At 34.3% G+C, this 51,186-nt stretch overlaps 5 protein-coding genes across 6 annotated transcripts; 1 reads left to right on the top strand and 4 right to left on the bottom strand.

The window, feature by feature from the left end:
* Positions 1-389: 389 nt before the first annotated feature.
* On the bottom strand, positions 390-4,767 carry LOC106143388 (uncharacterized). Of its 2 annotated transcripts, none has more exons than XM_060948685.1 (4): positions 4,468-4,767; positions 2,112-2,284; positions 1,493-1,735; positions 390-740 (listed from the first exon to the last, which is right to left on the bottom strand). In XM_060948685.1, exons 2-4 carry the CDS (start codon positions 2,167-2,169, stop codon positions 520-522), a joined length of 522 nt encoding a protein of 173 aa, XP_060804668.1. In that variant the 5' UTR covers positions 2,170-2,284; positions 4,468-4,767; the 3' UTR covers positions 390-519. The 2 variants fall into 2 exon arrangements, with proteins under 2 accessions (XP_060804668.1, XP_060804667.1); XM_060948684.1 differs by lacking the exon at positions 4,468-4,767 and adding an exon at positions 3,151-4,414.
* Positions 4,768-5,293: 526 nt separating this feature from the next.
* On the bottom strand, positions 5,294-9,304 carry LOC106143387 (sericin 1). Its single transcript, XM_013345447.2, has 3 exons — positions 9,115-9,304; positions 7,001-7,699; positions 5,294-6,651 (listed from the first exon to the last, which is right to left on the bottom strand). The coding sequence occupies exons 1-3, from the start codon at positions 9,182-9,184 to the stop codon at positions 6,452-6,454; spliced, it is 969 nt and encodes a 322-aa protein (XP_013200901.2). The 5' UTR covers positions 9,185-9,304; the 3' UTR covers positions 5,294-6,451.
* Positions 9,305-18,243: 8,939 nt separating this feature from the next.
* On the top strand, positions 18,244-24,561 carry LOC106143454 (mucin-5AC-like). The gene is made up of 3 exons (XM_013345548.2): positions 18,244-18,404; positions 19,531-22,614; positions 22,930-24,561. Exons 1-3 carry the CDS (start codon positions 18,335-18,337, stop codon positions 23,127-23,129), a joined length of 3,354 nt encoding a protein of 1,117 aa, XP_013201002.2. The 5' UTR covers positions 18,244-18,334; the 3' UTR covers positions 23,130-24,561.
* Positions 24,562-25,242: 681 nt separating this feature from the next.
* LOC106143372 (uncharacterized) lies at positions 25,243-27,456 on the bottom strand. Its single transcript, XM_013345434.2, has 4 exons — positions 27,371-27,456; positions 26,703-27,064; positions 26,319-26,409; positions 25,243-25,453 (listed from the first exon to the last, which is right to left on the bottom strand). Exons 1-4 carry the CDS (start codon positions 27,420-27,422, stop codon positions 25,263-25,265), a joined length of 696 nt encoding a protein of 231 aa, XP_013200888.2. The 5' UTR covers positions 27,423-27,456; the 3' UTR covers positions 25,243-25,262.
* A 3,327-nt stretch (positions 27,457-30,783) lies between these two features.
* LOC106143449 (uncharacterized) lies at positions 30,784-42,452 on the bottom strand. Its single transcript, XM_013345541.2, has 4 exons — positions 42,294-42,452; positions 35,542-35,627; positions 33,543-33,660; positions 30,784-32,551 (listed from the first exon to the last, which is right to left on the bottom strand). Exons 1-4 carry the CDS (start codon positions 42,352-42,354, stop codon positions 32,349-32,351), a joined length of 468 nt encoding a protein of 155 aa, XP_013200995.2. The 5' UTR covers positions 42,355-42,452; the 3' UTR covers positions 30,784-32,348.
* Between the last annotated feature and the right edge of the window lie 8,734 nt (positions 42,453-51,186).

Below are 51,186 nucleotides of genomic sequence, written 5' to 3'. Positions count from 1 at the left end.
GTTGCTAACCTTAAATAATCCCAAGTTTATCAGCCAACCTCTCGATTGACTTTTGCAATACTATTTTTTTTTCTACTTGACCAGCGTGGAAAGTCTAAACTAATGAAGCTTGGATTATTATTATTGAACTAAGTAAAAGATCTCATTTTCTTTCGAAAAACAAACGTACGAGGAAATGCGATCTTTTACCTTTTATTCACTGGAAAATGGACTGGACACGGAGTGGTCGAAAATGTTATTAAATTTTATCTATTAAATAACTTGATAAATCATATCCTTATATGTCAGTTTTAACCCAAAAGGATATAGTTAAAAACAATGTATAAAATGTTGTTGCTATTAACTTTGCATGGTTAACGGATGGGGAAATTTTGATATAAGCACCAAAGTACCAGTAGTAGAAAATCGCTTTATTACCTATAGATGAGACATTTGCAATTAATACACAATACACCGTTATCACTTATTTGTTCATCAATTCAGTTTTTAATTATGTTACGCCCTACATTCTTAAGTACTTTACGACAAAGTACATTTCGTAAGTAGTGGCGTTATTATTACGAAGAATGTAATTGTGGCACCAGATAGTAAATGAGAGAGGCAACTTTTATTGCATCTATCTCCTTCACACTCGCTGCAGCTGGCTAGCTTCATGGCACCAGGGTGGTTGTCATATGCGTTTTTTATTTCAGCGCATGTGCTACGTACTGAAGCGCAACCCCTTATGTACCATTCGTTGCCTGAAAAAGTTAACAAGTTATAAAGTATCAGACATACATGACATACTCGTATTATCACGTCTAGGGGGGTATACAGAGCCAACAGTCTTGAAAAGACTGAAAGGCCACGTTCAGCTATATGACTTAATAATGGAATTGAGATTTCAATAGTGTCAGGTTGCTAGCCGATTTGTTAGAGGCGATGCGCCTCGAATAACATTTACAATCAATCTTTAAAATGCACGAATGCTCTTTCTATCTTTTGTTTAGCGTATTTCTAGTATGCTATTTGTCATAGCATTCCCAGTTCGAAGTAAAAACTGTCACTATAAAATTAAATGACCTTAGTTTAAGCAGTCCACTAAGATCAGCTATAGTGACTGTTTATTCACCTCCCTTACTAACCTTCCTTGGGAATTCTGTACTAAGAGATTCTATTTCGTAATTCTATTAGAGTTTACAATAAAACTTCAATAAAACTAAACGTTTACAAATATAAAAGCACCTAAGTTAAGTAAGAATTGCTTTAAATTACTTTTTACATTAAATTTTCAGATTCAATCAAACACACATACAAAATTAAAGTAGAAGTTTTCACTCTCATACTTTTCCACATAGATGTCACATTTACTCTGTTTAGAAGTGTACGAGCACTTCTTGATGGGAGTCTGTCTCACTGGTGCAGATGTAACATTCGACTTAAATACCTACTCGGAGCCCCCTCTTTTAGAGTAAATCAAATACACCTACAAAATGAAAGTAAAAGTACTCACTCTCATACTTTTCCACATAGGTGACACATTTACTCTGTTTGGTAAAGTCGTTGGTGTGCGGGCACTTCTTGGTGGGAGTGTCTGCTGTCACTCTGGTGCATCCGATGCAGGTGTAACACTCGACTTGGGAGTCGGAGCCCCCCCTTAGCCCGGCGTACATGTTCGGCACTTGCACGTCGACTACAGCCTTCGCGTTTGATCCAAATGACACGTCATCGTGTTTTGCTGAAGGGCTCGGACTTTCTGTAGAAGTTAAGATGTTTAAAAAAGTAAAAACGTCACAGATTAAGCAAAGTATGTTAAGCAAAGTGGAGTGCAAACTAATTTGTGATATTATAAAACTTCAATTATAAGAATTCAAGTTTCGCCTCCAAGGTTTTTTTTTTATTGATAACAAGACCAAAACTATAACTTTTAAGTTATACCATAATCTAGTTATGAAACCGTAATCTGTTGAGCGCACTTTTGCCTAAATTCCCCGATTTGTCGAACGAACGAGCTTGAATGAATATAATCAAATGTTGATCAAGCAAAAGAAGTATGTAGTGTAGATATCGTGCCATCTGTTCCTGCCCACTCCTGCGGGAAACAGACGTAATCTTATGTATACCGAACATACCTGTTGCCACCAATAAGACTGTAGATAATATTAACGAGACATAGAGAAACGCTCTCATTTTGTCCCTTGTGTAACCCAACAATAGGGCTTCAGACGTGGTCTTATTGTTTTTATACCAGGCACAGTTTATCGAAAAATTCCATACGCTTTAGTGAGCCTGAAGATTGGTATAACTGAAACAATGGAATATAGTTTTCTTGTTATTATTTTGTTTGAAGTAATTTCACTTTGTAAGTCTAGTTTGTTTACGTGACCAAATCTATGTAAATAAAACTTCTTTTATTAAGTGACTGACTGACTGACAAACAAAGCACAGCCCAAACCGCTGGGTCTTTGAAATTTTGCATGTAATTTATTTCTAAAGTGGCCGAAGGGATATTGGTTAATTATGTGATCTAGAAGTGCACTATAAGAGAGGATTTCCTGAAATTCCTATAGGAAAGGCAATAAACAATGGACAGAACTGGGTGAATTCTTTATTATTTTTCTATATACAAAAACAAATAATCACCAGGTCACATTTAGCTATTTGTAAGTTCAGTAATAAACAGTAGGTTCGTGCCATTATTGTGTCAGATTAGCGATAAATTTAGCATTTGCAGATGTATATTAAAAGAAAAGCTCCAATAAATAACCCTGAAGAACTCTTAAATTAACAGATTTGTTTACGCCGTAGTTATTACTTCACTATTGCGTTTCTATAATCTGTTAAGGTCATTACTTTATTCTGATAATTTACTTCGAAACACATATAAAACTGTTGAAAATCATGAAAGAAGAAGCAGAAATCGTCGCAAGTGGAAATGTAGTGTATGTAAGTAGTAGTATGTAGTCTCTGCCTACCCCTCCGGGAAAAAGGCGTGATTTTGTATGTATGTACAAATATATGTATATTATTATGTCTTACGGGTTAGGTGGAGCCAGGACTCTAGAAAAGACTGAAAGGCCACATTCAGCTGAATAAAATTAGCTATGAGTATCTCTGCTATACTTTATTTTCATACACAGTAAACAACTTTTCAGCCAGCCTAAACCGTACTTGTTATTGATTGATTGATAAGCCAGTAGATGGATTAGATAGTGAAACAAATAGTTTCTTAATTTATATATTTTGGTGTTTTTGATTTTAGCAGAATGTATAGAATTTTTTTCCAAAATCAGTTAGGTCTCCTGCAAAGGTTTCAGGGGTCAGATGAGAGTCACTTTGGTAAAAATTGAATAAAATCTAATTCAAAACCATGGTCAAAGTGACGGGTTCGCGACCTTCTTCAGACAGGTAACCACACAAATCCATGATGATGAAGAAGAATAAGGGTTTTATACAAAATTATTATTGTTTGACAAATGCCGTGTGGTTTCCGACACTTTAGACTAGAATCACTAGGTACATATCTTTTCCATGGATGTCGTAAAAGGGGACTAAGGGATAGACTTATAAACTTGGGATTCCTCGTATAGGCGATGGCAACCTGTCACTATTTGAATCTCAATTCAACCATAAAGCGATACAGCTGAATCTTTCAGTCTTTTTAAGACTGTTGGCTCTGTCTACCCCGTATGGGACATAGACGTGACTTTATGTATGTATGTAATAGCGGTAATCCTATATTTCTTTATAGTATAGTGCGCGGCAATGCTACCGTAATTATAGGAACTTTCCTTTGGCTAGGATGTGAGATCCAGACATAGCTATTTTTTAGAAATTAGTAAAGGGAAAGAAGCGTGATATGACTTATAATATATATATATATATATGTAGTCATGTCATTTCAAAAAACGTTATTCAAAACAATACCTTATAATATTAGCGTGACCTTATAATATAAAAAGCATTTATTTCTCACGTTTAAATTAATAACATTCGATAAAATAATACGATTTGAATATCATGACTAGTATAGAACTAGTAGGTAGGTAAGTATATAAAGGTTGACTGATAGATAATTGTGGTAACCTTGCCTCTCAGTCGATACTACATAGGGTTAGTCATGTTTTTACTCGAAGCAACTCCCGTCAGAACTCCGCAAACTCTGCTGTGATACCTCACACGAATTAAAATTTTAGTTTAATAACTTAAAATACATATATACGTATAGTCACGTCTATATCCCTTGCGGTGTAGACATAGCCAGCAGTCTTAAAAAGACAGAAAGGCCACGTGTAGCTGTTTGTTCGAATTGGGACAGGTTGCTTGCCCATTGCCTAAAAAAAGAATCGCAAGTTTATAAGCCTATCCCTTAGTCGCCTTTTACGACATCCATGAGAAAGAAATGGAGTGGTCCTATTCTATTTTGTTTTTGTGCCGGGAAGGACACGGCATTATACATATATATATGTATATAAAGTTTGATCCTACCTGCTTTTACTGGTAGGTATTCTCATTTTTTTTCCTCACCCTAAGTCATAACTTAATATACCTACTTAGGTACCTAATCTGTGATCAAACTAATCTTTCAACAGACGTGTTAGCTGATAAAAGTTCACTAAGCCAGGCTTTATCGCGAATATTTTTACGATTTAATGACAAAAGATAGCCAAAATGTAGGTAATGATTGTTTAATCATTTATTTACAGTATTTTTGGACATCGGAAGGATTTTTTAATCTTTTTGGGCGTTACTTTATCTTGTACAGTCACAAGCATTAATATGGTCGAACTATTCAAATTGGTTCTTTTACGCTGTTCTGGTTTTGAAAAAAAAAAACCGAACCTAAACATATACTACTCGTATATTGGCTCTGTCTAAGCGGTATGTGATAAAGTCTTGTGTATTATTATGTTTCTCGTTGGATACTTTCTAAATAATTCCCATTGCAATCTCAGCCGTTGGTTTTAAAACTCGGGATTCGCCTTGAGGCTGCTCTTATTTTACATGTAAGAGATAATTTTCATGTGACATGATTTGCTAAAACCAACGATCTGAATTTTTTGATACAGAACTTGTTTTTAATTTTCTTCTTTAGTCGCTTTCTACAATATTTAGAGGAAGTAGTACTTAGTAAGTCACATAACCGCAAAACCTGAATGATGCTTTTTTATTTTTTGGCATTATTTTAATTTTAGATAGTTTTCTTACGATAACAAATTAATTTTCATTTATGGAACTTAATATGGATCAATAGACCGAGATGGATGATATGATTTATTGATATTTCTTTCAGGAAAATAATTAAAGTCATCAGTAAAAAAAAAAACTTTATTTTGTTCTACTACCCCAACAATAAAATTAAATCATTTACATGTCATAGTAGTGGTAATATTTACCACTTATTAATTATACTGATTATCACGTAGGTACATTTGGCATCTTATGTGAGGAAGCCCTTCGACTAAGATCCAAACACAGCCATATATATGTAATTCTATAAATATATACATAGTATTATTATATACATTCATATACTGAAGTACTATAACAGAATATGCTATTCGTTACCAGTATTTAAAATTTCCGTAATAATAATTAGAAAGCAAAAGATGTTAGGAACTGATTATTCAAATATAAACTACTATAAAACGTTATATTGCAAGATCATAATTTATATTTATTAAATCTATGATTTACTACATTCCTTCTAATCACAGATATTTGTTTCTATCCAAAGGTTAAAATTTATACTTTTCCACCAATTACTGTACTCTTACTATCACATAATTTTATCACCTATAACGGATATAGGTAATGCCTAAATATAACATACAATATTAAACAAAAGTTTAATTAAAATATAATCATTTGTAATCAAACCGTGCTTAGATTAGATATCTTTAATATTGATCATTGAGTAACAATAAAAATACAGTTTTCCGCCAATTTTATCGATTAATCAGGCAACGTTATTTTTATTGCATTTTATTACTGAAAGCAATCAATAAGCACTGTATTTATATCATAAATATTTCAGCATATACATATTTGATTTTACTTACATGTTATTAAGGTAAACCTTAGAAGGTATGAAGTAAATAAATATGTTCTAAAAATATGAAGCAGGCTCTGTATTCGTCACTCGTAGTTATGATTGATACGGATTTGTTAACTGTTCAAACTTTGTTACATCGTCTGCGTAGATTCCTTAGTAATCTCATGATATACTCGTACAAGTTTATAGCTTGGTCATTGGAAGGAAGGAAGGATTCAATTAAAAAGTTCACACAAAAACAATCAATATAACAGGCCCAAAATACTTTGATACATCGCTTCGCTTCCATAATGACTTTTGTTAGTTTAGTTATTCGTTGACACAAAAACAAATTAACTTCAAATAACAACACTTATAAATAATTTACAATCTAACTAAGGTAATCTCTGAGACCATATTATTGAAGCTAATTGTGATTTAACTTAAATGTACTATTAAACTGACAAACATAATAAGGAAGCCTACTGCAGCTCTTGCTGAAGAATTGCAAAGTTCTCCTTCACACACCCTGCAGTTTTCGATCTGGGCATTAGGATTACCTATAGCTTCATTGCAACGGGTCTCAGCATTATCGTCGGCGTATGCGCAGCCACGGATCACGTCAGACTCACCATTGACTGTGAAATAATAATGTTAGTTAATTTTACTGCAATTATTAGCTTTTCATGCTTGTGTGTCTGGTGTTCATGAAAGTCAGTCAAGAATTTTTTTAACGAATTTGGGATTGGGATTTTTATTTTCTGCTGTGTTTTAGCATCCTGTTTTAGTCCCTTAGTTGTTTAGCATACTATTTGAATCTCAATTCCACCATTTAGGCATCTAGCTAAATTTCTTGTGGCTTTCAGGCTTTCAGTCTTTTCAAGACTGTAGTAAGGAATAAAGACGTGATGTATGTATGTATAAGTATTATCACCTTTCCAATGATAAACATTAAGAATACTTTCAAGAAAAATCAAGACATCTTACCTTCAAAATACGTTACAAAACAGCGCGGTTCAATTTCATCACCCGCATTTCTTTTTGATCTTCTATAGTTTATTACTTCGTAAAATGGATTCACATTAGATGGTCCTGGATTAACAGAATTTTCAATAGTAGAGGCGTCACTCGTAGATACTTCAGTGGTAGATGTTTCAGTAGTAGATGTTTCAGTAGTAGATTCTTCAGTGGTAGAACCATCAATGGTGGAAGCATCAGTAGTAGAACTATCAGTGGTATAACCATCAGTGGTAGAACCATCAGTGGTAGAACCATCAGTGGTAGAACCATCAGTGGTAGAACCATCAGTGGTAGAACCATCAGTGGTGGAACCATCAGTGGTAGAACCATCAGTGGTAGAACCATCAGTGGTAGAACCATCAGTGGTAGAACCATCAGTGGTGGAACCATCAGTGGTAGAACCATCAGTGGTAGAACCATCAGTGGTAGAACTATCAGTAGTAGAACCATTAGTGGTAGAAGAATCCGTAGTAGATGCTTCAGTAGTAACTTCCTCAGTGACAGGCCCTTCAGTTGATGGAGAATCTGTTATGGGTTCATCTGTAGTTGTGGGTTCCTCAGTCGGGGGGACTGTAGGCGGGGTACGTGGTGGACAAGTTCGAGCATGATCTTCTGTTAAGTCTCCGCTTTGACATCCACGACAAACGTAACATCTTACCGCGTCGGCTGCAAAGAATGATAATTGAATTTGAAATTTATTTGTTCGAATTGATCTCAATTGTAATTAAAATGTCGTCAAGATAAATGTTGCTGGATTGTTCAATATTCTTCGGTGGGGCCATGTAGGTAGCGGTAGGGTTTCTGACTTGGAAACACATGGTCTCGCATCATGGTGAAAAAATAATAATATGTATCAAATATAGTTAGTATCGTTTATTTAGTACCTCATTACAAAAATTTTAAAATAATTTTGAGTCCAGCACTACCTTTGTAATTTATCTGTACATATTTCTTTATGCCCTAATCATAACTTTTAAGTAATTTTTCATAGCAAATCTGTCGTGTATAGTTGTGTCACTGACTCCCGTTTTGTTACACACTGATATGAGTTTTAGTTAAAATAAGACTTCATTGCCGATCTATTAGCCACTAGTAATCTTGCTTCCACTGCGTAAAATTCACGTACTAATTACTACTAATTTATCAAAAAACTTCCATTTTAAGTTTTTACTAAAATCTATGATATGAATAAAAGATATTTTTACCTATGGCTATGCAACTCTAAAAAGAGATGTAATAACAAAATATTCATATCTAAATATAAATAATGTACAAAAGGGAACACTGACTAACTGATTGACTGACATATAAACGCACAATTGATGCCGCTGGGTCTAGTCTAGAGATTTGAAATTGGTCATGGAGGTTTTTTATGTAGTCCAGGGGAGCACTAAGTGGGTATTTCCCGAAATTCCTTAGTTAACGGGAGTTAACGGACTTGTTTATTTTAAGCGGGCGGAGTGATGCGTGTCCCCTAGCAGTTTTATAAATCACTTCAGAAAAATAATTAACTTTTCAAGTATGGAAAGTACTTTGACCTGCGGTAAATTTATCTTTATGACTTATATATTTCTCTTATATACAAACAAAACAAAGAGAAATGTATGGTGTGGTTCCCACGGCATATATTTCTCTTCTTTAACTTTTTCTATTATTGTTATAATACACTGTTCATGGTATGTATTCATTGTTTTTTTAACTGAATGAGTAGTGGGAGAAGTTTATTTTCTTTTAAACTGTTAATTCATAAGATAGGATTGAAAAAAAATACTGCTGGTCATTCAAACATATAAAAACAATATTCAGTTTTTTTATATTGTAGAAGTCTACTTTATTTTTTTAATAAGTTGTGAAAAATAGTTATACGATACTTAAATAAAAAAAAATGAAAAAAAAATCAATCGCAATTTGTTATTTTGAACTTACAAACATATATTCGTTTGGTAAAAAATGGTTTGAATAAATTAGTATTGAGACGTGGGATAGTTTCAATATTAACCTTAAAGCGTATAAAACATGCACAAAAAATTATTTTTTGCGCATTTTTTTGACAATTTAATATAATCATCTAAATAACTTACAATTATGTTTACTGATGACTGCTAAGACAGTAACTGTCCAGAAAACGTACTTAATTTTAACACTGAACATTTTTTTTCTAGTGGGCACTAATTGGATTTCAACCACGCGTGATATCACGAGCACCAATGCAGCTAAAGAGTTTGATAGTAATTTTATATTACACCATTATCTCAACAAAATTGTGATAAAGGGATAGATAGATGCAAGCCTCCACGTCACCTAATCGTAGGCTATATAACGTATGTATCGGATATTTATAATATTAGTTACTTTATAGGATGTTGAATTAAGTTGTAATCTAAAGAACATATATGTTAATAATTTGATAATGATTTTAATTAAATTTTGTTTTTAATATGTAATGCTTACTGAGAAATCGATTTAACACAGTTTATCTTTCCGTATAAAAGCAAAGACGATAGGTTGATAAGAGCCTAGTTGCGCTAATAATCTTTGGGAAACTACCCATAAGCTGAGAGCTTACATCATCTAGTAAAATTAAATCATTTGAGCTAACTGACAGGTAAAGTACCAATGTGGCAAAATTAAACACTATTATCAGCGTAATAAAACACTATTTTGGCTATTTCCTTATCTCAGAAAGAAAGACCTTATTTCCGCAAAGATTCTTTTCATTTCATCCCTCAGTTATATGTACTTAGTAATTCTTTATTTTGAAATCACACCGCTCATTTTTATATTAGTTCATTGAATACATGTATCTTGTAAAAACTTTAAATCCGAATAAAATAACTGTAACATATGGACGAACATCAAGGGCTCTTTTTTGTCATTCGACCACATAATCTTAAGAATGAAAACTGTCGTAATTTTTAAGGTACTATGGCAACAAGAATTTCCCATTTGGTAGAACGTTGTATTTCGGTTTCCTATAGTTTCATTTCTAGAGTCATGTTTGGTTAGTGCACATTTATTTTAAAAACCGTCTTTTTTTGCACTGTTACTACTACCTGTAGCTGTTAAGCTGTTATGTATGCTTTGTTCAAAAAGTCGTGAGTTGGCACGCAGACAGAACAGAGTTTGTCTGTTGGTAAGTATGTAGATATTTAACGGCAATGCCGGTAATCGAAGACTTCCTATTGCTTTAAATAGGTACCAGTACCATGAAGTATATTATAACTGAAATAAAAAAAATATTAACATAAAAAATCTGAAAATGCAATGTCATTCATTAAAAGTTTTAGTAAACAAAATATACCGTTGGTAAAGAAAATAATGTTCTCTTTTTATTTATCGGCAATATTATATTTCATTGGCAATTTTGTAATGAAAATTCGCTTAAGGTTTCGCTGTCCATCATGGCCAACTGTTTTTTTTTTGCCAAATGATACAAAATGAACCAGCGGACCAGGGGCTTCACTTCGAAAGTACCAAGTGTATTAATTTATTTTTTTTTTTTTTAGTAAGAGAATCATTTTATTTGTTTATAAATATTACATACAATTGTTTATAATTAAACAGAAAAGTACTAATAATAAATATACCTAATTAAATAATTTAAACTAATATTAATTATTTTATAATAATAATAATAAAAAAAAAAAAAAAAAAAAAAAAAAAAAAAAAAACTATTCTAAATTACAAGCTAAATACATTATTAATTTATGTTATATTAACATTATATATATGTGTATATATTTGTACTCACTTTGGGTCCCACGTCCAGGAAAACTCGGTTTTCCTATATTTTTACCCGAAGTCGTTTCGCCAGTTATTGTTTTTCTTATTTTCGGTGGAGTTTTGTTTTGTAAACTCTTTATTGCTCAAAAAAATATGATGCAATATAGTTCCTGGAATTACTTAATTAATCAATTCATTTCAGCCGTGTGAATTAATTCATTAATTCTAGTAAAACAAAATTAAAATAGAAATATCCGAACTCAAAAAGGCAGCGCAAATAAAAGCATTGAGGATGCACTATAATAATTACTTATAAATATAATATACATACAAAAATATTTTATACACTAAGTGTAAGATGCATCAGAATACAGTCTTTTGATTTCTGTTTAAAAGAACCAAGGCTTGTATTGCTTTTTTTACAATTTTTTATGTTTTTCTGACCTTTACCGGTCAACCAGGTACTATATTCAGTAATAGAACTGCCTACTGTTATGTTTTTGGCAGATAATGACCGTAGATTAATAAATATTAAACAAAGTTATTTTTTAACTGTAATTTGTTAAAAATTATATTAAATGTTTGTATTTAACAGAATTGAGATTTAAAAAGCGAAAAGCTGCTAGCTCATTGCTTAAAAAAATTTTTTTAGCCTTTTATAACATCCATGGGAAAGAGATGAAGTGGTCCTATTCTTTTTTTGGTGCCGGAAACCACACGGATTTTTTTATGTACCTATATAAGTCTTAGGTGTATATTCCACGTAACGATTAACATTATCTTTCACTATCTATCTGTGCACAGATTGTAAGAATTATTGATAGTTTTATCATAAAATGACAGCAAGTATTTGTTGAAGATATAATTTGATTTTTCGCCGAATAATTGTACATAGAAACGTGTATGCTTATTGATGTATACATTAATCCAAGTCCATATCCCCGGCGAGGAAGACAGAGCAACAGGCTGATAGGCCACGTTAAGCTGTTTAGTTAAGATTCAAATACTGAAGGTTGCTAGTCCATCGCCTAAAAGAAGAAGCCTAAATTTACAAGGCTATCCTTTAGTCGCCTTTAACGATATCCATGGAAAAGAGATGGAGTGGCCCTATCCTTTTTTCTATTGGTGTCGAAAAATTATGTGTGACTTTTGTCTGCCTATACGGAATGGTAAATAATAAAAAAAACTTGAAAGTAAATTGATAAAATAAAAGATTTTCTCCATATTCCCATTTAACAGACCTTGACCTGATTAGTATGTGTAGACCTCATGAATAAATCCTTTGAATTAAAATAAAAACAACATACAAACATATAACCACCTCTTTATTCCTTACGATATAGACAGAGCCAACAGTCTTGGAAAGACTGAATGGTTCAGCTTATGCCAAATGATAAAGTCGAGATTCAAATAGTGACAGGTTGCTAGCCAATCGCCTAAAAGAAGAATTTCAAATGTATTAGCCTAGTCTTTTTACGACATCTATGGAAAAGAGATGGAGTGAGAAAACGAATAAAATGATATAGTTCCTTACTGGCAAAGTAACAAATGTAGAAAATATATTTATTTATTTAAACTTTATTGGCATTGGCATGGCCAAAAATGCAATGTCTCAGCTGGAAAGAATCTGGAAGGATCGCAACATATCTCGGAAGACGAAGATCTCGCTAGTGACCACTTTAGTATTTAGCATCTTTAGCTATGGCTCCGAAACATGGACTATAAAACAAGCAGATCGTAACCGCATTGATGCTTTCGAGATGTGGTGCTGGAGAAAGATGCTCCAGATTCCATGGACTGCATTTCGCACAAACAGGTCTATTCTTCGTGAACTCAACATCCAAACTAGGCTTTCCACCATCTGTTTACGAAGAATCCTGGAATTTTTTGGCCACATAGCCCGCAAAGATGGCGACAATTTGGAACAGCTGATGATCACCGGCAAGGTAGAGGGGAAACGATCAAGGGGACGTAGCCCACTTAGATGGACTGACCAAATACGTTCGACTCTGGATAAGGACCTACATGAGGCGCTCCACACCGCTAAGGACCGGGCAAGGTGGAGAGACGTAGTGCGCTCTAAACTGACTTGTCTCCGGGGAGTTCACGACCCTCAGTAATGAGGTTTACGACGCAAGAAGAAGAAACTTTATTGTACAATCAACGTTGATACGAGTACAACGGGTGGACTTGAGTGTGGGAGAGACAACGTGAGAGTAAAGGCTAGAACGATGAAGAGGAGTAGTTTGAGTTAAGTTATTCGAAGAACGCAGGCCTCGTATCGTGGGCAGAACCTGAATATTTAAAGTCGAATTTGAGGTAGTCAAGAGGCAATTGACTGTTGAGAACGTTATATAGAAGACATTTAAATATTACTCAAAGAGGCATAACCAAAAAAGTGTTATAGCAATTTCCATATACCTAATATTCAAAAATCTATCCAAAGTTGTATTGGTTTGAGTGTAATTCAACAATCACGTGTAGAAAATTTAGGCTGTTTTGTCATATATAGATTAGCTTATATTCGTCTGCAACATATATGTATAATTAGACGTTATCGATTGAGGATTATCAATGGATATCTAATATATTATGTGGTACTTATTTCCGCTAGCAGTTTCGGGAATTCGATAATATCTAACTACTTGATAAAGTAGTTCTAGATAAGCTGTTCTAATCCTTTGCATTTGTATAAATCAGTAGCCTCTATTAGCAGAACTAAAGTTGCTCAACTCAATTTATTCTAAGCACAAGAATTCGCCCGCGGCTTCGTGCGCGTAAATAAAAAACACTCGGTAATTTCCCTCAATGAATAAGTTAGAGTATATAAATACTTTATAAGAATATACTATAAAAAAGAAAGAGCAGGGACTTTAGGCCCGACAAAAATTATACATATATTTTTTTAATTTTCTTTTCTCGGTTTTCTTTTTGAAAAAACCGATGTACTGTTTTACACTGGTCTAAGCCAAGTGTATGGTATATCAGGGAGGTCATTATCTATATTTACTCTTACTTCATTAATGTTATCAGGGTCTTGGTATTTGTTAGGGTGTTTGTGGGCTTGCATATTCGCTCGAAAGGTTCTGTGAATGTCGTGTGAGATTGGAATGTAGGTTTGGGAATGTGATTGATGTACGAGGGATAGTTTGAGAGTCTGTCTGCAAGAACTTTCTAACAATACGGCATGTGTTTAAGATAGCTGCTTTTTGGAGGAGGTTATAGGTGATAGGTTCAAAGTTTAACAATTTCTATATCTTGCGCAATAGACAGATCCAACCGACTAAGCCTTCGAATTGTGTGAGTATTGATGGAGTTACAGGACTCAAGGCCATGTTTATTTGGATAGCATTATGACGGAATTGAGATGAGGGAGAGCTGCCAGGAGCTAAACTCATCGCCTAAAAGTACACTCCCATTTTTATGAGTCTACCTTATTTACATACATACACACTGACATACATATGTATAATAACGTCTTTCTCGTCGGAGAAAATTTCGTTATAGGTGATAGGTTCAAAGTTCTGAGTGATTGATGTAGTTGTTTCGGTATAATTCCAGTTGAAGAGAGAACTATAGGTACCATGGTTACTTTTTGAAGGTGCCAGATTCTACTAATTTCTTCCTTTAATTCAATATATTTGGTTAGTTTTTCTGCTATAGTATTTTGTAGGTTATTATTAAGTTTATCTGTTTGTTCAAGCGTCACGGATCAAAACTGTTCACTCTACAGTTAAAACGAGTACATTACTAAACTAAACTAGAAAATAACACATCACTCGCTTTGGTTACTCGTTCAATACGAGTATATGGACACACAAAAGTTCAACCCCAGATAATGTTTTTAGCTCCAAATCCTCCAATTGCATTATACATGTTCTAGAGAACTTTAGAATAAGGCCACTCTATTTCCCATGGATCTCGTAAAAGGCGACTAAGGGAAAATGCAGTTTCATCTAGTGCAGCTTTTTCATCTGTTATTCAACATGGGTTAGACCTCCCAGCAAAGGTTGCGGAGGTCATACTTCCCGTATGACCTTCTCTAGAGAGTTGAGAAAGTATTAACGCCAGAAAAATTGCACTTTGAACAATGAAGTATAAAAAAATAAATAATAACCACGGACTCGTATACGATTGTCAAAATTCTCAGAAATAGGTTTTCTAATAGGTACAGAACACGATAAGCTAATGACAGGTTTAATTAAAGAGAGCTGATAAGATTAAATGTTCGATAAAGTTAATGTTCCGTACATGGACATGACAACTGAGTGAGAACGATGGGTAGTTATCAGTAGGTTAGTGTTACTAATAGGTATCAATCCTTGTGGCAATCCGCAACCTTTGTAATTCAGACGAATAATAATTATCAAAGAGATCGCAAATAATAATCATGTTTGGTCGGATAGTAATACCATTAAGGACTATATAAAAAAAATCAAATGTTCATCATCTTCAATGTTCTTTTTGCAAACAAACATGGGATTCTTAATATAGCCTTTTCTTCATCCCTTTGCTTCCATTCTATCAAAAGAAATCCAGCTAAAAGTGGAAAAAGGGTTTACGTTGCCAACATGCATGCGATCCGATCATACATTGGTGGTTCCAAAAAGTGGTACAATGTCTCCTAACAATAAGGGTGTAACCGAAAACACACAAAAATAAGGGGGGAAAACATACCAAATGGAAAAAAAATACACACATTTAACAATTTCTATATCTTGCGCAATAGACAGATCCAACCGACTAAGCCTTCGAATTGTGTGAGTATTGATGGAGTTACAGGACTCAAGGCCATGTTTATTTGGATAGCATTATGACGGAATTGAGATGAGGGAGAGCTGCCAGGAGCTAAACTCATCGCCTAAAAGTACACTCCCATTTTTATGAGTCTACCTTATTTACATACATACACACTGACATACATATGTATAATAACGTCTTTCTCGTCGGAGAAAATTTCCATATATTTGTAGATACTCGTATATCATTTTTTCTTCTATAAAATCTTTTTCTAATGTACTAAAGGTCCGGTATGTAGCAAAATACAACTCTTTTGCTACGTATTGATTATTTACAGACGATAATTGTTATCAGCTTTATAACGTGCTATAAATTTCGGAGGGAATTTACCTTTTATTTATCATACGTATTTTCTCAATTAGTCATAGATTAACACAGATAATATTATGTGCATCTTAAATTCTTGCAATATACTATTGAGTAAAAAGAGAAGAACAATTTAAAAAAACTAATAAACTACCGGTTCGATTTCATATGATCCCACAAAAACATTTCATGTTAAATGTTGCCAATACGAGACCATATAGCTCGCACTGTCAAAAAGTAATCAGATCTCGTGTAGAGCCAAATTTCTAACCCCACATGCCCAGCCCTAAATCGATAAGCCCTAATTTTACACTCAAGTTACGGGGAAATACTACAGCCATAGCTCGTACTGCGTAGTTCGTAGCGCGTAGCAGAGTTTTGCCACTATAATCTCGTAGGCGTGCAAACCGTGGACGTAACTGGCGAGTTGGCCGCTCGGAAAGAGTTCAAAAGATTGAATAGATATTTAAGCTCAAGCCCATATGACGAATAGCAAAAAGTCCGTGCGGACGAACTACGCAGTACGAACTATGGCTGTAGTATTTCCCCGTAACAACTTGTCTCAAACAGAAAATTAAGTTTCCCTATTTCAGATTCTACTTTTTTAGCCCCCTCAACTCAACATGATTCCGTAATAAACAGAATCAACGTGCTGTTATTTCTGAGATACAGGGGTGAGGGAGGGAAAGTTGGGAGGGGAGGGGGGTTTTCGGATTTTTTTCGTACACACTGCAGCACTTTTTATACGACGCTATCAAAAGATTTACCTCTCCGAGGCCGCATTCAGACCTCTAGCGCCAAAACTTGCGGAAGTCTCAAACAAACTTTCACCCCCTAGTTTAAGGGGTTGGAGGGTAAAAGTTCCAAGTTTTATAATTTTTTTGTTGTTTGGGTACTAATACTAGCTTAAATACCAAATTTCAGTTTTCTAGGACTTCAGGAAGTACCTTAAGAATTTTGATGATCATCAGTGAGTGAGTGAGTAAGTGAGTGACGAAATCGGGGTATTTTATATGTCAATAATATCTAAAGTATAAGAGCTATGCAATTGAAACTTTAGAGGTTTATTAAGTCTATCACTGAAATCATATTTTGAAAATTTTGTTTATCTGGTATAACCCAAACTCAAGTTATGAAGGTTCAAAAATACGACGAACCACTTCGAGAAAAGGTAGGTAGTGCCCTTGCGCTTCGCTTGGCTCGTATTGGCGGGAGCACTACCGTGCCCCCAGATTTCAGATCAAGAGAGCTATTATTAAACTACTGCCATTTATGAAAGTAAAGCCAAAAGCAGAATTATGCTAAAGTAGAAAATTAGTAAAAAAAAAAGCCTTATGTAAAAGAAAAATAAAAAAAAAACAAGCTAAACTTATCGAGTGATTATTTCAATAAAACATATTTTATCAATAGTTTTTACTAGTAATAATCTTTATTAAAATAGAATATTCTTCCGGCTTGGAATGTCGATAGAAAAAACTTTTGATAAAATCCATCATATCTTTAAATATATTTTACTACTGCCGCTATTATGAATGAATGTTATATGTTGGATTAAATTACAACATTTTATCAGTGGCATTGCTGTGAATTATCTATCTACTTAAAGTCAGTATAAATTCACGACTTTTTCATCAAAGAATTCAAAATACCTACAAGGGTTTACTATAAAGAACAAAACCTTATATTAGGAAAATCTTCATTTTTAAGGTTCTGTGGCCAAATTGCAAAACAGAAGCCTTTGAAGTTCACCCGTATGTCGCAGCCATTTTATTAAGAGATTAGGCTAAAATTAAAGGTGCTTTAATGTACAACTACAAAATGGTGCCGTGTGATTTTGGTAGTACTCCATACATGTAAGTAACTGGAGGATGAAAAGAAATTTCGCGGTATTAAGTCATTATAATGTGGGTAGCATAATGTCTTTCTTTATAAGATAAGGAATAGTATTTTGATTACGCCAATAATATTGTAAACATTTGGGTGTGCATGAAAACTTGCTCTTGACAGACTGGTATTTTACTTCAGGTACTTGGTATTTTATTTATATGTCAGCTAAATGATTTTATTTTACTAGATCAGCTAAGGGGTACTTTCCCGAGGATTATTTGTGAAAAGTTTACAAGTCTTATCTATCGGTATTTTTATACGTTAAGATAAACTGTGTCAAATTTATTTTTTAAGCATTATTAAAAACAAAATATAATCTAATTGTTAAAATAAATATGTAATTTGGCGACATTTGATTTCAATGTGCTATAAAGTAACCAATATTTTGAATATCTGATAGATTTGTTATATAGCCTACGATTAAGTGACGTAGTAATTTGCATCTACTTATTTGCTATCCCTTTATCACATTCTTGTAAAGATAATGGTGTAATATAAAATTACTATCAAACTCTTTAGCTGCATTGGTGCTCGTGATATCACGCGTGGTCGAAACCCGATTACCTAGTGACCATTACAATAAAAATGTTCAGTGTTAAAATGAAGTACGGTTTGTTGATAGTTACTGTCTTAGCAGTCATCAGTAAACATAATTGTAAGTTTATTAAATTATAATATAAAAAATTAAAATAAAACGTTGCATAACAAATAATTTTTTATTACGTTATCTTGCTCTTCACTTTCTTTGCTTACATTTTTTTTTTAACGCGGTACGTAATGTTACCGAATAAGTAAATGGTTAATATTGAAATCATTGCATCTCATAATAACTTTATCGATTGAAACTATTTATCGTTAGTTAATTAATACATGTGGGGTTTGCCACCAAGTACCAAGGGTGGGTGTGAATCTGCCGTTCACTCTCTCTAGATCTTTTATGCCTTTTTCTATATACAAATATCTTTGGTAATGTTATAGTGAATATTCGAAATTAATGTTTATGTTTACCTTTTACTCCCTGGCGTGGGGTGTCAGTCTTTGCCATTCGCCGCATAGTTGAGATGTTAAATTTTTAAAGTAATATCTTATGGGCCCTTAGGAGGTGAATATGAGAAATGATTTATGAAATGGATATAATTTTTTATTTATTTCATGCGCTTCAATGGCTAACAGTAAGTGTTTCTAGCGTAGCTTATAAAATAACATTTTAGAGCCACAGGTCTTTACAGAAGAAAATAGAAAGTAATTAACAGTAAGAAAATGAATTTTCGGGATCGCCCATTACACATTCCTATAAATAATGAACATGAAATACCTGAATAGTTTAATATAACAATAATAAAATAGTTAAAGAAGATAAACGCATATAAGTAATCAATGGTTAAAGAGTTTTCAATACAATAAACGTTAATTACATTGTTAACGTGGTAGTCCATTGAGACACCATTTTTACGACTATTAGAAGACGCCCATGGCTATACATAAAGACTTGACATAACAAATTTAAAATCGCTAGACGCAGCGGTTTAGGTTGTGCGTGTTGTGTTAATCTTAAAAACTACTGAGCCAATAAAGATTAAACTTTAAGGAAGGTAGATTTTAATTAAATTAATTTTACTCATCATAAATATTAATAAGCACGTTCCAAAACATGCTTAGATCTTTACCAGATCCAAATTTTTGATACTTGAGATCTAAAAGAATCTCTATCGACAGCTACTTATTTATTTTGACGACATTTTAATTTGATCTTAAACAAATTCCATTATCATTCCTTTCAGCCGACGCGGTAAGATGTTACGTTTGTCGTGGATGTCAAAGTGAAGATTTAACAGATGATCATGCTCAAATATGTCCACCTCGTACCCCGCCTACAGTCCCCCCGACTGAAGAGCCCACAACTACAGATAAACCCATAACAGATTCTCCATCAACTGAAGGGCCTGTCACTGAGGAAGTAACTACTGAAGCATCTACTACGCATTCTTCTACCACTGATGGTTCTACCACTGATGGTTCTACCACTGATGCTTCTACCACTGATGGTTCTACCACTGATGGTTCTACCACTGATGGTTCTACCACTGATGGTTCTACCACTGATGGTTCTACCACTGATGGTTCTACCACTGATGCTTCTACCACTGATGGTTCTACCACTGATGGTTCTACCACTGATGCTTCTACCACTGATGGTTCCACCACTGAAGGTTCTACCACTGATGGTTCTACCACTGATGGTTCTACCACTGATGGTTCTACCACTGATGCTTCTACCACTGATGGTTCTACCACTGATGCTTCTACAACTGATGGCTCTACCAATGATGGTTCTACAACTGATGGTTCTACTACTAATGGCTCTACTACTGATGGTTCAACCACTGATGGTTCTACCACTGATGGTTCTACCACTGATGCTTCTACCACTGATGGTTCCACCACTGAAGGTTCTACCACTGATGGTTCTACCACTGATGGTTCTACCACTGATGGTTCTACCACTGATGCTTCTACCACTGATGGTTCTACCACTGATGCTTCTACAACTGATGGCTCTACCAATGATGGTTCTACAACTGATGGTTCTACTACTAATGGCTCTACTACTGATGGTTCAACCACTGATGGTTCTACCACTGATGGTTCTACCACTGATGGTTCTACCACTGATGGTTCTACCACTGATGGTTCTACCACTGATGGTTCTACCACTGATGGTTCTACCACTGATGGTTCTACCACTGATGGTTCTACCACTGATGGTTCTACCACTGATGGTTCTACCACTGATGGTTCTACCACTGATGGTTCTACCACTGATGGTTCTACCACTGATTCTTCTACCACTGATGGTTCTACCACTGATGGTTCTACCACTGATGGTTCTACCACTGATGGTTCTACCACTGATGGTTCTACCACTGATGGTTCTACCACTGATGGTTCTACCACTGATGGTTCTACCACTGATGGTTCTACCACTGATGGTTCTACCACTGATGGTTCTACCACTGATGGTTCTACCACTGATGGTTCTACCACTGATGGTTCTACCACTGATGGTTCTACCACTGATGGTTCTACCACTGATGGTTCTACCACTGATGGTTCTACCACTGATGGTTCTACCACTGATGGTTCTACCACTGATGGTTCTACCACTGATTCTTCTACCACTGATGGTTCTACCACTGATGGTTCTACCACTGATGGTTCTACCACTGATGGTTCTACCACTGATGGTTCTACCACTGATGGTTCTACCACTGATGGTTCTACCACTGATGGTTCTACCACTGATGGTTCTACCACTGATGGTTCTACCACTGATGGTTCTACCACTGAAGGTTCTACCACTGAAGGTTCTACCACTGATGCTTCTACCACTGATGGTTCTACCACTGATGCTTCTACAACTGATGGCTCTACCAATGATGGTTCTACAACTGATGGTTCTACTACTAATGGCTCTACTACTGATGGTTCAACCACTGATGGTTCTACCACTGATAGTTCTACCACTGATGGTTCTACCACTGATGGTTCTACCACTGATGGTTCTACCACTGATGGTTCTACCACTGATGCTTCTACCACTGATGGTTCTACCACTGATGGTTCTACCACTGATGGTTCTACCACTGATGGTTCTACCACTGATGCTTCTACCACTGATGGTTCTACCACTGATGGTTCTACCACTGATGGTTCTACCACTGATGGTTCTACCACTGATGGTTCTACCACTGATGGTTCTACCACTGATGGTTCTACCACTGATGGTTCTACCACTGATGGTTCTACCACTGATGCTTCTACCACTGATGGTTCTACCACTGATGTTCCTACCACTGATGCTTCTACAACGGATGTTCCTACCACTGATGCTTCTACCACGGATGCTTCTACCACTGATGCTTCTACCACGGATGGTTCTACCACTGATGCTCCTACCACTGATGCTCCTACCACTGATGCTCCTACCACTGATGCTCCTACCACTGATGCTCCTACCACTGATGCTTCTACAACGGCTGTTCCTACCACTGATGCTTCTACCACAGATGCTTCTACACCGGATGTTTCTACCACTGATGCTTCTACAACGGCTGTTCCTACCACTGATGCTTCTACCACAGATGCTTCTACACCGGATGTTTCTACCACTGATGCTTCTAGCACGGATGCTTCTATTACGGATGCTTCTACCACTGATGCTTTTACAACGGATGCTCCTACCACTGATGCTTCTACAACGGATGTTCCTACCACTGATGCTTTTGCCACGGATGCTTCTACCACTGATGCTTCTACAACGGATGCTTCTACAACGGATGCTCCTACCACTGATGTTCCTACCACTGATGCTTCTACAACGGATGTTCCTACCACTGATGCTTCTACCACGGATGCTTCTACCACTGATGCTTCTACCACGGATGGTTCTACCACTGATGCTTCTACAATGGATGTTCCTACTACTGATGCTTCTACCACGGATGCTTCTACCACTGATGCTTCTACAACGAATGTTCCTACCACTGATTCTTCTACTACTGATGCTTCAACCACAGATGGCTCTACCACTGATGGTTTTACCACTGATGCTTCTATCACTGATAGCACTTCCACTGATGCTCCTACCACCGATGGCTCATCCACTGATGCGTCTACCACTGATGGCTCTACTACAGAAGCTTCTTCTACGGAAGCATCGACGCCTGAAGCCTCTACTATTGAAGATATTGTTGATACAGCACCACCAAACGTGAATCCATTTAATAAAATAATGAACTATAGAAGATCGAAAAGAAATACGGATGACGAAATTGAACCACGGTGTTTCGTGACTTATTTCGAAGGTAAGATCTTGATTTTTCTTTAAAGGTTTTTTATAGTCTCAATACATATTTTATTCCCTACAGTGTAGACAGGCTTGAACAGACTAATAAGCCACATTTAGCTGGATGGCCTAATGATGGAAAAAGTGATAAGTTGCTATGCTATCGAATATAACCCAACCCAAGTTTATTAAAAAAATATATTGATTGTCTTTTACAATCTGCATGGGAATAGAAGCTGCTAGCTCACATTGTATTTTTTTTTCTTCTTTGCAATTACACCAGCATGGAAAGCTTATAATTGCAGTAAAACTAACTTAAATTATTATTTCACAGTCGATGGTGAGTCTGACGTGATCCGTGGCTGCGCATACGCCGACGATAATGCTGAGACCCGTTGCAATGAAGCTATAGGTAATCCTAATGCCCAGATCGAAAACTGCAGGGTGTGTGAAGGAGAACTTTGCAATTCTTCAGCAAGAGCTGCAGTAGGCTTCCTTATTATGTTTGTCAGTTTAATAGTACATTTAAGTTAGATTAAGGACGATTACTTTTAATAATTGGTCTCAGAGATTACCTTAGATTATAAATTATCCTGATAAGTGTTGTCATTTGAACGTTAAAATGTTTAATTATACCTAACAAAAAATATGAAAGCGAAAATATGTCACAAAGTAGGTAATGATAGTTACCATTATATAATAACATCCCAACAAATACAGACGGCCTCTGTGCGCAACAGTAGTGCGCTTGTCTATGACACCGGAGGTCCCGGGTTCGAATACCAGCCAGGGCATGATGAGAAACGAACTTTCTCTGGGTAGGTCTTGAATGTTTGTAATAAGTATTTATTGTAAAATATAGTATCTTTGAGTTAAAATCTCGTGACACAAGTATCGCACTTACTTCGAGGCTGACTCAATCTGTGTAATTTGTCCCGTATCTATTTATTTATTTATATTTATTATAAATGCGAAAGTACGCTTATTTGTTTGTTTGTTTCAAAACTGTTAGGTACTTGCACTATGATGCAAAAAGCATAATCTATTTTGCCTTTTTGTGTAGCACACATATATTTCGTTTTACTACAAGTTTTTACTACTTATTACTGCTTTAATTTTTAAGTATTTATTGTTTATTTGTAAATACATCATTGTACATAACAAATTTATATAAGAACATAGTTTAGTATTAGTATAACTGAATAATAAGTAAAAAATAGTTAATTGTCTAAATATAAACATAGCGGTTATTTTTTGCTTGCAGAATCAAAAAAGTATTTAAAATTAAATTAAACGCTGACTTGTTTTAAAAAACGTTTTGATTGATAAATCGTAAAATTTACGGCAAACTGTACTTTTACTGCTACTCAGTGATCAATTTTGTTTCTATCTTAATCTAAAAACGGTTTGATTACAATTGATTATATTTTAATTAAACTTTTGTTTAATAGGTATTGCATGTTATATTTATTACCTTTATCCTTCAGAGGTGATAGTGAAGTACAATAACTGATGGAAAAGTTTAAAGCCTTTGAATATTAGTTCATCTCTGTGATTGGAAGGTAGGTATACCTCCTTAATATTTTTAGAAACCTACCTACCTAATATTTTTAGAATTAAATTGAGATCTCATAATATTTGAATGCATGATTCCTAATGTATTTTTTTATGATTTTCTTAATTGTTAATATTATAAGAAAAGATTTAATAATGTTTTGGAGCTTGCTATAGCGAGATCTTTTATAGTACCAAATTGTTACTTGGGAATTAAAGTAAATTTTAATACGGCCTTATACGAATAGCGTATTCTGCTATAGGTCCTGGATGACTGGAGTTTGTGATAATTATAAATGAAATAACTGGTAAATAATACCACTACTATAACATTATTATGTCAATTATGTAATTTTATTGTTAGGGAAAATGTAACAAAGAATAAAAAATAAAGAATATTTTTTACTAATGACTTAAATTTCTGAAATAATTCCTTGAAAGCAAATCATTCATCTCTTTCTTAAGCATCATATGTCATTATTCACATTGAGTTCTATAAATATAAATGGCTTAATTTTATAGTGATAAGAAAAACTATCTGAGATGATGATTATATGTGCCAAATAACGTTATGCAGTATCTACCTAAGTACATTTTGCTATTTTTTACCCAATCATAATCGACTCCTCCTTGTGAATATAGTAGAAGGCGATTAAAGATGAAAATTGTAAACTTGTGTATCAAAAATTACTAAGGAAAGGGTTACAAACTTGTGATTCTTCTTGTAGGCGGTAGGCTAGCATCCTGTCACTATTTGAATCTCAATTTTATAACCAGCCATACAGAGAACATTTAATAGTATAGGATTTTATTGAAATTTGGCACACATGTAGATAAAAACAATATAAGTAATCTCAATTCTATCATTAAGCCAAACACGTGGCCTATCAATATTTCAAGAATGATGGCTCTGTCTTTCCGCAAGCGATATAGACGTGATAATATGTATGCATGAATATATGTAACTTAGGCATCCGCTTTTTTTTCCTCTAAAAATGGTATTGTCATGTCATTACGCCCTTTAATAAAATGTACGACTATAATGATTTAAACAGTCAATAAATAATCTAAAATGAAAAGCAATACAAAGAAAAAAAATGTCAAAATTTTAGTTTAATAAATTTTCAACGCAACAAAAAGGGATGAAATAATTACAAGAGCAGAGAAATTAATAGAATTAGCATCGTTGCATTCGTCTGTTTCACACACGGCACAGTTGCTTGAGAACGCTGAGCTGATGCAAGTTTGCGAAGTCTGGTTATGCTTCAAAGCACAACCACGGTTGATGACTGAAGCACTATTTACTGAAAAGAAAATACAAATTATTAGATAAAAAATATTGGTTTATGAAAACTTTCAGTATTGTAACACTTTGAAACAGTTTAGACCTTATCCCAAGTCTCTTTCAGATAACAGACAAAATATTAGGAATGCTTAATGCTACGTTTGAATCAAAAACTCATAAATTTTAAAATTAAAAAGATATAGAAGAAGGCGAATGTATATGCCAATAACATCCATTTTTTCAGGATGTGTGAGACTCTTCATAAGGAATCAAAATACAGAAAGATAAAAAAAGCAAGCTGGCATGATAATTATCTTATAGAAACACTTGCTCTAAAAAACATAACCCGTTCTTTACAGTCGGGTAATTAAATTGCAAATAAAAAGTTCATAAGGACAAAACAAGAGCATAGATACGATTATAACGCACACCTCCTGATATAGTGAACGATGTTACAGATATACAACTTGTTCATTTGCAAACACTTAGACTGCACCCTCAAAGTATTATCACCATGACCTTGTTATAAACTACTTCATTCGATATCTCATATTTACAAAAGCGTTTAAGTGTAGTGATGACATGGATGGATAGTAATTAGCTCACCAATATTTTTTTACATCTCTCTGGAGAGGAGCATTGGGTCAGCCTGTGACTAAGATCCTGAAGTGGGTGAGTCAAGATTTCACATGAAGCCGGAGTGGCTTCATGTGAAATCTTGACGTCTGACCTCTGCGTGTTTAAATTAAGGCACCTACGTCCTACGTATCTCATTTATCTACTATTTAATATAATAAAACACTGATTACAAAAAGCTACTTTGATTTTATCTTCTGAAAAAGTGCGAAGTGACGTATGATGACTGTATTTTTAAATATAATTACCATGTAGAGTGTCTGTAACACAGACATATGTGCCGGTAGCATTAACATCGCTTAACTGAACGATACGCAAAACATTACAGTCACAGATCCCCTGAAATATAAAAATATTCAGTAAGTTTATTGAGTCTTGAGTCTTATTTATGATTTTTTTTTCGATTTGATTCATAATAAATAAATAAAACAAGACAATATTTGACTAAATAACTCATTGATTCAAATTTTTACAAAAACAATTAATGAAAAACAACAAAATGTTTATTAGTGCAAATATGTTACGATCGTAATACCATTCAGTCGCAAAAGTTTTCTGGCAAAAATTTGCGATCGGTTGATTATCTGACCTCTTTGGGAGCATTAAAAGCAATAAAAAAAAATAAGACTTACATTATTATTATTACACATGCAGTTGTTCGATTCTTCCATACTTCTTCTGACTCTTACTGTTTTTGGACTCAAATTTGTATCATTGTTTGATGTTGTAGAATTACTTGCTGTGTCGTTTGTTGATGGTGATGGTGTCGTAGTTGTTGTTGTGGTGGTAGTCGTTGTTGTTGACGGTGTGGTGCTTGATGTTGTTGAAGATGATGCTGAAGAAGATGTTGTCGTAGAAGAACTAGATGAAGGTGTTGTAGAAGTTGTGGTAGAACTTGTAGTTGTTGTTACTGTCGTGTTTTCTCCACACGTGACTATTTGGTCACTGTTAACTTTGGTGCAATTGGTACATCGGTAACATTTTAGAGAATTTACTGCAAAAAAGAAATAAGAGTGTTTAGTTTTCGAGTTGATACAAAAATAATACTTTTTTGTGTACAGCCTGTTATCGGCGTTTTTGATATTGCTAATTTTGCCATAATTAATTATTAGTATCAAATTTATTTTTATTTTTATTTAAAAACTTGTCACTATTTGATTTCAACTTCTTGAGATTGGTGGCTCTGTCTTACCCGTAAGGGATAAAGACGTGATTGTATGAACCCAGTAGGAGTAACCAAACTTATCGGCAGAAGGATGAAGAAGATACTTAATTTACCAAAAAAAAATTAAAGCCTTACCTCCAACGAAAATACTCAATATTACTATAGTACATATTGAAAACTTTTCCATTTTAAAAGCAATTATATTGCAATCAAGATCTGATGACTTCTAAAGTGACATGATGTATACATGTAAGGCCTATATATAGAAAATCTTGCGCATGCAACACATATACATGATGTTTACAGAATAAGTCTGACACACAAACTTGAGATTTCTTCTTTGATCTAGCAACTTGTCCCTATCGTTGTATCTCTCTTCTATCAGCATCATCCAGCTAATCGTCACCTTTGAGTCTAGTGAATACTAATTTCTGTTTACCGCGTGTGGGCTACGGACTATAGATTTTTTATTTAGATTAGACTCTACGGATTTTGATGTTCGAATAAAAGTCCCCTGAAAATCCAGTTTTAAATGCCCATCCGACATCCGTTGTGTCAAATTATTAAAGACTAGCTTCCCCCCGCGACTCCGTCCGCGCGGATGTGGGTCTTCGCGTGGATGGTTTATTTCTCCATTTTGAGTAACTCTGACAATGACATCTTATAAATATCTATTGAACCCAATTACGGCTAGGCCTATAATAATTAAGGAAATCCCTCTATTGAGCTACTGCAGTTGGGTTCGCGTTCTGTAGTAAGTAGGCCGGTCAATTTAGACCAAAAAATAACAATAAAGCTACATTAATTCCCATCAAGCTGAAAATGAGTATAATTGTTTAAAACACAATCAAAAGCATTATTTCAAAATTCCCCATGATTCCGGTGTTAAAAAATTACCCAAGGTCAAAGTTTTTTAACTTTGAAAAATGGGGTATTCACGATTTTCTTTAAAACGGTAAGTTTTATCGGAAAATTACCTCAGACATAGATTGTAGATCATAAAGTTATCTATAAAAAGGAATCAATATTTTTTTCAATAAAGCTACCGTTTCTGAGATATAACGATGCAAAAAGTTGCAAGCGTCATAATATGCATAAGCACGTCTCGTATATAATCTGTGTAGTAGTAATATAAGTAAAAAATATTGCTCTGTGGGTAATTTTAACTTGAATTCAAAATATAAAATATACATAAGTATAATGAAACCTAGTCCCTTCATTTATACTGTAGTGAAACCTTGAGACAACATCTCTCTCCCTCTGTTTAATTGTGTACGTGGCTAGGGTCGTATACCTGCTTTATCTCAGAATGTTCAACACATGAAATACCGTTAGTCATTAATAATAGTAGTCCTTGTGGGGATACCGTTGACGGCTATGGACACCACGGCCTCTAATGCCCTAGGAGTGCCGGTCGTTTAGGGCGCCATGCCGCCCTAAATAATATAATCATCCGTGCTCTTGCCACCATCCATGTTCCAGCCGTTCTAGAACCAAACGGTCTGGCTCGGGATGATGCCAAGAGACCGGATGGTATGACTGGTACCCTGGAGATTGGGGCGGCCTTTGGTGTGGGATGCTACTTGTGTCGACACACTTGCGCCGTCTCATCTTCAGTTCTGCTTCAAATGAGGCAAAAAACCTCAAAAGGCGCAAATATGTAGGTATCGGTAATACCTATACTTTTGAACCTTTTGGGGTAGAAACTCTGGGACCGACAATTGTCGAAAAAGCTGATTGAGGTATCTCTTGACCGGAGGGCTGGAAATTATCTGGCTCAGAGAATCAGCATTGCCATTCAAATTGGCAATGCTGCCAGCCTTCTGGGCAAACTCCTGCATGTTGATACTATGTAGGGACTGTACAATTTATAAATTAAATTTTAGTTTGTAGTCATCTTTTTTCTTTCCTTTTATAAGTAATTTTAGTTTTAATTTGATTAAATTGGAATCTCTAGTATAGATTAAGATGATTTTCTTCACTTAAGGTTATTCTATTTTTTTTAAATAAAAAATGCGAAAGTTAGTTTTCAGTGCCACTGCGTAGTGAAAACATTATTCCAAAATCGTTTTTTGGAATTTTGAAATAATGCTTTTGATTGTGTTTTAAACAATTCTACTCATTTTCAGCTTGATGGGAATTAATGTAGCTTCGAATGTCTAGATTTACCGGACTAATGTATTTTTTCATAGTAATTTGTAGCGGCCCGCGTGTGCCGTAAACGGTTCAAGCTAAATCCGACTTTCGGCGCTACAGTTACGGCGCTGAATCCACTGCCGGTAACGTAACGTGTGTTCGCGGTTCTACAGAACAACGTCTAAGGATAAACTGAAAAATTAAGATTTTTTTTTTCGTATTTTTCCAGGATAAAATGTATCCTATTTTATGCCCAGGATAATAAGGTATAATTATACCAAGTTTCATCAAAATCGAACCGTTAGTTTTCACGTGATGCCTGAACATACAGACAGACAGACAAAAATTTTTTTAATCACGTATTTGTGTTTGGTATCGATCCAGTAACATCCCCTGCTATTTATTTTTTCAATATTTTCAATGTACAGAATTGACCCTTCTACAGATTTATTATATGTATAGATACAGCGATAACATTGGTGTTTGGTTGTGTAATTACATTGCTTAACTGACGATTTAACCCTAATGTTGTAAATTGAGCCCCAAGTTGATAAACACAGATTCAGATTAAACATTTTAAGTGCTTTTTTTATTAATGAAGATAATTCTAAAATAGTCACAGATTTACTATTCATCGCCTATTTTGAAAATAATTCCGTATTTTATAGTTAAGTGTGAATGAGTGATTGAAATTGTCTTAAATTGTACTTCCTACCTAAGCAATCCAAAGATTAAATTTGAACGAATCCTAGGGGTTTAGTTGACAGCTCGTCATTTTACGTATTTCGGCATACAGGCACTCAGCAAAATATATGATGTAGTTTCCAAAAAGAATATCGGTTTTTGGGTTTTGTTTGTTTGTTTGAATTTTCTTTATTGCATAGAAATTTACACAGTAATAAGAAAATAGTACATAGTTACAAAAGAAACAAATTACTTGCAATGGCGGACTTTGTTATTAAAATTTTACTAAATACCAATGAAAATTTTCATCCATCTGTGTAACTGTAATATTATGCAGTCGATACATCAGCTATCAAAGGGTGGTCAGACACTCAACTGATAAAATGACTTTTAATTGCTATGCTCTTGAAAGAAATTGATAGCAGATGAAATAAAACCGAACAGATAATAATAATACCGGTGACGACACTACCTGCTGTTTATAGTACATAAACCTTGAGTTTATTAATTTAGAAGATAGTTTTAAAGTTTAAAAATAATATATACGAGCACATTAAAAAAAAAACAATATAATAATTAAAGTTGTAATTACCTACTCGTGCTCTGCAATACCTCAATCCAAAAGCCATCCAGAGTCGGAGATTTTATTTCTGTGTGTACGTCTGTATGTTTTCCAAGAGGTAAAGTCCATAGTTTGTATTAAAGGTTTACCAAAATAATAAATAAAATATGGAAAAAATATTTTATTGATAAATAAACATCATGAAACATACAACAACAAATAATTAGTACGTAAAAAATAATCAAAAAATTGCGCAGTAAATATACACTGTTTCTATTTTTTGTTGTGTGTTGACTCTGAATTTGTACAGCAAATAAATAATAACATATATGATGAGATTATTGTTATCACAAATAGTGTTTTCAGTTATATGTTAACATCTAAGTTTATCTTACATAACGTACATATATCAAGAAGCACAACAACAGTAACAACGCTGATATTGGACGGCCTCTACGGTCTTAAAATAGGTACTATAATATCGGACGATGAATTACCTAGGTTATAGACATCTAGTAAAACAGTATACCTAGTTATTCCAACGATGGATGTTTACATATAGACGAGGTTGACATGTGAAAAGCATAAAAATCTTGATAATATCCATACCAATATATAATAATCTTTCGTTCTATTTTTGTTCAGTCTAACCATTAATACTCTAATCCGTTCCTTTGATATAGCAGCTTGCTAATATCACTGTTTCTAGATATAGTCTTATAAAATAGCTTTTCATCAAGTATGTATTAATTTAATTTTACAAATATTTTAAGCACAAATGATTCATACGAACGACGAATTTATAAATTTCTACATCAAACTTTTATACATTGTTTTTCTTAACTTCTATAAAACGTCCAAACAGCTTGATAGTCATAAAAAAGAGACAATACATTCGGTTTCTATTTGTATAACAAGTTAAATATTCATAAATATATAAATAAATGGAATTAAAAAATAATACTAAAACAAATGTTAGATTTTTGCCTGCTCAAGTGTAAAACTGTTTTATTTTTTACAAAACAAATAACTAACGATGGTTTTATAGAAATATCAAAAATTCGATAAGTACTATTCTATTGTCAAAATTGAGCCTGAACAAAAGTTGTGTTTCTATCGTAGTTTTATAAATGTGGAGTAACAGTATTTAACCAATTTTTTCCAGAATCATTTCTGAGATAATTAGTTTTTAAAAATCATAGAAAACATAGACTTAGTAATTCAATGTCACATAAATGTGTAAACCTCTTATATATATGGGAAGTTCGAAACAAATGACAGTTAAGGTCCTGTAGTGAGCGGAAAATATTTTATACATCTGCAAAAGCATTGTCTGTACTTTGGTATGATATTTCTAAAGCAAAAACCAGTACCAGATAACCTGTCACAGATAGTCAAGAAGCCAGGCGATTTCATAGGGGTATTAGTTTTTTGAAATTTTACATCACCCAGCACATTTTTTTCTTTAAACTATTGGTAAAGATAGTTCTATATTTTACGCAGTGGTAACCATAAACCACAAATGTTGATTAGGCAATCTGTGCTTAGGAACAGTTAAGACCTTAAAGACAGTAAAAAGGTTTACCAGAGCTTAAAACCTACTTACCGCCTAAAGGTGTAAAAATCAGTCTGGCATACACGTTATCTGGTGCTCAGTAAATATGCACAACAATGACTGACCTCTTAAGTCACTCAAGCTACCAATATCTGTTGTTACGGTGCTTCTAGCTGTTACTGTTTCAAGTAGAAGTAAGAAGCGAAAAGTGCTACTAATGCTAGAGGGAGAGAGGCTGAGATGGATGCAGCTCCATTACAGTTGTCTTTGTCGCACACGCTGCAGTGCTTCACAGCTTCGGATTTGGCGATCATTTGGCAGGTGGTGTTGAGGGCGAAAGGGTTGTCGTCCATGCACACTCGGATGACAGTGTTTGTGTCTGTAAGTATAAAGTTTATAAGTATAAAAAATAATAGGAATCTTTCCAACTGTATAGTAAATTTTGGTTTTCATACATCAAATAAATATTTCATTTAGTAATTTTATTCAAAGCCTTAGTCCTGCTGTATTGTGACACTCAACATTCAGTGTGTCCATACAAATCACATTTTGTACACTATAATGGTAAGTTGTGATGAATAAAATCGTCATTTGTTTCCATGAGAATCGGATGGTCTATAGCTTGACCGTAACTGCTATACGCCTCAACGCGAATTCATTGGACGCGGCACAGCGCTTGTAGAATAGTGGTTGATGCTTTAGTTTAGCCATTTTATAATACATACGAGTACATTGTCTTAACCGCCTATACAACTCCACTGCTGGACTAAGATCTCCCCAGAAATGGGGGGATTTTACTTATAGTCACCACGCTGGCCAGGCGGGTTGGTGATTCTGGAATATATTGACATATCAGCGTAGGAGGCGCTGCTGTCCACCTCCCGCTTAATCCTCAATTCGCCTCTTACGATTCCCACGGGAAGAAATGGGGTGGTGGTATTCTACTCTACCGGCACCACACAGCCAATATTTTCAAATCCATCCATAGAACGGGGAAAAAATGTATATTTTATTTTGTTTCATAAATATAGTTGTCTTTTAAAAGTCATTTGAACATGCGAATCCTACTACTATTATAAAGGCGAAAGTTTGTATGGATGTATGGATGTTTGTTACTCTTTCACGCAAAAACTACTGAACCGATTACCATGAAATTTGGTATGTAGGTAGCTGAAGACCCAGAATAACACATAGGCTACTTTTTATCCCAGAGTTCCCGCGGGATTGATAGGGTTTCCATGCGGACGAAGTCGCGGGCGGCCTCTAGTTTAAAATAATTATGGCGTAACTGAAAGTTGTAAAATACGTTCATCCATACCTTCTGTTTTTCTAAAACGAAATAACAAAAATGAGAAAATCATGAAACTCACTTGTAACAATTTTGTGACAGTATCTTGCTGCTCCAAGGATGTTCACTGGAAACCCTGATACCAGCGGTCGGAGGTACTGGTTATTGAAATTCAATACCTCCGTGTCACGACTGCAATCCTGGAATTCCAAAATTTATATATGTAAGTTTATAAATTTTATATAAATATATATATATTTATCTCAATTCTATCGTTAAGCCAAATAGCTGTACGTGGCCATTCAGTCTTTTCAAGACTGTTGGCTCTGCCTACCCCGCAAGGGATATAGACGTGACCATATGTATGTATGTATGTATATATATATACAGGACAAATCACACAGATTGAGTTTGCCTCGAAGTAAGTTCGAGACTTGTGTTACGAGATACTAACTCAACGATACTATATTTTATAATAAATACTTATATAGATAAACATCCAATACCCAGGCCAATCAGAAAAAGTTCTTTTCTCATCATGCCCTGGCCGGGATTCGAACCCGGGACCTCCGGTGTCATAGACAAGCGTACTACCGCTGCGCACCAGAGGCCGTCAATTTTAGGCAAATAGTTGCGGAGTTGTCGACAACACCTATACGACTAAGGAACAGAGCTTAAACTGTGCCAATAAAAACTAAGATAGGTAAGGTTTGATATTGTTATGTTTCAATATATTTATGCTTTATAACGTGGCCTATCAGTCTTTTCAAGACTGTTGGCTCTGTCTATCCCGCAAGGGATAGAGACGTGACTATATGTATGTATAATGTTATGCGTAAACCGTTATGCGAATAAATATTATGCGTAACTATTATTATTATGATAAATAAAAGTATGCCATGTTAAATTATGGCATAAAATCGTATGCATTAAAACAGAGAACCCAGTATTTTCAAGACTGTTGGCTTAAAACATAGACGTGATTTTATGTACATATGTATGCTTTACGAATTAGTCATTCCGATATTGAAAGAAAGAAAGAAAGAAAAATATTTTATTTGATATCACAAACTTAACAATATGTCACATAAAAATTATGAATAACGCACAAGGATCCTCTAAGTTTTTAGATCACTTTTCCTAATTTACGCAAGACTATATTCGTGAGCATTAAATTAACGTGCACCTAATCAAATATCGTTAATTTATGATTATGGCGTAGAAACGCCTTGCAATCAATAACTTTTCATTAGATAGTTCCACTTTTGTAATAGGACTAGATGGATACTTATATTTATTTATATTTTAATTTATATTGTATTAGAAAATTATATTTTTCAAGAAAAAGAAAAATACAAAAGAGTTTTATTTAAAGTTATTGAAATAAATGGCTGGAATGAACCTTAGAATCGCAATAGCAGATGACATCAAACCTAGATTACCTTGGCCGTATAACTGCTCTGTCACTAGACAGGAAAACGAAATGATTATAATTTAAAACTGAGTTTTCTCGATTGAACATATTTTTACTTTATGTAACATTTTCGTTTTATTGTTTGATTTATAATGCGAAGTTTGATCCAGAGGAAACTGGCATCTTTACACCACAAATCACAAAAACAAAATAACGCGACGTTATCAGTCCAAAACGGCGAAAAGTCTAAATCGCGCAAGCAAAGATTTCACGAATTGAAGCACGATTGGATTTCCCAGGCATAACACCTAGCCTAGCCGAACATCTTCCCTTAAGAGGTCGAGGCCTAATTTAAACACAGCTGGAAGTATAGCTTTCTTACCAATAAACATTTTTTAGGTTTAATAACGACAGACATGGCAATTGAATAATGAGTATTTGGATCGTTCCTAAAGTTTGAAAAATTCTACACGTAGAAAATTTAATAAGTTCCAACTCTTTAGAATTTTCAGAGTTCATCAATAAAACCATTTCGTACATAAAAAAACCACGCCTCTTTTTCCCTAGAAAGATAGGTTGCTACTCGATGGATACCACGATATCTGCATACTTACTACTATATAAAAATAGAGAAATTACTTGCTTACAATATAAATAAAATTCTTACCACTAGCTTAATTTTGTCCTTCTTAAATGGATCTCCGCACTCAGCTTGCGACTGAGAGTTGCATTGGTAGCACATAGTACTTGAACCTGGAACAACATTCAATGGTTATGTGAGTTCTGGGTAATATAAATATAGTACCTACTTAAAATATTCCAATTGGGTATAATAAACAAACATACATACATACAAATAATCACGCCCATATCCCTTGCGGGGGAGGCAGAGCCAACATTCTTGAAATACTGACAGCCCAGGTTCAGCTTTTTGGCTTATTGATAGCATTGAGATTCAAATAGTAACAGGTTGCTAGCCTATCGCCTTCAAGTTTCCTAAGTCGGCTTTTACGATATCCATGAGAAAAAGCTGGTGTGGTCTTATTCTTTTTCTATTGGTGCCGCGAACTACACGGTATAAAAAATAGGAAACAGGAACCTAACTCATATTGCGATTAATAATTTGACTACATAATATTTGGGATAAAACAAACGCATTTATCACTCGGAAGCAGTTGGTGAATATTGAAATGACGATATGAGCTTCAACACTCGGTGCTCAATTATTCAGTTAGCGCTAAACGGATTAGCTTATATTAGCCACATTCATCTAATGAGGTTAACGACCTTAAGCTGTCTTCCAATTGAGACAATATTCCAGATGGATTCAGTTCAGGCAAGCTAAAAGCTGTAAAAATATCTCATGGGCTTAATAAATTTAAAAAGTAATTTTTAATATCTATTTATTCAACACATAAAACTATCCAATCAAGAGTAATTAATAACAAGAATTAAAAGATACATATTGTTATTTATTATAATCCAAAAGATGTAGATTATATAAGTCAACTCTTGCCTTTATTAAGTTTTCTTCTTTAAACTATTACCTACCTAAGATCATCTTGTGTTAATTCACCATTAAATCCTAAGGCCAAAAATATAAAGGTGACTGAACACGAACAATTAATCCCTCTCAGGCCATAAAAAACTTGAAAATGTTCTTTCTTATAAACAAACTCCAACTTTTTTGTCAATTCGGTGTATTCGAAGCAACAAACAAAGTTATTACGACTCGGGCGAGGTTATTTATTGCTATGTTTTCGCACTAAACCCATAACCAAGGCAGTAGGTATAGACATTATAATAATCAATGCTAGGTTTTCTTACACAATAACGACTAAGAACATTATTTCCGACCGCCTCCCTGGTGTAATTTCCCACTATAAAAATCATTTATTCGATTCCCAGACGCAAATCTTCCTCCTAGAATTTCTCACGGTTACGTCGTCGTCTCTTCGGAGATGGCCCGATGTGCGCCTACTGATGATCCTGGATTGGATAGATCAGGTTTTTACACGACCATATGACCTCTGCCAACTTTGCAGGGGAATTCTACCCAATTGCATCATGGTAAAAGGCTTCTCTAGATGAATGTTCTATTCTCTAAGCCGTATTTTATGACATCGACCGTATTGAGTGTCATGACTTACTGGCAGACAAAACAATGCGTAATCACAACTTCACTCTCACACATCAGAACTGGGCATAGGAAGCTGAAATTTTGCATGTTTCTTGGGAAGACGAGGTAAGGATACAACTTACTTCCCGAAATTCCATCAGAAATGGGAAATCCTCGTAAGTTTTCCAATCACGCAGGCGGTGATGGGCAAAGAATTCTTACGTGGAATTTTTGCTTTCCAGAAAACACGATACTACATAGCACTCACTTGTTTCTCCGATGCAACTATTTTTAGTACCCAGTTGTTTTGCAGTCGAGATTAACGGGTCAGTTAAAAATAACAACATATCTGAATAGTATGAATTGAATGTAAGCGATTTTATAGTCTTTAAGGTAGTGATTTGATAAAAAGGATTATCGGATTTTCTTTTTGCTTTTGATAATTTTAAAATTTTATCTTCCATCATTATAAAAATCCCGAATCGTAATTGGCCGTTTAATTTAATAAAGAGCAACCCAAAAACATGTGCAACAGAGGCAAGCAGCTTATCACTAACTTAAAATGACCGGCATGATACGAGTACATTACGAATACTACAAAGAAAATCAGTAAAGTATATAAAGTAAGTAATCCGTAAAAATTATTACACATCACACTCTTCTAGTATTACTACACTAATATTATAAGTGTGAAAGTCATTTTACTTTACAAGAGTTCGCTTGCGGCTACCAGTACATAACCAAGATGATAACCATTCCAAAGTCAACCAACTTGACACATATCCTCATTCCTTGTTTGGGAGGAAGTTTAACTTGAACACGAGTCATGCGCACTGGCATCACGTTTAAGGTCGTAGCTTTGGAAAATATAAGGAAAATAAGCTGCGTGTGTATGTATATTCATGATATCAACAAGTCTGAATTGATGGTATCAAAAATTGCGACACTGCAAGAATAATAACGTTCCATTTGCATAAACGACATTTCACAAAAACTGACATGCATACGGCAAGCCATACAATCCAAGTATGTGGATCATAATGAATGTGTGCAATAGTTACAAGTAAAACAGGAAGATGACATATTATTACGAGTAACGAGATGAGTTTTAGAGATTGTTTGTGTACATATGTAATGTTATGCACCCCGCCTGAAAATATTTTTAATTTGGAATACGGACTTTAACTTGCTAAATACAGTGAATCACACAGATAAGTACTTACACCACCTCGATGCGTAAGTACCTAACAAAGGAAAGTAAGTCAATACTTTGAGGTATATTGAATCATCTGCATCTGAACCACATTAGCTTCTAAAAAATCAGTAGGCTTTCTAGCTGTATTTTAACATGATAATGGATAAAGACATATTTTGCCCTGAGAGACATACTGAATAAACGAAAGTCTTCTGTTTTACCGGCGCGTAAGGCAGTGTATGGATCATCGTACAGCATATGGACCCAGGTTGCGAGGGACTAGGAACGATTCCAGTCCGAAATATGTTCTGTACATTAAAACAAGAGCCTGATCAGGACTCTCCAACGCATCAGAACGATAGTAAAATCGAAGAAATAGAGAGTGAAAAAATAAGACATATGACTTATCAAAGTTTATGAACCCGACAAGTATCAATCGAAGTGATATGCCTTTGGGGTGAATGATGCAGCCTGCACCATTACTGTTCAACTAATGAGCTGATCTTGCTAAGTTTCTGAATTGAAAAATTGTCTGAGACATTGTATAAACTAAATTATTTGGCACAGCTAGGATGCTGATGTCACTTACTGAATCCGAGCGACCTTGAGCCACTCCCCGTTAAATTCATTGCCGAAATTACCACTGCGTTAAAAGGAATTATTTACTTTTTCACGAACACTCCCGCATTAAGTTTGAACTTACTTTGGCCTATTACTATTTAGAATGTAAAGTGAGAAGACTGTGTACTTGCTTCCATCCTTGGCAGCTTTACCTCGACTTCTAAGGCCTCTTCTTCTTTCTTCTTACTTGTTAAGTTGTCATACATATTCAACCATACCTATAGGTATGCCTTATTTTGCCATTTTTTTCGTTTATTTTACTGATGACAAAGCGACGTCTGCATTGTTAATATGCCTTTTTATGGAGATTCGAAGACCATTAAATAATGTATCCTACAAATTCTTATACACACACACGCGCACTCACACAAAATACATAGACGGATGGCGGATAAAATGAAAAGAAGCGTCGCGCCAAAATATTTAGTCTCGTTTTTGGTATCTCAATTTTGGTTTTAAGGTTCAATTGGCAGAGACATTGTACATTTTGTATAGCAAAAATAAAACGTAAATAAACACAATCTTTATATCTCATGAAGATGACGCATCCTATCTTTTTAAACGAGCCATCTAGAGTTTAAAATAAAAATAATTATTCGCTTATACAAACATGCAAATATTCCACTATTATGAATAATGAATATACGTCAATGAAGCCAGTCACTCGCTCAATGACTATGATATCATCATACTGTCATCATAACAAATAACGTAGCACCTGATTTATTTATTGACAAGTTATCCACTGCTTAAAGAGATGCACCTATATTGTTTCCCTACAATTGTTGTCTTTCGATGATAAATAGAAACAAAGTGAAAACCATAAAAGTCGAAATATACCTAATATTTCGAATTCTGTAGTAAAAAAAAGTATAAATCATACGTCAGCTACCGCAGCGTGGCACGCGAGACGCCGTTTTTATCGCGCGAAAACTATCGCTGTTTCGGTTTTCGTGAAACGGTAGACTCGCGCGATGAAAACTGCGTCGCGCGTGCCATGCTACGGGGGCTAGTATCACATAGGAAAATATGATAAAATATATTTTGTGTGATTTTCCTTTATTTACTATTATTGCAGGCAAACTCATACTCTAGTATTTATTCTTTTAATTAAGTAACACCATTACTCTATATTTCATTACATTCTTTTATACACAATGTTCCAAAACTTTAAAAAAGTTGAATAAGTAGTTACTCCACAAAGACGGTTCTTTTGATTTGTGACGACACTGCATCGTAAAATAAGGACTTTTAAAGCTACTGACTGTCTAGCAGAACTAAATCTTTTCGTGTATACTCGTGAAAATCCTGGAAAAATTCCAACTATGATCGCATACTAATGGAATGTCCCGAATGGTTTTTTTTCTTGTTTTATACGATACCTGTTCTGCTAAGAGTCTCAGGTTTCGATATGTTGTTGTTTCAAGAAAAGATATTTTGAATGTACGTCTTTATCCTTTATGGGGTTAACAGAGCCACCAAACTGGATAACCGTAGCTTAATCAAATCGGGGACGTTCTGATGAATGGTCAGAACAAGAGAAAGTAAACTGAAGCATTTGTATCTAAATATTGACGAACGATGATGAAGCAAAAGAAGTATACAGGGAGCATGGCATGTAATGATTTAGCCTCTGTAATGAAAAAATTTTGCAACGCTTTTACTGTTATTTTCCTTTTTTTTGGTAAATAATTTGCAATCTGTGTGTGGTTTCTTATCATAACCTTACAATCTAGAACTTTTCATTATGAGATATTTGTATTCTAGATCTGTTTTTCTTTGTATAAACAAGCCTTGACCCTTCGCCTTTATTGGATCTGCCTATATGAAATCGTATATTCACACATTGACATTGTGAGTATGACATCATTAACAACATGGCGTCTCTGAGTAAGGTCTCACAAGGTATCTTTAAGGTCAAAGAATTATTTAAGTTTCACATTTTAAATGATATCTTTTATTGTAGCAAATTTAGTTCTGGCAAATTATGGGTAAGAATGTTATTTAAAAAATGGTCCCATGTTAAAGTGATGTGAATATGAAATAATAATATAATTTAAAAAAAAATTATCTGACCTAACTTATTTATTCTCATAATAAATTTTTATAATACATACACTTATAAAAAAAAAATATCAGTGTTATAATCACAAGGTCATTCATTTATATAAAAGAATGACTCATATTATAAAAAAGAGACAGAAATTTGACGATTTGAATTATATTCTTATCTTTCATGAATAAAAATATTCATACTTTTTAATCTTAATCCTTACTATTATTAAAAATACAATTTTCTAAATGTTTGTTACTTTCACATGAAGTGTCTATGTTTGTTACTCTTTCTATTTCTTCCTACTACAAAAACTCTTACACTAATTTGGATAATAAGACTAATAAGACTTCACAGTGCAATTTACACGTGAGTGAATCCGGCTGTTACTATACATAAATCTAAAAATAGAGATTAAAACTGTATGTAATTATTTTATGATAACGTTATCGCGAATATATAATGTATAATAATTATACATACAAAATCGTTTTATTTACGTCCAAAATATTTACTTTGATCATAAGATCAAATACTACGTATCTACCAACGCGGTCTTACTCAAGGCTATTGAAATGATGTCATCGTAACAAAATAATGGTTAGTACCTACATCACGTCGTGTTTTTATGTATCATTGTCCTATCGCCATGATTTGTGGAATTGAGTACCAACACAATACAACCCGAGGTCGATTTGGGCTTTGGGTCTACCTCAGGTTTCCCAAAGCCCCAAATTTTAAGGGTTTTAGCTGTTAACAAAAAGTGGTACTTATTTTCAAATTGTGAATAATATAATATAATAAAATAGAATAATAAAAAGAAAACATAACTGACTTTTATTCGATGAACAGCCAAAAAAAAGAAATAAACGGATTTTTCTCTCTAAAGTTGGAGCACAGATTCAATAATCTCTTTCTCTCTCTTTAATTGTTGCGTGTGCTCAGTTGCACCCTGCGCACAATGTTCCTGTGGTGCGTTTACCGATATTGGTCTATCCATTTTTAAAATTACTTACTTATTCTCCACAAAGATATATCTGTTATTATTCATAATAATAAAATTAACTGCGAAACGTAAACGTTAAGTAAGGGGTTGTATCATGCGGGATGCGACAGTCCATAACATTATTAAATCATTAATATTAAAAGAAAATTATTGATCAAAACAAATATAAATTCAAATTTTGTCTTCAGCTAAATCAATATTTGCGCTGTATTATAGAACCCGTTGTAGCATTTGCTTCAGTTTTTACAGTAACAAAGATGTTTATTTATTCTACTGTTTCAAATTAATTTCACGTTGCCGATTTTCAAATGTCACGTGACCAAAATACGCCGGCCGAAAATGTCAACACATAAACATACTCGTACAAAACGCAACAATAATAGCAGTAGATAAGAATTAATTGTACAATTAAAGCGATAACTCACCTAATTTAACGACGGCCAGTAAAACGGCGAAGCCTAATAAAGTGACTGCACTTCGGGCCATGGTGGGATTTCGTAAAAATCGGTCACAGGCGAACTCTTCGTTTGAAAGTCGGATGGAGACTGAGTTGCCGCGCCCTGCCCGACTGGGAGACGCCGATGTATAGTTTTTATTATAGTGCGTAGAGCGACCATCATTCGGGGATTTTATCTCTGTTTAGTAAAGGTTTTTTAGAAATAAATTGTTATTTTTTGTCTCCCGTGGTATGTTTATACTTTGATTACCTCTGATTATGGATATTTTACATTTTTTTTTGGAGTTTTTTAATTTGGAAAATGTTTCAGAATGTGATTTATAAGAATTTTCGTCTGTTGAGTTTGTGTTGGGATTCGACTCCAGGTTACGGCTAGAAGAAAAATGTTATATTTCTGATTAACTGATTAGCTAAAATACCAATGGTAATAACTATTTTATAAAATAAGTAGCTACGTTGGGTTGGCACCCAATAATTATAAAAATATTTACTTTTTACATTATATTAAATAATATTGTGGACCGAAAAATAACGATTCAATAGTAAAATATAATTATGCGTGGTTGAAACATAATCATTAATGTATGTATTAGATGATCACATGTCGATACATGTGATACTATATGACTTCTAATGTGTTCTCAAGGATCGATATCCTTGAGAACATATTAGAAGTCTTCGTACAGTCGTGTCAATGGCAAACAGTACGCATACATTGATTGTGCAAATTGTAACAAATTATGGATCACACAACAAAAACAAATACGACTAGATATATCTTCCTTCTTAGGGGTTTGACCATATTAAAGTCGAGGTTCTTAATTAAACTGTAACTATGTTTTTTATTACTTTTCTTAGAAACAAACGATTTCAAAGAAGAAAAATAAATATTCCATAAAGTTATTACTGAAATATTTATATTGTGTTTGTATTTTTTAATATCTTTCGAGGTAATAATATCCGCCTGAAACGTTTAAAAAGCAATGTTGTACATTTGCGATAAGTGATAGAATTCATTGTTCTTAGTGTAGTCGTTTTTCCTATGACAAACATTCCCCTGTCTGTCTTTTATATATGAACCGAAACTTATGGAGTGAGGCAGTTAGATAATTTTCCTTTCTGTCCAAGTGTCCTGGGAAGAAATTTATACAACTAAGCTTAAGCAGTACCTACTTATGACGTGCAATTAAAATCCATCTCCTGGCATTTGTCCGTGTAAAGTCTATAACAATCAGTCAACGCCACTACCTAAATATAGCTCGATATAGTGTCGTGGAACTGGGTCACCTCCTCTTAATTAGTTCGACGGCTAACGCTGCAGTTCAAAGTAGGTACTCATAGTCGATATCAGAAATTGCTATCAACTGAAAGCAATTTCAGTCCCTCTAATAAAGTTCTTTTGAACGTAATTACTTTTTACATTTATACTGAAAATTCTTATTTTTAAATATAGTGGATAAGTCCAGACTTATCGTCAAATAACCAGTTATTTGACGGAAGGAAAAAGTCTAAGTTTTTTCAATTAACAATTACACCAAAAATGCTTAGCAATTAGGCTCGCCACAGAGATAAAGTGTTTCTATTTATTACAAAATTCAGGTAACACATAAATCAGAAAAATATATTCCGAATTCTATGGTTAGGAACCAAACTATACCTACATAAATCAAATAAAACAAGGATTACTTAACAAAAAACTATATCAACTATTAATAGTATCTATTAGTTAAAGTTCATCTATTTTTAAATTCGTAGATTACAATCAACGTTTTGTTGAAACAACCAAGCGTAAACTATAAATAACCTTTTCACGTTAATTACAACAGTTATTTTTATATGGAGTTAAATGATAACAAAAAAATGATACTAGGATGTCCTTCTAGACGAGGGGAAATTAAGGCGGTCGGCTAGATTTATACGTGGCCTCCAAGTTATTTATAGCATTGTTATTCGTGTTGTACTTAACAGACTGAGACGTCCTGTTTATATTCCTTTTCTACGTAAAAACCAATAAATATTTATACTCACCAATATTTGTGTAAGTATATAATAGTAGAAAGAAACCTGCATGTTCTGGCAACCTATGAGTTAGGTTTCCCCGCAAAGCTTGCGGAGGAGTCAAACGGTGAGTCAATTCATTACTGTATAAATCATACAGTAATAAATTGTTCTTAAACAGTATAAATATTTATGCTGAGAAAAAATTGTTTCGTTTTTATCTACAACGGCAAAAAATCCTGACCATTTTTGGCGATATCATCCGCAAAAGTACCTACAACTACTGAAACCAAGATAAAGGTAAAAATACATTTGGTATAAATAATTACATTCATGAAGATAAAAACGATAAAATTCCGACTTTCACATGTCATACCTTAGTGAAGTGACTAATCACTAGTTGTTTATTAAATTATTTATCCTTATGAACATTGTGGGTTTTCCGCTGACTGAAAAAACGAGATTTTCCATTGCATGTTTTACAGAAATGGAACGCAGTTTTAAATTAAAAATTCCATGATTCCCCATTTCAAACGGAGTTATTTTTATTATTTTTAAATAAGGTATAAAACACAGAAAGAACCTACATTACTCTTTGGTTTAAGTTTCTTTTTCCTTGATGTACATAAATATATAAATAAATAAAGATAATTAATCTCTTCATACATATATACCTTCATAATAATCAAGTCTTTATCCCTTACAGGGTAGACAGAGCCAATAGTCGCGAAAAGACTTATCGGCCACGTTTAGCTAGATGTGATTGAGATTCAAATAGTGACAGGTTGCTAGCCCATCGCCTTAAAGAATAATCCCAAGTTTGTAAGCCTTTCTCTTTATTAAACATTCAAAATCTGCAGAAGAGAACTAGCTGGCCCACACTATGTCTTTTCCTTGCTACCAGACCAGCGCACGGAAGTTACATTAATCACTTCCCAGGTTTTATTTGTTACTAGTTTATTGGGACTTTGAGTTGTACATACATATAATCACGTCTATATCCTTTGCGGGGTAGACAGAGCCAACAGTCTCGCAAAGAGTAAAAGGCCACGTTCAACTGTTTGGCTTAATGATAGAATTGAGATTCAAATAGTGACAGGTTGCAAGCCCATCGACAAGAAGAATCCCTATTTCATGAGCCTATCCCTTAGTCGCCTTTTACAACGTCCTTTTCTTTAGTGCCGGGAATCACATGGCACTGTGACTTTGAGTTGTCTCAGTAACAAGTCAGTTTTTTCGTTACAGCGTTAAATAGTTTTAATTACTAGCTAGGTTTTTATTTTGACTTCTAAAAGTTCGAACTTAAAATTTAATTAGGATAACAATAAAGAATGAAAATCAGCAAAATATTATGAAAGTATCAGACTCACCTTAACATACTTTTCCTTTTTGAATACCTTATCGTGAATTCGTGATAACACCAAACAACGGAAACGCCGCCCTCCTTGTGGTGATAACCGTCGGTACAGTCAACCGCAGTTCAATTTACCCTGCAAGGAAATGGAATTCTACGACTCGGTAATAGAGGCGAATTTGCAGAAATTTGAGTAGGTTGATGTACTGTTGTCTTCACGTTATATAAATTTGTTATATTTCACATGCGCCTTCTTACGTCATATCTTATGGTAATGTGTTTTGAATGATTTCAGGGCGCGTGTGAATTCCTTAAGTACCTATTCCTATAGGTACAGGTTCAAATCTTACCACAGTAATGCAGCAATTACTCTTTCTTGAGTTATGTTCATAACTTTGATTGCTAAGTTATGCTCCTACGGTGAGCAGAAACATCGTGAGGTCAACATCATCATCCTGCACCTTGAGTACGGGTTAGGTTCCCTTGAAAAAGTTTGCCGAGGTCAGAATGGGAGTCGCTTCTGGTATAAACTTAACTCACCCGGTCCATCATCATGGTCAAAGGCGTATCCCATGCTCCTTTTTAGAGATGTGAGGATAACCGATTAACGGTTATAGAAAGAAGAAGATAACAAAAGCTACAATTTACGGGCGAAGCGGCAGGCAATAGCTACCTAGTAAAACTTAACCTTTAAAATAATCAACACAAAATAAATCGCTCCCAGTTGATTCTTATCCAAATTTTCACGCGCTTAACTATTAATAATACCTAATACTTCTATGCAAAAATAAAGAGTTTAAAAACAAACAAACGTATTTACAGGTCACCGAGACAAGCTGTATATAAACGAGGGCAATTGTCACTAATTCCCGAAACACTTTAGCAAAACAAGTGGCCAAACATAATCTGAACACTATGTCCATAAGCGTGTAATTCCGTTGCTGCGTGGTTTTAGGATAAATGATATAAATTTTATTTAGGTCAATCCTTTTATCTCGAAACGTAAAATAGCAAAATACACTTACGAGTATTAACAGGTCCGACGGGAGTTGCTTCATGTAAGAACATAACAGAATCATTGTGTTCAGGACTAACACTAAAAGAATGAAGAAAAGGTAAAAAGTAAATATAAATAATATAATAGTAAAGATAAATGTATACAACATTCTGTAACGTAACGTAACGTAACGTAATGATAGATGTAAGAAAGTAAATAAATAAATTAAAAAAAAATAAAAAAATAAAATAAACATTTTCCTTTTATTCATTCTTTTAAAGAATGATTATGACGCAAGCGTAATTTTGTCAAATTTTTAAACTAGACTATAAGTTAAGAACTACAGAACAGGTATTCGAATATTGATGTCATCTTCTCCGTCAGAAATGAAGATGTGATTGTTTCGGGGTGTTGGGTCGGTGGAATAAGAAGACGGCAGGTTCCAATCCTACCTAGGTCATACCAATAACTCTCTACTGAGTTATACCAAAAGTTATACCAAAGGTACCAATGACTCTCTACTGAGTTATGCGCACTAGTTAAAGTGCTCATAAGTTGTATAAAAACATCGCAAAGGAAACCTGCAATGGATCGGTACCTTATCAATGTCAGTCCAATCTGAACAGGAAAGCAGGCGCCGCGAGTCCTATCTAAGCGGGTCAATGGGGTTGTTTATTAAATCCACCCCTGTTCGACCTTGTTTTTAACAATCACAGGTCAGATAGTTTCCAAGGAATGAGTTTATTCAAGGTATTACAGAATATCAGCAAAAGAAACATTATACGTAGGTACTCTTGCAAAACATTGTAAGGACCATTGCAGTTTCGAAGCCAAAAATGAATTGAGTTTTTAAAGTTCTTATTGGTTTTGTTAGAATAGTATGTTCGAATTTTTGAATTATTACATTCTCTCTTGATAATTTAGTGCTTGAAAATTGATTCCTTTCGGATGTTTTCTAACAAAGTATACTTGAATACTTTCATTATACTTTTACATAAAGAATGGATATTATTTCGTAAGTTTGTTATTATTATATCTATGTATTTATGACAAAATACTATACTCTGTGTATCGTTAAGTATCCCCATAACACAGTTATCGAATCAATTACCAAAAATTTATTAGATATTTTCACCATCAACATACCTAATACATATTTATTACAAGTATGTAAACGACTTTTACTTCGTGCTCGTTGTCACTTAAACAGAACGGAAGATACTATGATGACATGACTGATATTCATAAAAATAATTCAGTTTTACCGATATAATTGTTGAGACGAGCACAGGCATACCCCTTCCATGATTCTCATGATCTCAGATCATATTCCATGATGCATAAAAATTGATGAATAATAATACCTAAATGTTATCTTTGTCCTGTGGTTTACACAAAATACCAACCAAAAATTATTTTTGCTAAAAATTTTAAAGTTACTGAAAAAAGACACTGAGAATGCATTAAAATACATTTTGGATAAATTTTGTTCGATTATACATACATATTATTATGCCCCTCTCCCGAAGACAGAGATTCCCAAGAAGATAAGAAGAGACAACATGCCTCTTGCCACGATCAAAAAATTTTGATTGTACTCTTGACCTGACTTTTCGCCAGGACGTCCCGATTTGTTTTAGTTTCAGGTAGGTACGTTGCTATATTTTTTTTCCGGAGTTAAAAATATCCTATGTTCTTCTCCGGATTATATACCCAAATTTCAATAGGATTAATTCAAGAGATAACGCGTGAAGAGAAACAAACTTACTTTCACATTTATAATATGTATTATAGAACTCTAAATTTTAATTTTGTGGCACCTGGAACTTAATTCAAATAACTAGCGACACCTTTAGGAGTAATCCGAAAATAATAAATCCACACAGGTGTAAATGCTACATTCTGCGTGAAACTCGTTTGATTATATACAAACATGCTGCTGAGAAATATTTTTGTTTGATAATATAAACTAAGCAAAGATGGCGCTGTTGGTAATTTTGCTTCTCAATCGCAACGCACAAAAATGTTTCTGAAGTACTGTAGGTGTCACGATACACGATCCTATCCTACTATTATAAAGGCGAAAGTTTGTATGGATGTTTGTTACTCTTTCACGCAAAAACTACTGAACCGATTACCATGAAATTTGGTATGTAGGTAGCTGAAGACCCAGAATAACACATAGGCTACTTTTTATCCCAGAGTTCCCGCGGGATTGATAGGGTTTCCATGCGGACGAAGTCGCGGGCGGCCTCTAGTACATAATACATTTGTATTTTTCTTACATATGTCCCCTTGAATGACATTTTTTTATGAGAAGAATCAATGCAGTCAATCGTCTACACGTCGCATTACAAAAGTCTCAATTAGTCGATGTAGTCCTCTTAAACTCAGGGCTTTAAAATAACATGTACAAAATTAAATCAAGACAATTTTAAGCACCACTCGAAAATAAACCTTGTGATACTTTGTCATGAAATCATCTAATTTTCAAGTTATTTTGTTTCACAATTTTTTTTACATTCTACTACATACATTACATGCAAATTGAATAGAACTAACGCCTACGTTACATCTAAGTCAACGGCCTGACGAATCGCCTAATGAGAACATTTCGTTCGGATCGGAAGTGCTCGAGGTCACTCTGATTGATCATTTCACCAACTTCCCGGTCGCGAGGCCGACCACCATTGTTGGGGAAGAAGTCGATACTGTAATTAGTATAGACGACAATAATAGCCCCCCATTAAGGCTCAATTTGTTATTTTCAAATAGCGGTCGTGAAGCTTGATATGAGATTCTAAATTGGGAATTATTTGCGGTAGATTAGTTCAGATCAATTCAACCGTCTTTTTTGTAAATAGTAGTACACAATAAGACATGACACAACATTAAAATGCACAATCTTCTTAGCATCAAAGGACTAGTTTTTATTTGGGAGATCAGTTGGTTTTCTGATTTCAACCAATTTGTTCAACGGTTAATTTTTTTAAAATAAAAGGCAGATATAGTGTTCCGGCAAATTGAATATTCTAGATGGCGGCATGACATTGACATCTTGCTCAAAAATTGCTAAATAAAGTCAAAGCTTAACAAGATGAGAAAGGGAAGACCTTAACCCAACAGTGGGATACAAATATAGGCCAAAAAGTTTAGATTACTTGCACGAAGCGAGCGAATGTGTAAGAAGTGAAACATTTATGCAAGGATCGGATATTTAACCCCCAAGGTAAAAGGCGTTATTTGTTATGTTTGTTTTATTTTTACAGCGATTGTTTCAAGTTTACCTACCCATATTCATTATGAGTCGCTAAGTGTTCTTTAAATCAAATACCTAGTTATTTATTCCAGTGGTATTTATCAGGGAAATAGCAACAGCTGTTTGGGCGTGGCAGTCGAGTTAGCTCTATTGAAGTGGCCTGCAGATAGTAACAATACACTATTATTTATAAGTACTTACCGCCTACACATAATAGCCATAGTTTTATAAACTACTATCAACAAGATTTTTCTAGATCTAGATTCTAGTGCCTTGTGGTTTCTGGCACTTAGAGTATGAGCACTCGATCTTTCACATGGATCATCATGGATGTCGATAAAGGCGACTAAGGGAATGGCTAATAAACTTGCGATTCTTCTTTTAGGCGATCGGCTAGCAACTTGTCACAATTTGAATCGCAAATCCATCATTAAAATATGCAGCTGGCATTAGTCTTTTTGAGACAGTTGGCTCTGTCTACCGCATAAGGGTAAATTTAATTAATTATTATATGTATAGATTAGAAACTTAACAGAAACTTTTTGCGTCAACTGGCAGAGAATAATACATATTTAGTGACCATCACAAAGGCAATAAAAAATGGAATTCACCATCATACGAAGATGTTAGTTCTCAATTTATTCGTGTACACTTAATTAAAAAATAGCGGTAGTGTATTTGCATGATGCAGGAGAAATTTTTAAATGAAAGTAAACAATTGCTTTTCGTACTTATCACTCATCGCAAATTATCATTTATAGATGCTTATGGCATATCAAATCATATCCAATATTATTTATATTATTTTATTTTATTTTTGTGTGTTTTTTGCATTTCTTTTACTTTTGTATACAGACTTAGATCAAAGTCTATATTCAATTCAATTATTTGATTGTTTCCGGAGCGGCTGTAAATTGAACATATAAATCGGCGCCAATACAAATGCGAGCAAAAAGTATCACGACATATCATAACAAAAGACTTATACGCAGACAGCTTACTCGCATACATTTAATTGCCTTTCTAATTAATTCATAATGATATAAATAAAACCCCTGTGGATTGGCATAATGTTTTTCTCTGTTGGTTTATAATTGCGATTTGTATAGTTCTATAGATTAGACTAAATGGCTGTCATAATTGGATGAATTGTAGTTTGCTACTTATTCACCGCTTAAAAAGAAAAATATAGATAGATATATTTATACATTACATGTTAATTCCTTGCGGGGTAGACCGAGCATAAGTATAGT

Source organism: Amyelois transitella, chromosome 17, assembly GCF_032362555.1.
Source record: "Amyelois transitella isolate CPQ chromosome 17, ilAmyTran1.1, whole genome shotgun sequence".
Lineage (NCBI taxonomy): Eukaryota > Metazoa > Arthropoda > Insecta > Lepidoptera > Pyralidae > Amyelois > Amyelois transitella.
The sequence above is the reverse complement of the archived record's forward strand: the minus strand, read 5'-3'. Positions and strand labels throughout refer to the sequence as shown.

Excerpts from the sequence above, each read along its gene's own strand:
- LOC106143387 (XM_013345447.2), bottom strand. The coding sequence starts at position 9,184 with ATGTTCAGTGTTAAAATTAAGTACGTTTTCTGGACAGTTACTGTCTTA. Across the intron at positions 7,700-9,114 it reads AGTCATCAGTAAACATAATT|CCGACGCGGTAAGATGTTAC; the intron begins GTAAGTTATTTA and ends CATTCTTTGCAG. Across the intron at positions 6,652-7,000 it reads TTTTGTAACGTATTTTGAAG|TCAATGGTGAGTCTGACGTG; the intron begins GTAAGATGTCTT and ends ATTATTTCACAG.
- LOC106143372 (XM_013345434.2), bottom strand. The coding sequence starts at position 27,422 with ATGGAAAAGTTTTCAATATGTACTATAGTAATATTGAGTATTTTCGTT. Across the intron at positions 27,065-27,370 it reads ATTGAGTATTTTCGTTGGAG|TAAATTCTCTAAAATGTTAC; the intron begins GTAAGGCTTTAA and ends TCTTTTTTGCAG. Across the intron at positions 25,454-26,318 it reads TGTTACAGACACTCTACATG|TAAATAGTGCTTCAGTCATC; the intron begins GTAATTATATTT and ends TTTTCTTTTCAG.
- LOC106143449 (XM_013345541.2), bottom strand. The coding sequence starts at position 42,354 with ATGGCCCGAAGTGCAGTCACTTTATTAGGCTTCGCCGTTTTACTGGCC. Across the intron at positions 35,628-42,293 it reads ACTGGCCGTCGTTAAATTAG|GTTCAAGTACTATGTGCTAC; the intron begins GTGAGTTATCGC and ends ATGTTGTTCCAG. Across the intron at positions 32,552-33,542 it reads CTGTCACAAAATTGTTACAA|ACACAAACACTGTCATCCGA; the intron begins GTGAGTTTCATG and ends TTATACTTACAG.
- LOC106143454 (XM_013345548.2), top strand. The coding sequence starts at position 18,335 with ATGTTCAGTGTTAAAATGAAGTACGGTTTGTTGATAGTTACTGTCTTA. Across the intron at positions 18,405-19,530 it reads AGTCATCAGTAAACATAATT|CCGACGCGGTAAGATGTTAC; the intron begins GTAAGTTTATTA and ends CATTCCTTTCAG. Across the intron at positions 22,615-22,929 it reads TTTCGTGACTTATTTCGAAG|TCGATGGTGAGTCTGACGTG; the intron begins GTAAGATCTTGA and ends ATTATTTCACAG.
- LOC106143388 (XM_060948685.1), bottom strand. The coding sequence starts at position 2,169 with ATGAGAGCGTTTCTCTATGTCTCGTTAATATTATCTACAGTCTTATTG. Across the intron at positions 1,736-2,111 it reads AGTCTTATTGGTGGCAACAG|AAAGTCCGAGCCCTTCAGCA; the intron begins GTATGTTCGGTA and ends TAACTTCTACAG. Across the intron at positions 741-1,492 it reads CTATGTGGAAAAGTATGAGA|GCAACGAATGGTACATAAGG; the intron begins GTGAGTACTTTT and ends TAACTTTTTCAG.